At 37.4% G+C, this 60,948-nt stretch overlaps 3 protein-coding genes and 1 long non-coding RNA gene across 10 annotated transcripts; all 4 read left to right on the plus strand.

Annotated features, from left to right (window-relative positions):
* The first annotated feature begins 28,705 nt into the window (after positions 1-28,705).
* LOC127076703 (uncharacterized) lies at positions 28,706-29,704 on the plus strand. The gene is made up of 4 exons (XR_007786862.1): positions 28,706-28,932; positions 29,001-29,066; positions 29,316-29,408; positions 29,592-29,704. It is a non-coding gene; the product is annotated as an uncharacterized LOC127076703 (long non-coding RNA).
* Positions 29,705-39,419: 9,715 nt separating this feature from the next.
* Positions 39,420-41,153, plus strand: LOC127076699 (imidazoleglycerol-phosphate dehydratase, chloroplastic-like). Of its 4 annotated transcripts, none has more exons than XR_007786858.1 (5): positions 39,420-39,806; positions 39,892-40,016; positions 40,368-40,497; positions 40,566-40,631; positions 40,886-41,153. XR_007786858.1 is itself a non-coding variant. In XM_051018441.1 (4 exons), coding segments are annotated over exons 1-4 (462 nt in total). In that variant the 5' UTR covers positions 39,425-39,559; the 3' UTR covers positions 40,567-40,812. The 4 variants fall into 4 exon arrangements, 2 of the variants coding, with proteins under 2 accessions (XP_050874398.1, XP_050874397.1); XR_007786857.1 differs by having other exon boundaries at positions 39,421-39,806; positions 40,881-41,153; XM_051018441.1 differs by lacking the exon at positions 40,886-41,153 and having other exon boundaries at positions 39,425-39,806; positions 40,368-40,456; positions 40,566-40,812.
* A 9,665-nt stretch (positions 41,154-50,818) lies between these two features.
* On the plus strand, positions 50,819-53,102 carry LOC127076700 (probable ribonuclease P/MRP protein subunit POP5). 4 transcript variants are annotated; one of them, XM_051018443.1, is made up of 5 exons: positions 50,835-51,320; positions 51,445-51,629; positions 51,730-51,867; positions 52,041-52,215; positions 52,724-53,102. In XM_051018443.1, the coding sequence occupies exons 2-4, from the start codon at positions 51,455-51,457 to the stop codon at positions 52,187-52,189; spliced, it is 462 nt and encodes a 153-aa protein (XP_050874400.1). In that variant the 5' UTR covers positions 50,835-51,320; positions 51,445-51,454; the 3' UTR covers positions 52,190-52,215; positions 52,724-53,102. The 4 variants fall into 4 exon arrangements, with proteins under 4 accessions (XP_050874402.1, XP_050874401.1, XP_050874399.1 ...); XM_051018445.1 differs by having other exon boundaries at positions 50,819-51,629; positions 52,041-52,211; XM_051018442.1 differs by having other exon boundaries at positions 50,833-51,629.
* On the plus strand, positions 53,101-54,826 carry LOC127138194 (patellin-5; the record flags this gene model as incomplete). The annotated part of the gene is made up of 4 exons (XM_051064585.1): positions 53,101-53,469; positions 53,580-53,704; positions 54,235-54,376; positions 54,528-54,826. Coding segments are annotated over 4 exons (666 nt in total), but the record flags the coding sequence as incomplete, so codon positions are not given.
* Between the last annotated feature and the right edge of the window lie 6,122 nt (positions 54,827-60,948).

Genomic DNA, 60,948 nt, shown 5'->3' on the forward strand with positions numbered 1-60,948 from the left:
ATGTCGGCAACTGAATTAGTTGAATTGAAGAAGCAACTTGAAGAATTGCTTGAGAAGAAGTTTGTGCGTCCAAGTGTTTCTCCTTGGGGTGCACCAGTATTGTTAGTGAAGAAGAAAGAAGGTACGATGAGGTTGTGTGTCGATTATCGGCAGTTGAATAAGGTGACTATCAAGAATCGGTATCCATTGCCGAGGATTGATGATTTGATGGACCAGTTGGTTGGAGCTCATGTTTTCAGTAAGATTGATTTGCGGTCGGGTTATCATCAGATCCGAGTGAAGTCAGATGATATTGCGAAGACTGCTTTCCGTACGAGGTATGGTCATTATGAATACACTGTGATGCCGTTCGGTGTGTCTAATGCTCCAGGTGTGTTTATGGAATATATGAATCGTATATTTCATCCGTACCTTGATAATTTTGTTGTGGTGTTCATAGATGATATATTGATATATTCTAAGACGGAAGAAGAGCATGCAGGACATCTGAGAATTGTTTTGCAGGTGTTAAGAGAAAAGAAATTATATGCAAAGTTATCTAAATGTGAGTTCTGGTTGAAGGAAGTGAGTTTCCTTGGCCATGTGATTTCGAGTGGTGGGATTTCTGTTGATCCTGCTAAAGTTGATGCTGTATTACAGTGGGAGACTCTGAAGTCTGCTACTGAGATACGCAGTTTTCTGGGGTTAGCTGGTTATTATCGCAGATTTATTGAGGGCTTCTCTAAGTTGGCATTGCCGTTGACGCAGTTGACTAAGAAGGGTCAAGTGTATGTGTGGGATGCAGCTTGTGAAGCGAGTTTTGTTGAGTTGAAGAGGCGGTTGACCAGTGCTCCAGTGTTGATCTTGCCTAATCCTGGTGAGTCCTTCGTTGTTTATTGTGATGCTTCTTTGATGGGTCTTGGTGGTGTTTTGATGCAGAATGGTAAAGTTGTAGCTTATGCTTCTAGACAGTTGAAAGTTCATGAGAGGAATTATCCTACGCATGATCTAGAACTTGCAGCTGTTGTATTTGTGTTGAAAATGTGGAGGCATTATCTGTATGGTTCCAGATTCGAAGTGTTCAGTGATCACAAGAGTCTGAAGTATCTGTTTGATCAGAAAGAGTTAAATATGAGGCAGAGAAGGTGGTTAGAATTACTGAAGGATTTTGACTTTGAATTGAGTTATCATCCCGGTAAGGCTAATGTAGTTGCAGATGCGCTGAGTAGAAAGTCTCTACATATGTCTATGATGATGGTTCGGGAGCTTGAGTTAATTGAACAGTTCCGTGATATGAGTTTGGGTTGTGAAGTTTCCGCTGATAGTGTAAAGTTGGGTATGCTGAAGTTGACTAGTGAAATTCTGGAAGAAATTCGGAATGGTCAGCAAGTTGATGTCGCTCTAGTTGATCATATTACTATGTGAGAGTGTTGTACTCGGACCTGAGATTGTGCAGCAGACGACTGAAAGGGTTAAGATGATTCAGGAGAAAATGAAGATTTCTCAGAGTCGTCAGAAGAGTTATCATGATAAGAGGAGGAAGGCACTTGAGTTCCAAGAGGGAGATCATGTGTTCTTGAGAGTTACTCCGACGACAGGTGTGGGTAGAGCTTTAAAGTCTAAAAAGCTTACTCCGAGGTTTGTGGGTCCGTATCAGGTTTTGAAGAGGGTTGGGGAAGTGGCGTATCGGATAGCTTTACCGCCATCGCTTTCTAATCTGCATGATGTGTTTCATGTATCTCAGTTGAGAAAATATATTGCGGATCCTTCGCATGTTGTTCAGTTGGATGATATCCAGGTGAGGGATAATTTGACCGTTGAGGTGTTGCCAATTCGGATAGATGACCGAGAAGAGAAGACCCTGAGAGGTAAGAAGATTGCTCTAGTGAAAGTTGTTTGGGGAGGTCCAGCTGGTGAGAGCTTGACTTGGGAGCGTGAAGATCAGATGAAGGAGTCGTATCCGGCTCTATTTGCTTGAGGTATGTTATCGAGGACGAAAACTTCTAAAGTGGGGGAGAGTTGTAACACCCAGAATATTGTTAGATTAATTTAAATATTATTTTAATATGATTATTTGAAGGTAAAATGAATTATTAAATAATATTGGGAATTATTATTATTATTATAGATGTTATTTATTTTAATAATAATTAAATAAATAAAATAAATGGAATATGAAGAGTGGAAGGGTAAAAGTGGAAATGGATAAAAGAGGCCAAGGTGAGAACTCAGAGTGTTTTTCACGTATTTTTGCCTCAGAGTCAGAGAAAGAGAAAAACGCTGAAGAGAAAGAGAAGGAAGAGGAAAAGGCCAAAGATTGCTCAGAACTTCCTTCAATCCAAAGAGGTAAGGGGTCTGAACCTTATTAAACGATAATATGCGAGCAAATTCATGATATATGTTGGATTGTTGATGGATTTTGGGGATTTTAGGGAGATTGGGAAAGTTTGGGGTTTTGATGGAAATTCTCCGATCTGTGAGTTTTGTTGAGTTATATGCTTAGAAGCCCGCGCGTCCACTGTTTCCGCACTTAAAATCTTATTTATGCACATAACAGCCAAATGACGTTCGCCATTATGCCTTTGGCGTCCGCCATTTGGGCTTTTTTTCCAGAATAAGAGCGTTTAACGCTAATGGCGTTCGCCATTAGCCTAATGGCGTTCGCCATATCAGTTTGACGGACAGTTTTTCCAGAATAAGAGCGTTTAACGCTAATGGCGTTCGCCATTAGCCTAATGGCGTTCGCCATATCAGTTTGACGGACAGCTTTCGCGTTTTAAACTCCCAGATGTGATATCGTTGTAATGTTGTTGTTGTTTTGTTGAGTTGTATGTCATGCTATTAATGATGATGATAACATGACTATATGATGTTGTTGTTGCTATGTTGATTATGATGCATGTTTGGTGTGCATGCATTCATGAAAGGCCGATGCCTAGTGATGAACGGACTGAGTTCCAATGATGTTGTTGACTCCGGGCTTGTGGAGAGGCTTGGTTCCTTGCGGGGAACTCGGATTCTATGGTGATGAATCTGGGAGTGGTGATCCTGTAGTTGGTCACAAAATGGGTATACCGAGTCGTGTTGAGTCATGCATAGGTGTGTGCATTGCATTTGATATGTTGTTTTGTTGATGTTCATGAGTATGTTGATTATGATGATTATGATGAGCTGTGTTGGCATATGTGAAATATAATTATGTTTATATTTCTGTCGTTATAGTATTATTTAATAATGTAATTCTCACCCCTTCTGCATGTGTTTATGTTCATCTATGATGAGCAATGTGCAGATAAAGAGGAGTAGCTATTGTTGAGGTTTGAAGAATAAGTGTAGAGTTATTCTACGGAGTCGAGTCAAATGCTCTGGTCATGTGACACCGGGGTTATGGGATTCGATAGATAATTGGTTATTATTTACGTTGTTTATGATGACTAATATGTTGAGATGCTTTGTTGAGATAATGATGAACATTATTATGAATTGTTATATGATGAATGATAATATTTGTGTTGTTGTCCGCTGCGAAGTTTTAATAAAATAAATAATATGTTTTATGTTGTGATGCGATAAGTGTTATGTTGTAAGAAATGTAAACTCTTCTACATGTTGTACTCTGATAATTTATTTAAATATGTCGTTTGGGTAGAAGGGTGTTACACTAGGCGAGGCAGAGGCGAACGAGACAGCCATTGATATTTGTTATGTTCTATGCGTAACCTGATCTATTCTATGTTAATTATGCACTGTTTTGCCTGACATTCATGCTGCTGTATTTTCTTTTACGGTGTAATCTTCGATTACACCCCGATTTGGTATTCTAACCCGTTTGCTGAATTTTGCAAAGGTTCACATGTCCCAGGAAAAGATTGTCGTTAGGTCTTCCACTTTATTTGTGGGATACCCTTGTGGAGGCGCACCCTAAATTGCTTAATTAATTTTAATGTGTTAATTTTAATAATTAATTTTAATAATTAATTTTAATGTATTATTTTTAATGTATTGATTTTAATGTGGAGATTCATCATAATCACCTAATTAACTTTAAAATGTGGCCTTTAAATATGTGATCTTGGACCTCTCTTTTGCCTTATGATATTACGGTATTACGGTCATGTCCCGCGAATGTGGGGATACACTTAGCAAAGACCCTTCGGTTAAATCATCATAAAATAAATCATAGTCCCTCGGATGTTGCCTCGAATACATGATTTTTGTCCCTCGATGACCCTTCGGTGTAGCCTACGGTTAAATGATGATCGTCCCTTCGAATGCTAAGGTATCCTTACAACTGTTGCCTTCAATGACCAATCGATGACCTTACGACGACCCTTTTACATCCAAAAGGCTAAAATTACTTACTTCTCAATAGTAAGGACAGTTTTACCCTCATAAGGATAGGAAATGCCCATAACGACCTTAGGAAGGTATAACTCTCAATTACTGGATCATAACCTAAAACATTTTCCACCCCTCACACTTTACAAGTCCTAGAAAATCACCACTTGGTATACATTCATACTAGAATCATTACCAAGTTATATTTTTCTAAACTGTTTTTCAAAATCAAACGAGATAAATACTTTGTATACATTCATACGAGAATCATTACAAAGTTAAACTCTCTTTTCGAAACATTTTTAAACCATTCACCAACACTTTTCAGACAAAAATATAAGTGATCCAGCAATTAAGAGCCCATGGATAACCATGGATACAAAGGGTGCTAACACCTTCCCTTTGTATAATGTACCTCCCGAACCCAAAATCTACTGAGGTCTTTCCTGTTCTTTTCCACCTTTCCTTATTGGATAAAAGAAAAGTCGGTGGCGACTCTTGCTATCCGCGACATTGCGATAAAAAGCAAAATACCCCAAGTCAGTTCACCGTATGACATCTATCCACTTTGTTTTCTCTCAAACACTCATTCAAATAATTTCTATTAAACGTCCATCAATACTTGATCTAGGTTAAGTCATTTTCACAATAAAACTCAAAATACCTAATTCTTATTTAACACTTTTTTCAATAAAGATGGAAATGGAACATGGTGTATACCATGCACTCCTGAGGTTAAGATTCGAGACGTATGCCTCGTCAATCTTAACTCTCGCCATCATTTAAAATTGTCAATGCAGTTTCTTCAAACCCTTTCTCAATCAAATTCAAAACATCTAATCTTTATTAAACACTTTTTTTCAAATAAGATGGAAATGGAACGTGGTGTATACCGCGCACTTCTGAGACTAGGATTCGAGATGTATATCTCGCTCATCCAAGTTCTCGCCATCATTCAAAACACCTCAAACCAATCAATTTCTTTTCTCGCCGCCGTGCGATTGATCTCTTAAACCTTTTCACAAACGAAAGGTACTTTGTTTCAAAACAATGCAAGGCAATGTTTTTCCACCTGTTTTGGGTAGTCCAACAATGTTTTCGTCGATTTGACACAAAGTAGCTTTCGCTAAAATCGACCAACAAACAAACATTTTTCTACCCAGAACTACGTAAGCCTTGATTTCTCTTTTGAGATACGTAGGAGCAGGATTCGTAAATCTTGTCAGGCCCACTAATAAAAAACTTAGGTTTAGTCCTTCGTCAAAGAACCAAAAACATTTTCCTTTCTTTTATTCTTTCTTTCCCACATAATAACTTGAAAAGCCTAACATTTCAAACTAACACTAATGTACACAACTGACCTAATGGTTCCCGTTGAGTACAACGGACATGAGGGGTGCTAATACCTTCCCCTTGCGTAATCGACTCCCGAACCCTGATATTGGTTGCGATGACCATATCTTATCCTTTCTTTTGTCTTGGGTTTTATCGATATTTCCCCTTTCCTTTTTAGGAATAAATAAAGTTCGGTGGCGACTCTGTTCAGTCCATCATTGCGAGCGTGCGGTCGCGCTTCGCTTTGAAGTCGTATCCCCACATTTTTCCGAGGTGCGACACATTCATTTTTAGGTCATTTAACATTAGATACATTGCATTTCATCATGTCAATCAGAATTAGATCCAAGAAACTTTATTTAAAAATAAAAAATAAAATAATAATAATAATAATAATAAATAAATAAATAAAAGAAAAAATCTCAGACTTGGACCTCTCTCAAAAGCCCACTAAGCTACCAATATTAGGCTATAAATACTAGAGTTTAAGTGAAACAAATATTCATTCTATTCCTATTACCCTGAGGAAAAAGATAGTGAGAGAAGAGCTAACAGAGTTCAGAGCAGCCTCCAAACCCTGAAGGGAACTCAACTGCACATAATCACCTCTGCCTCACATAAACCCTAAAGATTGTTTTGTAAACCTCACGGGTGCAACTCAATTTCAATCAAGCTCTCCAATTAGGTTTGCCCTATATCCATCATCTTTATGCCTTTAATTTGAATGCTCTAAATGTATGAGGTATTATGGATGAATTTGATACCCTTTGATGCATGTCTTTTTTTGTGAATTTTAATGGCATGATTCATGTGGTTACATTTTGATTTGGGAGCAACCCTTGATTACCCTATTTTTTTTGTCTCTAACCTGTTTGTTGAGTTTTTGTGAGGGCTCACATGACTTTTGCAGGGATAACTTGCGTGATTTTCCACTTTATTTGTGGGATACCCCCTAGAGGTTTCATTCCGATTACCTGTACTGACTCACTTTCTTTGATGGTGTTTAGCTTGGAAGGATCCCTGGGTTTCCCATTCCTCTAACAGCTGTTACTTCGGATCTTTATCCGCGTGGTACTTTTACATTTTTCCCGCATTTTACTGATTTCCTAGCTGGAAGACCTCGATAGGAGGCAATGTTTTTATGTGTTTTTTTTTACAGGTTCCTTCGTCAAGGACTGCCTTTTTGCATGAGTTCACCAAACCCTAACCCTTCATTGATTTTTCTTCTCCTAAACACACATTTACTCCTTCTACTACAGGTGAGTAAGTCTCCAAAGGTCGAGCATCCGGTAGATTGCGTAGTAATGTCGTTCGTCCAAAACCCACTCCATAACCCCGTAGTTAGCCGAACTACGGCTTGCTCTGATTCTCATTCCAGATGAGATACGTAGGCATAAGACGCGATGTCTTAGCGAGCACACATCCCCCCAACCCATAGGTCAGCCGAGCTACAAAGACTCTGATTCTCATATTCAGATGAGATACGTATGCAGTGGATGCGACATCCGCGCGAGTCATTTTCATTTAACCTTTTTTTTTGGTAAACAGCACAAGATAAACTCACACCCTTTAGACAAGAACTACAAAAGTGGATCCCGTAGAGTACTACGGATGCGTAGGGGTGCTAATACCTTCCCTTCGCATAACCGACTCCCGAACCCAAGATTTGGTTGCGAGACCCCGTCTTGTCCTTTCCTTTTTCAGGTTTACTTCGAGGGTTTCCTTTCCCTCCTTTGGGACGAATAACGCACGGTGGCGACTCTTCTGTCATTTTCTTTCGCCGGTTGTTTTTTCGCGCACTGTATTTTTTCAGGTTGCTACAACTGGCGACTCTGCTGGGGACACTAAGAAGTTGACCTCTTGCTGGTCCATCTTCCCTAAGCGAGTCCCTCCTAGCTTGTATGATTTCTTGTTTATTGGGTGTTCATGCTTTTGTACATTTATTTGCTTACCTGCTTGCATGCATCTGTTGTATCTGTTGGATCTGTTTGTTTGTTTGTTGGGATGGGGTGTTCTATGAGAGATAAGCCCATTACCCAGGCTTGAGTGTACACACAGGTTTTAGAGTGGATAATCATGACGCTTGCGTGGCGTGTTGCTACGTTAAGTCGTTCGTGAAGAACCACACCCAGACGAGGTTTCTTTTGGATATATTATGTCTTACGGGTGTTCCGTAACGGCAGGATGTTCCTCTAGAAATCATCGACTCTGGTGACCATTTCCTGAGAACTCAGTCGAGGCCTCTCCTCCGAGACGTGATTATGTTAACTCTGGTGGGCGCATTCTCGCTGCTCAATCCGAGGATCCCGAGACTGGGAACTTGCTATTAGGATGTCCTGTTGAGGGGAGTCAATGGAGGTCTTTTGTCCCGTAATAATACCAAACCTTCAGTGGTAAACGTATTATTCGCGACTGAAGGGCTGAAGCTGACGAACTTCTGTTCTTAGAACCTACCAGTGAGGGGCGGGCTAAATTCAGGAAACCTTAACCTCTGACCAACCCGGTTTTCTGGAGCAGAGATCTGATCTTATATTATATTCTTCAGTGGGTTTCTCTTTAGACAGTGCAACTTGACAGATGTTCAAGCAGATACACATCACTGCATTCCCATGTCACTGCATTACATCATCATTTTGCATTCATATCATTCAACCAGAGACATTGGATGATCCTCCAGCTGGAGAGGCTAATGGTCCCAATGGACCAGGGCCTATCCCGATCCCACATGTCAACCTTGATCAACAGCTCGTCCATGATGATCAGGCCGATCAATTCCCCCTACTTCAGGAAGTCTTTGGCATGGGCCATGGCATGGACCCCATGTTTAGAAGATTAGAGGAGAGGCTGAAAGCTGTGGAAGGACAAAATCCTCTGGGAGTAGATGTTGCTGACTTGGGGCTGGTCCCAGGTGTGAGAGTACCACCGAAATTCAAAGTCCCGGTCTTTGACAAATACAATGGCAGCTCTTGCCCCAAAACTCACGTGCAAGCCTATTTCCGTAAAATGGTTGCATACTCTGATGACGAGAAGCTACTTATGTACTTCTTCCAGGATAGCCTAGTTGGGGCATCCTTGGAATGGTATATGAGGCTGGACAGAGCCCATATCCGCTGCTGGAGGGATTTGGCGGAGGCTTTCGTAAGGCAGTATCAGTATAATGCAGACATGGCTCCGGACAGAACTCAACTTCAGAATCTGTCTCTTAAAAGCAATGAGTGCTTCAGGGAATACGCTCAACGCTGGAGGGAGATAGCTTCCCGTGTTCAGCCTCCTATGTTGGAAAAGGAAATGGCCAACATGTTCATGAATACGCTGCCTGGACCTTATCTGGAGCGTCTGGTGGGGTGCAATGCCTCCAACTTTGCTGATGTGGTCTCTACCGGAGAGAGGGTGGAGAATTACCTGAAGACCTGCAAGATCCAAAATGGAGTTGGATCTTCATCAGGGGTAAAAAAGTCGTTCATTGGAGGGCATAAGCAGAGAGGGGGGGGGGAGTGAATTCTTTGACTTCTTATGAGAACAGGGATAACCGGAGGAATAACTTTAAGAACTATCATCAGCAACCATATGTTGCGGCTGTGACCATTCCAGCTGCAGCACCACTACAACAACAACAACCACAACTTCAACCAACTCAGTACCAACAACAACAACAACCGGGTAACAGACCCGCCTATCAACAGAGGCAAAGGATGATGGACCGGCGTTTCAACACCCTTCCAATGTTGTATGCTCAGTTGCTTTCTAGTCTTCAACAACTACAACTTGTGCAATTGCGCACTCTGGCTCCTCCTGTTGGTAGACTTCCGGTGGGTTACGACGCCAACGCTAGGTGTAGCTTCCACTCTAGGGCACCTGGCCATAACATTGAGAACTGCAAAGCTTTTAAGCACATAGTTCAGGACCTCATAGATTCAAAAGCCATCAACCTTGCACCGGCTCCTAATGTCGTCAACAATCCCATGCCGCAGCATGGTGGTGCAAACATTAATATGATGGAAGGAAAAGCCAAGTCCATTAAGGATGTGTTGAAGTTGAAGACTCCATTGTTGGATATCAAAGGATGCTTGCTGAAGGCCGATGTTTTCCCCGGTTGTGGGAAGGATTGTTTGGATTGTGCCACTCAGAGTGGAGGTTGTTTGAAGCTACAGCAGGGTATCCAGGCCTTGCTCGACAAAGGTATCCTCCAGGTTGAAGATTTGTCTGTCCAAGAGTCTGTGGAAGGGAAAGTAGAAGAAGGGTTTGAAGATGCTACTAATGAATTCGCAGATGTTGTTCCTACTGATTCTGTAATCCATGATGATGTATTTATTTTTTCCAATGTGGTTGATCCTGATGTAATTGAACTTGATTCCGATGTTTCGGATGCTTGCATTTCAATGAATGAGATTTCTGAGTACGACTGTGATATTGCTACTATCACTATTTTCTACCCAACTAATCAGATCAGTGTGCCAGAAGCGCAACCCGTGCCACCAGTGCGACAATCTACTATGACCATCACAACCCCTGGTCCTTTACCTTTCACCAGTGAAAGGGCCATTCCGTGGCATTATGGGGGGAGCGTATACACGCACGATCATAGGGTGGAACGGCCACTGAAAGTAGAAGAAGGTCAGAAGCCTGAACTTGACGGTTTCGCAGTGGATAATGTTGGTGGAATCGGGCGATTCACCAGGAGTGGTAGATTGTTCTCACCACCGGTTACCCAAGCTGATAATGCTGATGCTGTGGCGAAAGCCAAAGGCAAGCAAGTCGTGAATGAGGGTACCTCTGCACCCCAGGATAGTTCTGAGCCCACTTTTGCAAAGGATGTGGACGAGCTTCTGAGAATCATAAAGAAAAGCGATTACAAGGTAGTCGATCAGTTGATTCAGACTCCGTCCAAGATATCCATTCTCTCACTCCCGTTGTGTTCGGAGGCACACAGGGAGGCGCTTCTGAAGGTTCTTAATGCTGCCTATGTACCTCAAGAAATCTCGGTAAACCAACTAGAAGGGATCGTCGCCAATGTGCATGCAAGCAACGGGTTGGGTCTTACCGATTCTGACTTGACACCAGCCGGACGCAATCATAACAAGGCTCTGCACATCTCGATGGAATGCAGAGACACCGTGTTATCGCATGTTCTGGTGGATACAGGCTCCTCTCTCAATGTGCTACCCAAGAGAGCCCTGTCGAGGTTAGAAGTAGAGGGTTTGGTCTTGAAACCTTCAGATCTTATTGTGAGAGCCTTCGATGGTTCTAAGAGATCGGTGTTTGGAGAGGTAGAATTGCCAATTCTGATTGGATCACAAACCTTCAACACTGTCTTCTACGTGATGGATATCAGTCCTTCCTACAGTTGCTTGTTGGGTCGTCCTTGGATCCATAATGCTGGGGCAGTCTCTTCAACTCTACATCAGAAGATTAAGTTTCCGGTCAACGGACGAATTATCACCGTCTGTGGTGAGGAGGACATCCTGGTCAGTAACCTGTCTACATTCAAGTATGTAGAAGTAGAAGGTGAAATTCATGAGACTCTGTGTCAGGCTTTTGAGTCAGTTCAAATCAAGGATGCAGCTCCGGTGGAAGAGGTTAAAGCGGGTGCCTCTATCTCATCCTTTAAGCAGGCACATGCCGTGGTGGATTCAGGTGCTGCTCCCAGTTGGGGGCGTCTGTTGGAATTACCAATGAAAGATGACAAGTTCGGGATTGGGTACCAGCCAGCTCTGACTTCTACAACTTCAACACTTCAGACTCATCAGGGGCCGATTACTTTCTCCAGCGCTGGCATCTTTCAGTATGGCCAGGTATCAACAATCAATGAAGAGGGTGGGGATAATGATTGTGACATCGACAACTGGGTGCGTCCGAGGATCCCGGGTGAAGTCATCAACAATTGGTCTTCTGAGGAGATTGTCCAAGTCACTTTTCTGAAGGAGTAATTTTCTTTGTTTATTCATGCATGTCCAAGTCTTACGTTCCGCCCAGGGCGTAATGACTCATTGTAGGGCTCATCTATGTGACACTTGCATTTTTTATCATAAATAAAGAACGTCTTTTTGCATTCAAATATTTCGTTCCCTGTCTTTCTATTTTTGCAGTTTTTCAAAATAAAAAAATGGCAATGTTTTGTTTAGTTCCCACTTTTTTCTTTCACACTCATAAGCACATACCATCACTCATGCAGATGCACGTCACCGGATCCTATTGATAACGGTTCTGCTATGGCTCGCTTCGACTTTGAAAATCCAATCTTTCAAGCTGAAAAAGAGGGTGATGAAGACTGTGAACTCCCTGAAGAACTTGCCAGGTTCTTAAAACAGGAAGAAAGGGTCATTCAACCGTATCAAGAGCCTACTGAAGTGATTAATCTCGGCCCCGAGGACGCCAAGAGAGAAATCAAGATATGGGCTGCTTTGGGAGATGATGTGAAGAAAGGGCTGATTGAATTGCTGCAAGAATACGTTGACATCTTCGCCTGGTCTTATCAGGACATGCCCGGGCTGGACATAGACATCGTGGTACACCGCTTGCCTCTCAAAGAAGGTTGTCCTCCGGTCAAGCAGAAGCTCAGAAGAACAAGACCAGAGATGGTTGTCAAGATAAAGGAAGAAGTGCAAAAGCAGTTGGATGCAGGGTTTCTAGCAGTCACCAATTATCCGCCATGGGTTGCAAACATCGTCCCAGTACCTAAGAAGGATGGAAATGTACGGATGTGTGTCGACTACCGGGATCTGAACAGAGCTAGCCCTAAAGATGATTTCCCATTACCTCACATCGACATTTTGGTGGATAATACAGCTCAGTTCTCGGTATTCTCCTTCATGGATGGCTTTTCTGGCTATAACCAAATCAAGATGGTACCAGAGTACATGGAAAAGACAACTTTCATAACCCCATGGGGCACCTTCTACTACAAGGTGATGCCGTTTGGTCTGAAAAATGCCGGAGCAACATATCAACGAGCTATGGTGACTCTGTTCCATGATATGATTCATCATGAAATCGAGGTTTATATGGACGATATGATTGCCAAATCTCAGACAGAAGAAGAACATTTGGTGAATCTGCAGAAATTGTTTGAACGGTTAAGGAAATTCAAACTGAGACTTAATCCGAATAAGTGCACTTTCGGGGCGAGATCGGGAAAATTGCTGGGTTTTATTGTTAGCGGAAAAGGGATTAAGGTGGATCCGGCCAAAGTGAAAGCGATATAGGAAATGCCTGAGCCAAGAACAGAGAAACAAGTCCGTGGTTTCTTAGGGAGGTTGAACTACATTGCAAGGTTCATCTCTCACCTAACAGCCACGTGTGAGCCAATTTTCAAATTGCTGAGGAAAGATCAGGCTATCAAGTGGAATGAAGATTGTCAAAGGGCTTTCGAGAAGATAAAAGAGTATTTGCAGAATCCTCTTATCCTTATGCCTCCAGTCCCAGGGAGACCGCTGATTATGTACTTGACAATTCTATGGGTTGTGTTCTCGGTCAACACGACGAGACAGGTAGGAAAGAACATGCCATCTACTACTTGAGTAAGAAGTTCACAGATTGCGAGTCGAGATACTCAATGCTTGAGAAGACATGTTGTGCACTTGCATGGGTTGCTAAGCGATTGAGACAATACATGCTGTCTCACACAACCCTACTGATCTCCAAGATGGATCCAGTCAAATACATATTCGAGAAGCCAGCTCTCACCGGAAGGGTGGCTCGTTGGCAAATGGTACTGACAGAGTACGATATCCAGTATACATCCCAGAAAGCCATCAAAGGGAGTATTCTGTCAGACTATCTTGCTCAGCAGCCGATTGATGATTATGAGCCGATGAAGTTTGATTTTCCAGATGAAGACATCATGTTCCTCAAGATGAAAGACTGTGAAGAGCCAGTTGTTGAGGAGGGACCTGATCCAAACGAAAAGTGGACTTTGTTGTTTGATGGGGCTGTCAATGCTAGAGGAAGTGGAATTGGCGCTGTCATTACTACTCCGAAAGGTGCCCACATGCCTTTCACCGCTCGTTTGACTTTGGAGTGCACAAATAATGAAGCTGAGTACGAGGCCTGTATCTTGGGTATTGAGCAAGCCATTGATCTGAGAATCAAGACTCTGGACATCTTCGGAGATTCAGCTCTGGTGATCAATCAAGTGAATGGTGATTGGAATACTCTCCAGCCCACTCTGGTCCCCTACAGAGATTACACGAGAAGACTGTTGACTTTCTTCACAACAGTAAAATTGTATCATATACCTCGTGATGAGAACCAGATGGTAGACGCAATTGCTACTCTATCCTCCATGATCAAGGTAATTCGTTGGAACCATGCTCCCAGGATCGATGTGATGCGCCTTGACATGGCCGCGTATGTGTTTGCTGCTGAACTGGTAGTCGATGACAAACCCTGGTATCACGATATCAAGTGCTTTCTGAAGAATCAAGAGTACCCTGCAGGGGCATCCAATAATGACAGAAAGACTTTGAGAAGATTGGCAGGCAGTTTCTTCTTGAACAAAGATGATGTGCTGTATAAGAGGAACTTTGACATGGTTTTGCTCAGATGCGTGGACAGACACGAGGCGGACATGTTAATGCAGGAAGTTCATGAAGGTTCCTTCGGTACTCATGCCGGCGGACATGCAATGGCTAAGAAATTGTTGAGAGCGGGTTATTATTGGATGACCATGGAATCAAATTGCTTCAAATATGCTCGGAAGTGTCATAAATGCCAGATTTATGCTGATAAGGTGCATGTGCCGCCAAATCCTCTGAATGTGATGACTTCGCCGTGGCCGTTTGCTATGTGGGGCATTGACATGACTGGAAAGATTGAGTCGACTGCTTCCAATGGGCATCGCTTCATCCTTGTTGCCATCGACTATTTCACCAAGTGGGTCGAAGCAGCGTCGTTCGCGAATGTCACCAGACATGTGGTTGCCCGTTTCATCAAGAAAGAAATCATTTGTCGCTATGGGATTCCCGAAAGAATCATTACTGATAATGGTTCTAATCTCAACAACAAAATGATGAAGGAGTTGTGTCAGAACTTCAACATTCAGCATCACAATTCTTCCCCTTACCGCCCTAAGATGAACGACGCTGTTGAGGCGGCAAATAAGAACATAAAGAAGATTGTGCAGAAGATGGTCGTCACGTACAGAGATTGGCACGAGATGCTACCCTTCGCCTTGCATGGGTACCGTACTTTAGTACGTACGTCGATTGGGGCAACCCCTTACTCCCTGGTGTATGGTATGGAAGCAGTCCTACCTGTTGAAGTGGAGATTCCTTCTCTAAGAGTCCTGTTGGATGTCAAGTTAGACAAAGCCAAATGGATTCGGACAAGGTTCAATGAGTTGAGTCTTATCGAAGAGAAGCGAATGGCAGCCATTTGTCATGGGCAGTTGTATCAGAGTCGGATGAAGAGAGCCTTTGATCAGAAAGTGCGTCCTCGTTGTTTCCAAGTCGGAGATTTAGTGTTGAAAAGGATTCTTCCTCCTCAGACAGATCACATGGGCAAGTGGACTCCTAACTATGATGGACCGTATATTGTCACCAAGGTTTTTGATGGTGGGGCCTTAATGCTTGCAACTATGGATGGTGAAAACTTCACTTCCCCTGTGAACTCAGACGCAGTTAAAAAAATACTTCGCATAAAATAGACCCGCTGGATAGTAAAAAGAATAGTCCAGGAAAAAATGGGCATCCCGACGAACCAAGAAAATGAAAAGGTTCGGGCAAAAATTAGGGATTAAAAATGAAAAGATCGTACACCCGGTAAGTTGAAAACCTGAAAAGGCAACTTAGGCAAAAATGGGTATCCCGGTGGATTGAAAACCCGAAAAGGGCGATCCAGACAAAAGTTAGGGATTAAGCGAATGACTGCGTTCTGAGTTAGTTCTGAATCTCATCTCATGTCGATGACTGGAAATTTTCGAAAGGTAGGAAACAGTCCAATCACCTTTTCAGAAGGCTGATCATCTGGAGGATCTTGAAGACGGGCAAGTCATAGCAGAATTGGAACCCAATAGAAATCCATTTCACATTGCCATTAGATTAATTTCTGTTTTTATCTTTTGTGCGATTACCTCTTTCCAGGGATTGCTTCCTGATGTAAATGCCTATTCAGAGGCCATTCAATCAATAAAATCATGTTATTCAGTATATCTCTGTTTTCATTTTCATTTTACTGTTTTGTTTGCAAAAATGACGTCTGAATTTTTGATAAACATTGCATCATGACACATAAGGGCTTTACAGGTACATGCTTAATAAACATTTAAAATTGCTGTAAATTTTAAGTGCTTTGGATCGTCTATTAAGAACAGATACCCTCGGGGCATTTCCTTAAAATCCCCTGCAGATGATCGTGAATATCTTCCCCAGTGAAGTCGCCAACAGACGAATCCGGTGTCTTATCCCTGCAGAGCTGATCAGAGTGTTGGATTCTTCAATCCCCAGCAGGTTCTCACCACTGTACTTCCCCAAGCGTTTGTTTCAGGACATACACTCCCCAGTAGAGTTGACAGTGCCAGACTATATATCCCCAACGGAGTTGACAATGCCAGACTGTATCTTCCCAGCAGAAGTGGCTGCTCCTTAGAGTTCGAGGCCAGATCGATAATCCCAATGCCAGATCCATGGTTTCTTTCCTTGAAGCAGAACCTCGGTACCGTATCAGTGTTTGCTTCCCCTGCTGAGTCGTCTCTCGCAGATCGTGGTTGCCAGAACCACTATCGCTTTCCCCAACAGCAGGTTTTCAGTGTCGTTCTCTCCCCAGTCTGAATCTCGGCATTTCGTCATTGCTAGAACACTGTGTGGCGGGTCATTTCCCCACATAATTCTTTGCGCTGTGCATCTCCAGTAGCCTTGCCAGGGTCCAGAAGATGGTGATCATTTCCCCAGCAGATCCCCTTGCCTCAGCTTGGCATTCTACCCAGCATTTCGCATCCCTGCATGTAGAATCATATTGCATTGCATCCTTCCAAATCGCGTAGCATTTCCATTTTCATGGAGCATTACGCCATTGAAAAATTCAAACATACGCATGTAAGCATAAAACATTCTCGGTATCCCAAGTGATAAGCTAGAAGTTGTTTCCAGTACTCAGACTGAAGATTGTTCATGACTTACCTTTGTTATCCCCAGCAAGTGTAATTGGCCCATGCGCCGCCTCTATTATCTTTCCCTATTTCTGCCGATGCTGACAGGCATGAAGTTTTTCCAGTATTCAGACCGAAGTGGCATTCAGGCCAATTTTCCGGTATTCAGACCGAAGTGGCATTCAGGTCAATTTCCGATATTCAGATCGAAGTGGCGTTCAGGCCAGTTTCCGGTATTCAGACCGAAGTGGCGTTCAGGCCAGTTTTTCGATGTTCAGATCAAAGAAGTTTCTGACGTTCAGGTCGATGCAACTTGTGGCATTCAGGTCAATTTTTCGATGTTCAGATCGAAGAAGTTTCCGACGTTCAGGTCGATGCAACTTGTGGCATTCAAGCCAATTTTCCGATGTTCAGATCGAAGAAGTTTCCGACGTTCAGATCGACGCAACTTGTGGCATTCAGGCCAGCCTCTCGGTGTTCAGACCGATATTAATAATCTCATATCTCCCGATGTTCAGATCGAAGTCATTTCCAGTATTCAGACTGATGAGCGGCATTTAGGCCATGGTTATTTCTGTGTTACCATTTATTTTGGTATCCAAGTTAACATTCTTTTTCGGTATTCAGACTGACTCTCACCGTACTAGACGGATTCTTCTTTCAAGACCACCTCTTTGCCGATTCTGACAGACATTGTTACTTCACTTCACTTCAGTGCAAATTTTTGGGCTTTTATTGTATTCAATCCCTTGATACCTCGAAAGCACGAAAGCCACTGCTATCTTCTTTTCAGGTCTCCAGTTGATTGAATAGGGGCAGCTGTAATACCCCAAAATTTACCCTTCATTTTTCCTGGAAGCATACGCTTTACACCTCATGCATGCATTCATTTTTAGGTCATTTAACATTAGATACATTGCATTTCATCATGTCAATCAGAATTAGATCCAAGAAACTTTATTTAAAAAAAAAATAATAATAATAAATAAATAAATAAAAAAAAAAAAAATCTCAGACTTGGACCTCTCTCAAAAGCCCACTAAGCTACCAATATTAGACTATAAATACTAGAGTTTCAGTGAAACAAATATTCATTCTATTCCTATTACCCTGAGGAAAAAGATAGTGAGAGAAGAGCTAACAGAGTTCAGAGCAGCCTCTAAACCCTGAAGGGAACTCAACTGCACAGAATCACCTTTGCCTCACATAAACCCTAAAGATTGTTTTGTAAACCTCACGGGTGCAACTCAATTTCAATCAAGCTCTCCAATTAGGTTTGCCCTATATCCATCATCTTTATGCCTTTAATTTGAATGCTCTAAATATATGAGGTATTATGGGTGAATTTGATACCCTTTGATGCATGTCTTTTTTTGTGAATTTTAATGGCATGATTCATGTGGTTACATTTTGATTTGGGGGCAACCCTTGATTACCCTATTTTTTTTGTCTCTAACCTGTTTGTTGAGTTTTTGTGAGGGCTCACATGACTTTTGCAGGGATAACTTGCGTGGTTTTCCACTTTATTTGTGGGATACCCCCTGGAGGTTTCATTCCGATTACCTGTACTGACTCACTTTCTTTGATGGTGTTTAGCTTGGAAGGATCCCTGGGTTTCCCATTCCTCTAACTGTTGTTACTTCGGATCTTTATCCGCGTGGTACTTTTACATTTTTCCCGCATTTTACTGCTTTCCTAGCTGGAAGACCTCGATAGGAGGCAATGTTTTTGTGTTTTTTTTACAGGTTCCTTCGTCAAGGACTGCCTTTTTGCATGAGTTCACCAAACCCTAACCCTTCATTGATTTTTCTTCTCCTAAACACACGTTTACTCCTTCTACTACAGGTGAGTAAGTCTCCAAAGGTCGAGCATCCGGTAGATTGCGTAGTAACGTCGTTCGTCCAAAACCCATTCCATAACCCCGTAGTTAGCCGAACTACGGCTTGCTTTGATTCTCATTCCAGATGAGATACGTAGGCATAAGACGCGATGTCTTAGCGAGCACACATCCCCCCAACCCATAGGTCAGCCGAGCTACGAAGACTCTGATTCTCATATTCAGATGAGATACGTATGCAGTGGATGCGACATCCGCGCGAGTCATTTTCATTTAACCTTTTTTTTTGGTAAACAGCACAAGATAAACTCACACCCTTTAGACAAGAACTACAAAAGTGGATCCCGTAGAGTACTACGGATGCGTAGGGGTGCTAATACCTTCCCTTCGCATAACCGACTCCCGAACCCAAGATTTGGTTGCGAGACCCCGTCTTGTCCTTTCCTTTTTCAGGTTTACTTCGAGCGTTTCCTTTCCCTCCTTTGGGACGAATAACGCACGGTGGCGACTCTTCTGTCATTTTCTTTCGCCGGTTGTTTTTTCGCGCACTGTATTTTTCAGGTTGCTACAAGCGTGTGTTGATATGACATGATACGATTTTTCATAAACCTTTTTTCCACTGTGCACCACCCCACCTCAAAATCCAAATGATCGTATTATGTGTATTGAGTTACTTTTAAAATCAAGTCAATTTATTCAAGTTTACTTGAAACCAGGATGCCCTATACCACTTATATCACTAGAGTGGACGACTCATTCAACAATAAAATCCGAGACTTGGCCGGATCATTTTATGGAAAGGATGCAAGAGTTCGAGAAATTGAGCAACATTGAAAGATAATCAATTGCATAAAAATACAATGGGGTACCACCCATAGATTTAGCGAACAACATATATTTTGATTCATTTTAATTTCTTGTTTATCCAGACAAATAAGTGTATGTAGTTATGTATATATATATATATATATATATATATATATATATATATATATATATATATATATATATATATATATATATATATATATATATATATATATATATATATATATATATATATATATATATATATATATATATATAAAGTGTAATATATTTAACATTTGTTTATATTGTGTCTTAATGCATTCTTGATCATCCCCATAACAACATTTGTTCTTTTGTAAAAAAAGGTTCTGTTTTATAGGTTCAGTTTTGGAACCGGTTCAGGAGAAGCTCCAGAGATACATCACGGAATAAGATAATAGGGTGCGGAAGTGGAGATATATCTCAGGAATCAACATGCCAGTTATTGAGTGATCCATATTGATATATGACTTCTATAAATTAAGGTGCTCTTATATTATATTTGAAACAAACTGAAAATGTCTCAAATGTCCTAAATAAATATTGACTGGTATGTCACAAATGTCTCATTCTCCAGCTCTACACCCAGGCGAACGTTTAAGCTCAACGACTTCATCTCCCTTAAATATGTTAAATACGAAATCCATCATATCATACCTTACAGAGACAATTGAAGGATTGTGACGCTCGAGTATCGTTCATCGTCGATTGACAACAGAGAGAAGATTGAGTTCAACAAATTTGAGCTCAAGACACAAGCAGATGTAAGGGCTATGTGGAATATATTTTTTTCCGTTTTAAAACAAAAGCTCCACTCGACACTACGCCAAAAAGGTTTTTTAACAGCGCATCTTAGACAGCGCTTTTAAAAGAAAGCGCTGTCTAAGGTTAAAATAAAAATAAAACACGGAAAATGTTCTAAAAAAATAATGAAAGCGCTGTCTAAGGGGGGGTCTTAGACAGCGCTTTTAGAAAGCGCTGTCTAAGACCCCCCCTTAGACAGCGCTTTTAGAAAGCGCTTTTAAATATAGACCTTAGTCAGCGCTTTTGAGAAAGCGCTGTTTAAAGTCTTTCAATTAAAAAAAAATTAAAACCAAAAGCGCTGTCTAAGGTGGGGGTTTAGAAAGCGCTTTTGGAAAGCGCTGTCTAAGGCATATCTTAGAAAGCGCTTTCCACAAAAGCGCTGTCTAAGGTCTAATTAAAATTAAATTTCAGACTTCTATTTTCGTTCTCAGTTCTTTTTGTTTTCCCTCCTGCGATTAAACCCCTCCAGCGAACCCTAACAGCGAACGAGAATACATTGTAATCATTCGGTTTCAATACCAGAAAGTGTTTGAAGAATCGGTTTCAGAACGTCATTTCTACTGCGGTATGTTCTTCACTTCTGCATTTTTTCATTTCTGATTCAATTCGTCATTTCTACTGCGTTTTGTTCGTCATTTCTTAACATTTTCATTCATTTGGTTTCAGGCATTGCAAGTGTTTGAAGAATATTTCATTTCTGAAAGTGTTTGAAGAATCCTTCATTTCGGTATGTTCTTCATTTAGGGAAATATCAGTATTTGTAAATAACTTCATCAGTATTTTTCATGCTCTGTTATTTTGTTTGGTTCAATGCTTGCTCTTTTTGTTTGTAAAATACACTGTTGATGCTCAATTGCCAACCCTAACTGAATGAGAAATAAAAATTCTTGTTCTTGTCTTTATGTAAGTGCAAGCATCTTTCTTTATCATCTAATATGCAAATATGAATACCTAACAATATCACATTAATTATGAGTACTATTTTTGTTGCATTATTCTACATGTACATCAAGTATTTTGTCCAAATATTTGAATATAAAGTTTAGGCGAGTAATGGGGTCCATTTATGGACTTTTAGATTGAACACATAAGATTTTGGACATGAAACATGGTTTTCCCACATAAAAAGGTAGGTAGGTAGTATTAAATTTCATACATTGTTTTGTTACAGTGTCTGTGTCTACTTGACTTTAAACTCTAAATATCATTTTGGATTTAGATGTTCAATATTGTTCAAACTTCATGTTTCCTTAGTGATTATACTTGAAGATTGAATAGGTAGTTTTTTTTCTTTTTAACTGTGAAAGTGTTGTTCATCTCACTTTCATTCTAAAGGAACAAGATTTCTCCCATAAAATGATTGAACGAACTCTAATATAGTTATAGGTATAGTTATAGGTATATTGTAATAGAAAAAGTTTGATTCTTGTAATATAAAAAATGAAAGTGATGAGGTAATTAAAGTTGGTATATTGGCGTATCGGATACGTTATTGAAGTTTATATTAACAAGTGATTAATATTCCAACAAAGAAAAGAAAGAGATGTTAGTGACTTAGGTAAATTATCCATGGTTTCTTTATTTTTTTTTTCAATTGTTTTGATTATAAGTTATATGTGATAATGCATGATTTCATTATATTTTTGTTTTCAATTGCTTTGATTATAAGTTATATCTGATGATGCATGATTTCTTTATTTTTTTGTTTTCAATTGCTTTGATTATAAGTTATATCTGATAATGCATGATTTCGTTATATTTTTGTTTTCAATTGCTTTGATTATAAGTTATATCTGATAATGCATGATTTCTTTATTTTTTTGTTTTCAATTGCTTTGATTATAAGTTATATTTGATATTTGATGGTTTCCTTGGTTTATTACAGGTTAGACATGGCTGATGACCAACATGAGGAAGTTAGTAAAAAAGTATCCGCGGAAGAAGAAATTCGAAGAGGCATCACAGTAATGAGAAGGGTGGTCCAAGGAAGATCTCGAGGCATCATACTAGATGTCTATTGGAGCAACCAGGGACAGCTTATAGAACCTAATGGGCATACCTTAACTAGTTTTATCGGTGCACTAGTAAGGAATGAAATTCCCATTACATGTGATGATTGGAGAAACAAAGAGCTGAATGAGTCCAAAGAAAAAATTTGGAGTGAGATAAAGGTACAATCATTTGGCCCTTAATTATACGGTATCAATTATGTTTTTTCAATTACCGATACTAACTATCAATCTGTATGTTTTTCTTAGCGATGTTTTAACATCGAAGAAGAAAGAAGAGGTTTTTGTATGAAATTGGCCGGAAAGCTTCTAAGAGGGTTTCAGACATTTTTATCATCCAAGTTCCTTAAGGATGCGGATGGTAATTTGGTGGATGCGGAGCTTCCTAAAAAATATGAAAGTTTGATATCGGCTGAAGAATGGGAAGCTTTCAAATCCAAAAGACAAGACCCGGTTTTTCAAAGAATAAGTGCTACAAATCGGGAAAGAGCATCAAGTCCCGCATATCCGTACCGAAAAGGACGTGTCGGATATGGACGCTTAGAACAATCCATGGTAAGTATTTATAAATTGCGATAACAAATTTGTTCATCATATATTAGTTTTATCTGATCAAATTGTATGACTTAATGTGTAGCTGCAGAAGGAGGAAAGTTCAGAAACATCTCTTCCTGCACATGTTTTGTGGAAGGAAGCCCGTGTGGGCAAATCTGGAGTTCCTCAAGAAGAAGTTTTACACGTATACCAGAAATGTGTAAGTATAACATTTTTTCATTAATTGAATAACATTTTTATACACAAATATTTGACAAGTATACGGTATTCATCTGATTTTTCAGGAGGAGCTATCTCAGTCTTTATCTCCCGATGATACTAAGGGCATACTTAGTCGGGCATTAGATGTCCCTGAGTATTCTGGTCGGGTGAGGGGTAAGGGATTTGGAATCACTCCGACCTCCCTGAGTATTAAAAAAGGAAAGGCTCCTAGTAATCGGGAGCTTCATGCAAGATTGGAAGCCATGCAAGCTGAGCTTGATGCATTGAGGAGAGAAAGAGAGGCTAGCGCCTCAACAGTATACAGAGATGCTTCGGACAAAGACAGTATCAACTGTACCTTTCAGCCGAACATTCCAGAGGTAATTACATATAATTGTCTTAAATTGAACTATTTGCTTAAATTATGTATTTGACATATATACACATTAACGATTTCTTGTTATTATTGGTTTTAGGGCATTTCCCATTGTCAGCTGTATTTGTCGTCACCATACTATCGGATGGTTGGCAAGGGAAAAGTGCATAACGTTAGCGGAGTATTACTCCACACTAGAGAGCTCCCTGCTGGATGTTTGAAGGTATCAGTTGATATTGCAGTTGAGCCGAATGCAGCATTACCATATCCTAGCGATGATTCGGATGCAACAACGGTGCACGAAGCAGTAGGTTCGTTTGTTGCATGGCCGACAAACCTCATATGCGTAGGATATGAGGTATGCTTAAAACTTATGTTAACTTTAATGTGTATATTCAAAGTTTAAAATTTATGCTTAAAATTTTACTTACATATTTTCCTTGGTTATGTTAAATAGACTCCCACAAAATCCAAATCAAAAGATAATGCGATTCCACGGCATACCGAGTCCACGGTTTCAAGAAAAGAGGTAATATACAATTATATGAAATATATTCATGGAAGTTGTTACATTCTTAATTTGATCTAACTATTTATATGACATGTAGCTTCAAGAAAATGAGGTTAGCAATGCCTCCGCACAACAAAAAAAGGAGGTTAGCAACGCCTCCGCACGGGTAAAAAGTTCTGGTGCTAAGAAGACCGTAGCTAGGAAAAAACCTACCACCAAGTATAGGTCGTGCCTCAGGACATTTCTAGAGATGACCGATATACCGACCGGAGGTGTTCGGACTGTACATATGGAGGTAGGGATTTTCGGCTTTGATTACGACCAAATGATTGGTAATGAAGACTTCATGCAAGTTTTTAGTCATGAAGAAATCGGCGTCACCGTTGTCAATACATATATTAGGTAAATCCGGTCTACTTTGTTTTATTAATTAAACAACTTATGTTAATGATGTTTACTTTATGTTAATGATGTTTTTATATTAGGTTTTTGTATGACAAATTGATGCGCCCCAATGGTTTGGACGTGTCATTCGAATTCTTAGCACCCGCGACCGTCAACTTAGGTTTAATCTTAAGTAGACCGGATACCGTGACGGAGTACGTTCTTCGGATCCTCATGGACAATAAAGATGCGGAGAAGTTGTTTTTTATACCGTTTAATACCGGGTTAGCATTTCATTCTAAATTCATCTATTATAATTATTTTCTAAGTTACCATCTAACATTTGCCTAATCATTACAGTGGACATTGGTTGTTGCTCGCAATCAATCCTATCCGAGAAATTGTGTATTATCTTGACTCGTTAGGAAATGATTGGACAACATACCCGGATATGAAGGTCCTAATTGACACGTAAGTGAGAATGTTCAAAAATTTTCTTAGTTTATGTGAATTGTTCTAATTGCTTCATTTTTATTTTATTAGCGTCCTACAAGCTTTTCGGGCCCAACGAGATATCTAAACCTCAAGGAGGGGCGCCAACTCCATTACATGGATTAAAGTGGCGGTATATTTTTAATTACCACATTTTTTATTATATTAGTGATGACACTTGATAAAACTTAGGATTTATAATCCATATTTTTTTTTCATATGTAGTGTCCTCAACAACGTAATCAAATAGATTGCGGGTATTTCATGTTGAGGTTTATGCGAGATACTCTTGCTTTGGGCCGATTAAAGATTCCCACCGATGTATGTATTTCTAACTTATGAGTTATTTTTATATTTACACATATCTCATATAATTAAATAGTTGGAATTAATTCAAAATATGTTATATTATTATGTAGTACTTTGATGAATTCAAGTGTGCATTTTATACAAAGGATCAAGTGGACGAAATCAAAGAGGAGTGGTGTCAATTCATGATAAAGCTCAATGTTTGTTCATAAATTTGTGTAATTAATGTGTACATTTGTAGTATATGTTATGACTTGTAAATGTGTACATAAATTTATATATATTTTGATACATTTAAGGCAAAATTGGTTTGAATTGGTATATATATATATTTGTTAGCCAAAAATTGGTAGAAAAAAGGCCAAAATGGCATATATAAAATGTGATAATTGTCTGTCAAAATCTGGTTGAAAACAGGTAGAAATTATGGTTTATAAACTTGGAAAAAATGTGGTTTAAAACAAAAGCTTCAAAAATTTTCGTATACCTTAGACAGCGCTTTTGTAAAAAGCGCTGTCTAAGGGGGGGATTAGAAAGCGCTTTAGGCAAAAGCGCTGTCTAAGGGGGGGGCTTAGACAGCGCTTTTTGAAAAGCGCTGTCTAAGGTATACCTAAAAAAATTAAAATAGGAGGGTCTTAGAAAGCGCTTTTGGCCAAAGCGCTGTCTAAGGGGGTGGGGCTTAGACAGCGCTTTTCAAAAGCGCTGTCTAAGGTATACCTAAAAAATTTAAAATAAGAGGGTCTTATAAAGCGCTTTTGGCCAAAACGCTGTCTAAGGGGGGGGGGCTTAGACAGCGCTTTTAAGATTTAAAAAAGCGCTGTCTAAACCTTTAGCAGCGGAGGTTTAGACAGCGCTTTAAAGCGCTGTCTAAGGCTAAAAAAAGCGCTGTCTAAGGTCTTGTTTGTTGTAGTGCGAGTTGGAAGCGACAATTTCAAGACCGGTCAAAGATATTGTGAAGATGTTGAAGCGTCGACCTGAATATTGAAGTAATGTTGCATTTTATATTAAAATGATCTATGTAATCCTAATTTTATTTTATGAATGTTAATTTCATTTTGAAAAATTACATGTTTTTGATTCTGTTAGTGATGTGCCTGCGTTACGGAAATGTAATTAAGAAAACATTTTAGAGATGTATTTTTGGAATAAAAAAACCAAATAATAGGGCATCATTCAAAATAAAATGTATTGAGTGTGTGTTGGGGTGCATTCGGAGATGTATCTTCAAAAATTGAAGATATTTCTAGACTTTCGCGTGATACCTAAATAATATATAGGATGCATTAAGAAATCCTCAAAATTTTATAATTCATAAGTTAGTAACTAAAAATCTAAAATATCTCTAGCTAAGAAACTGACCAATAATGAGCCAAAAGAATAAACTTAAAAAGAGGCCTAGTAAACACCATACCTAGAATAGTATAATAAGCTGTTTGAACCATACATAAGGAATTGTATTTAAGTTATTTCCTTTTATTAATCAATTTGGAATCTGAAAATATGCGTGATTTTTTAAATTAATGACACGTTTAGTTTTCTTTAAAAGTAGTACTATTTAGTAGTATTATTTAGTAGTGAAGACTTGAGTCTTTAAGAGCTATGCTCGTATGATGGTTTCAAATTCGAATTCTGTTATGTGTAAATTGCTTATTAAAACAAAGAGTTTCTTTTTGTTATTTTTTAATGGACAATTATTAATTTTAAAACTATTTTTTAATTAATGGCACATAGTGCATTTTTGTAATATGTCGAATTTTTTATTTAATTAAATTTAATTAATAAAAGTAATAGATAGAAGTGTGAAGTTTAGTTAATGGAGTAATAGTGTGAAGTGTGAAGTTTAATTAATAAAACATGTAAATAGGTGAGTGGGTTTTTAATTAATTAATTATTTAAATTTATTTAATATTTATTAATTAGTACTATATTTTTTATTCAATTAATTTATTATGTTTTATAGATTTTGGCGGAATATATTGGTGGAAAGAGTTATAAGGTTATTATTTAGTACATATAATTAAGGAGTGTTTATGGATATTGGTCGACATACGAATTCGTTGATTCAAAGCGAACCAACATATGAATTGCTCGAACTCATTCATTTACAGGTATATTCAACCCAACCCTGATAATCCCGTATAATTTTGGTTCAGGTATCGAGCTTTAGTTTTGCAATCCGTAAACCAGTTCACCCAATCCATTGATGTGTCTCTAGTAATTTCTTCTTCTTCTTATTATTATTATAAATAAAAATATAAAATTAATATCTCACTAATAATCATAATTTTTCTAAAAAAAATTATTCTCCACGAATAATACTATTAGACCAATAAGTTTACATACTTCTAAGATTAAATGTTGTTTCTTATTTTCTTTTGTATAATTTCCAACTTATTTATTATACTTCTAAGATAAAATGTTGTTTCTTATTTTCTTTTGTATAATTTCTAACTTATTTATTTTACGGTAATAATATGTCCGGTTGAATTTTATATCATTATTAAGTGTTATGTCGTTTTGATGAATTTTATATTATTATCAAGTGTTATGTCGTTTTGATGAATTTTATTAGATAATATACGACATGTTTCATCGAATTTGAGTGCTATAAATGAATATGATTGTATTGAGTTGTGTTACATTTTTTAACCCATAAACAAAATCATAAAAAATATATTTTTTATTTGAAACATAATCCGCAAACTCAATCCCACTCAATTTATAAACGATCCGGTCGATTCAAGTCAATTTTAACAATGAAGTTACGGCGACGAAACCAACCCATTGAAGTTTGAACGGATTGAGTAACAAATTAAATTAAACCCGGTCAAATCCAACCTGTAAACACCCCAACATATAATACTTCTACACAAACAAACAAAAATTAATATTAAAAATAAAAATATTTGTCTTCTATAACATGAATAAATACACAAATTAATTCAATATAAATATTTAAATGAGAATAATTATTAGGCATTATCACGGTAAAATATTTCATAGGTGATCAAAAGTTTTATGCATTATTATGCATAATTAATTTTAATATAAAAAGTTTTACTCATCATCATCATTTATTTATATTATTTTATAAGTGATCAAAACAAAAATTAAACACATTCCAACCTTCAACACCTTCTAAATGTATTTCAATTAAATTCTACTTAAATTTGATTTTAAATGTGAAAAAATATTAAACCTTAAATTTAAACTTTAAACAAAATTTAATGTTAAATGAAAATAAATAATTAAATCCTATATTCTAAACCCTAAAACTAACTTCCTTAAAACAATTTCGTACTGATTTATATAGAGTCATCGAAAATAGCGGAAAATCAAGTCATAATTTGAAGGGTTGGAAGTTGATATGGTATGATATTGATTTAACAAATCATGCATAATTATGAAATTTCTATGAATTAGAAACACAGCTCTAAAATACTAACAATGACACAAAACACTACACTGCAAATTTCCAAACTGGTTCATATAAGAGAAGAAAATAAAACTATGAACGCTTAATGTACTTCATGCATTTAACAAAACAAACTAGGAATAAGATCCAAAAAAGTGCTAACCATCTTTGTATTTTTCTTGAAAACACTATATTACAAAGGATCACTGGCCTGTTAAGGAGAAAAAGAAGGAAAATGAATACGCTCCAACAGATCAAAATAAAGTTCGAAATGTTGGACGAACCAAAATAAAGTGGGGCACGATAAATCCTCGTTAGTATTAAATTGCGGGCTGCTAAAGAATTGGGCCGACCCGGTATTCAGGTTTCGTTAACGCGTTTGGTCTCTTCTATTGTCGTCGTGTCTGAGACTTGGTAGTGGAAGCTGCGTTCATCCTTCATCTTTGTTGTTCTAGGTATTAGCACTTTCCTTCTTCTTCAGCTTCTTCTTTAGGTGGTAATCGTTTCTGATTTGATTTTCCAGATTTTGGAGGTTCTGAATGCTCCTCGATTGGAGGTTTGGCGTGGTAATTGTGGTTGAGTCTGAGATGTAAGTTAGGCCTATTGATCTTGGTTATTTTTGCTGAACTCTTGTCGAATATTGTCTCTGCCTCTCATAAACCTGCATTTATTCCTTTTAAGGTCAATTTCACCTTACTTGTTGTTAGTGATGTTGGAATTCCTGTGGTCTTTACTTGTTGTTAGTGATGTTGAAGTTCTTGTGGTCTTTACTTGTTGTTAGTGATGTTGAAATTCCTGTGGTCTTTCTCCTTTTGCTGACTGCTCTTATCTTTGGCAGTGAAGCTATTTAGAATATCCTTAGTTATTCATCTGATTAGAGGCTTGGTTGTCATTGCTTTGCGGATTCATGGACATACTGCCCCTTGACAAGGTCGATTTTAGCCTTACCTTTAATGTTTTTAATGTATCTATACCATATGAGATTGTTGTTCATGTTAAAATTCTGGTGCCTCGATGGGTTATTAGATTGCAACAACACCTTTAGATTCGTTAATTGCTGTTTCTGTGCTATTATCCTTAGTATTCTTATGCATTTGCTGATTGTTGTTGACAGGGTGCTCTTTGCTCTTATTGCGACTTTGATTATTGCACTCTGTATGAATGTTGTTTATGCTATTATCTTCCGGATACTTGATAGCTTCTTTGTCATGTTGGTCTATCTCTGATGTTGCATGATTCTTGGTAGTAGGAGTACTGGGATTTGCCTGCTGCTATCAATGGGGGATGGTTACCTTATTTCTGGCTGGTCCACCACATGAGCTATAAAATAGGTAAGACTTGACCAACAATACCCTTCTTTAGTCCTAATAGTGTCCCAAAGCCAATCCATGAAATGGCTCTCCTGATTAGTTTGGTGATTATTTGAATTATTTGAATATCTGTGTTATTTGAATAATTGAATTTGATGAGTAGAAATATCAATTGTCTAGTAATGAGCCTAATTAATTAGAATGAGTGGATAAGTGGGTTACGTCCATTATGAGTTAAAAAGATAGTAAGAGTTTTGAATTTTTTTTTAAAATATCCAAAAATTTAAAAAAAATTTCAAAAATATACAATTTTTCAAAATAATTACACAAATGGCCAATTTTGGCCATTTTTTACACTAAGGCGCCACCCTAGTTGGCGCCTACCCTTAATGGGTAGGGCAAGTCGCCACTAGGAGTGGCGCCTATGCCCATTCCCTTTTTTTTTTTTTTTTTTTTTTTTTTAATGTTATTTTTTTTGTTTTTTTAATTTTTTTTTATTTATAAATTTATATATTTTATTAATTATATTAATTTATGTTAAGACATATATATAAATAAATTTTTTTACAAGATATATATATATATATATATATATATATATTAATTTATATATATATATTAATTATATATATATATATATATATATATATATATATATATATATATATATATATATATATATATATATATATATATTAATTTATATATATATATATTAATTTATATATATATATATATATATATATATATATATATATATATATATATTAATATAATTTATAAGTAATTAATATTATTTGTAAATTTTTGGAAAAAAAATTAATTTATATACGTATAAAGATATGATAAACAATATTTTTAAAGATAAAGATAAAGATATAAAGATAATAAACAGAAAATATTTTTATTTAAATAATAGACAAGACAAATATTACAAAGATATGATTAATCACATATGATGCGGTCCCTTGTACGATCCGCACGGGGGAGGTCTAGTTACTCGCCTAGACGGTTCACGTGGTGGTGGTGCTTCCCTATTACCACCCCTTGCCCTAACGCGCCCCCTTGCCGCTTGCCGTTGTGGTTGGGTCGAAGTCCCTTCAGTGCTGTAGGAAAGACGGGTCCCCTCTGCGCCCTCGAAGCTTTGTCTCGGTGGGACAAACTGACTACTGCTGGGTGCGCCCTCGAATTGTGGTCTTTGGTAGTTTAGGGTTGAATCGGGTTGGCCAAAGGGCAATGTTTGTTGTGGTGTGTAGTAGTCCTGTTGGTAGTCCTCTTGTATACCCGTGTCGGGGCTAGGTGGAGGACTGGAAGAGCTTGGGAAATTGTCGTGTTGGAAGTGTTGGGATTGGTGGAAGTAGGGGGATTGATATTGTGGTAGGTGTTGGGACTGTTGATGGTGGTGGGAATGTTGAGTTTGTTGTTGGTAGTCTTCATGGTATTGGGATTGAGTTTGTGGTATGTATTGTTGATTTGGTTGGGGTGTGGACATGTGTTGTGGTGGTTGTTGTTGGTAATATGGTGGTGGTGGTTGTTGTTGGTAATAAGGTGGTGGTGGTTGTTGTTGGTAAAATGGTTGTGGTGGTTGTTGTTGGTAATAAGGAGGTGGTTGTTGTTGTTGGGAATACTGCGGTGGTTGTTGTTGTTGGGAATACTGTGGTGGTTGTTGTTGTTGGAAATATGGTTCTTGCATCTGGGGATCGTCCAAATAGAACGGGTCAGACACAATCATTTCTGGATTGGTATTTGCTCTATACCAATCCACATATTCCCTTGTCGGCTTCATTTCGTTGGGCGCCACCGGAAATTGTAGAACATAGTGGGCACGGTCTTTCCACATTTTTCGAAACTCCTTAGCAAATTCCTTCCAATTTTGGGCATACCACTGGTGGCTGACTTTTTTTAGATGCCAAGGTTCCATAGACATTGGGGGGCCTGGGATTTCTTGATGCATTCCGAATTGAAGCTTGACACGGTCACTTTGGTGCATCTCCACAGTGGTGAACCGCATTATGGCCGTTTTTGCTGTCCAAACAGCTGCATCTTCGGGGTTGGGTTGATGTTCCAATCCCAAATATGGCCTCCAAATAAACTGCAAAGAAAAAAGTAAATATGTTATTTATCGAGAATGCATGACATTAATAAATCAGTTAGAAGTTTAGGGTTTAGTGGTAATACATCCTGTGCTCGGAGACGATCCAACAGTTGACGATAAAATATAATTTTATTTTTGGGGGTAAGACTGTAATCCAGTCCGGTTCTAATGAACCTAAACAAAAAAAGATAAATAATATTAGTTACAAATATTTATAGAATAAATATACAAAATGAAATAAGATCATAAATTTACCTAGTTGCGTAGGGGAAGGAGTAGTCATTAGGATTTTCTGGGGCTAGCCTCGGCAATCTCCACCACCCCCATGTTTGGAGCAAAAAAGCACATCCAGAAAATGTACAATGCTCATTTTGTGCATTTTTACACAAAGAGCTATATAGGAATGCTAATACTGCAGAACCCCAACTATATGTGCTTATTCTATCAATGTCCCCGAGCAAACTCAAGTACATAAAATTTATGCTATTTCCCGTCCCTTCGGGAAATAGCAAGTTCCCAAACAATAGCATAATGTAAACCCGGGTTTTTATGACTTTTTCTTGTTCGGAGGATTCCTCAGTCAAAGTTATGGAGTCGTGGTACAATTGTAGGCTAGATAATTTAATACCCTGACCCCTTGCTTTGGCAGACCCCTCACCCTCGACCAGATCTACCCCCAACATTTGAACACATATTTGGTTAGGCTGTTGAACATTTCCGGTCACAGGCTTACCATCTATTCTAAGACCTAAAAGCATGTACACGTCCTCTAATGTGACAGTACATTCACCAGTTGGTAGGTGAAAGGTGTGTGTCTCAGGTCTCCAACGTTCACACAGAGCCAAAATGAATTTGGCATCAATGGTGGCATTTACGACATGCATTACATGACCGAAACCCGCACGCTCTATGTAAGGTACGCACCATGGGTCTGGATAAGGCATTGGGTGTGAACGTTGACGAAATTTCTTGGGATCCTTTAAAAACAAACAATATAAAAAATCATTATATTGGACTTTTAAAAAACTAATTACAAACATACGAAAGAGGCAATGTTCAAGAAAAACTTACGAATGAGGCAATGTTTGCCCTAGTTCCTCTGTGTTCTTGGCCCATGGTAAGAAGCGACATGACTGCAATGTAGGAAGAAGCTTGGTGGATGAGAAGTTTCGCCTGAGTTCTCTGAATAAAAGTGTTAGTGGTTGATGAAAACTTGCAAGAATGACCCTCTATTTATACTCGTTTTCAAGTAGACTGAATATGCAAAAATGTGACAAGTGTAAGGCATGCGTGGTAGTGTTGGCATGCATTGGTGGAATCTGATGATGCAGAAACGTGACAAGTGGAAGGCATGCGTGGGAATCTTGCAGAATAGGTGCAGACTAGGTGGCAGTGTTGGCATGCATAGGTGCAGACTAGGTGGGAGTTGTCTTGTCTTGGGGAAGACTTGGTGGAATCTGATGATGCAGAAACGTGACAAGTGGAAGGCATGCGTGGGAATCTTGCAGAATAGGTGCAGACTAGGTGGCAGTGTTGGCATGCATGGGTGCAGACTAGGTGGGAGTTGTCTTGTCTTGGGGAAGACTTGGTGGAATCTGATAATGCAAAGGTATGACACGTGGAAGGCATGCATGGGAATCTTGCAGAATAGGTGCAGACTAGGTGGTGGTGTTGGCATGCATTGGTGCAGAGTAGGTGGTAGTGTTGGCATGCATTGGTGCAGACTAGGTGGGAGTTGTCTTGTCTTGGGGAAGACTTGGTGGAATCTGATGATGAAAAAATGTGACACGTGTAAGGCATGCGTGGGAATCTTATTTAAAATAAATAATTAAGCGTAAATAAGATTGAATATTATTTTAAACACATAATCACTATCAGTGATGGGAGTTGGCATGCATTAGTACAGACTTATGAAAGCGCTTTTAAGGTAAAAGCGCTCTTATAGGTCTCATGGGTTTCACACTTATGAAAGCGCTTTTAAGGTAAAAGCGCTCTTATAGGTCTCAGTCTCACACACTTATGAAAGCGCTTTTAGGGTAAAAGCGCTCTTACAAAATCGGTACTGCGTCTGAATCTGTTAATGCAGCTTACATATTTTCTAGAAAAGATCTTTCTCGGTATGTCTTTCAGCTTAGATATTATACAAACCCAAAGCATGTGTTTAATCATTTAGTATCTAGAATGAATCATTATGTTCAATTATTCATGTTAAGCTAATGAATCAAGTTACCAAAATATGTTAGTTATGTATGTTGCTTTATTATTTAAATCTATATGACCTCTTAGTAGTAAAGATCATGAGAAGGCATGCGTGGGAATCTGCCAGACTTGGTGGTGAAGACTTGATGGGGAACAGGCATGCATGGGAATCTCTGAGACTAAGTTCAGACTAGGTGGATAGGTTGGCATGCATTAGTACAGACTAGGTGGGAGTGTTGCATTCAAGGGTGTGACACGTGTAAGGCATGCGTGGGAATCTGCCAGACTTGGTGGTGAAGACTTGATGGGGAACAGGCATGCATGGGAATCTCTGAGACTAAGTTCAGACTAGGTGGATAGGTTGGCATGCATTAGTACAGACTAGGTGGGAGTGTTGCATTCAAGGGTGTGACACGTGTAAGGCATGCGTGGGAATCTGCCAGACTTGGTGGTGAAGACTTGATGGGGAACAGGCATGCATGGGAATCTCTGAGACTAAGTTCAGACTAGGTGGATAGGTTGGCATGCATTAGTACAAACTAGATGGGAGTGTTGCATTCAAGGGTGTGACACGTGTAAGGCATGCGTGGGAATCTGCCAGACTTGGTGGTGAAGACTTGATGGGGAACAGGCATGCATGGGAATCTCTGAGACTAAGTTCAGACTAGGTGGATAGGTTGGCATGCATTAGTACAGACTAGGTGGGAGTGTTGCATTCAAGGGTGTGACACGTGTAAGGCATGCGTGGGAATCTGCCAGACTTGGTGGTGAAGACTTGATGGGGAACAGGCATGCATGGGAATCTCTGAGACTAAGTTCAGACTAGGTGGATAGGTTGGCATGCATTAGTACAGACTAGTGAAGACTTGATGGGGAACAGGCATGCATGAGACTAAGTTCAGACTTGGTGGTGAAGACTTGATGGATAGGCAGTAAGATTCTTGCAGTATAAATAGTCACACACATTTTCGCAAAGGTATTCACAATATCTTCACAACAATCTTCACAAAACCTTGACAATATCTTCACAAAACCTTCACAAAACCTTCACAAAACCTTCACAATATCTTCACAAAACATGGCATCTTCATCACAATACAAAATCAAAGCTCACGTCAATGGTGAGACTTATGAATGTGATATGTCTGGCTTCCAATTTAGAAACACCGAATGCACACGTTTTTGTCTAAAAAGTGAAGCTGACTTCTCTTACCTGAAGAGGAAGATTGAGTCCAAACTAAGACAACCCGTGTCCCAAATTTTTTATCAACAACCTTTTTTTTCAGAAAACAATTCTGTCAAGTTTTATAAGTCATTGATTCAAAATGACATGGAGACACAATACATGCTTCGTAACCATGAGTACTCTGGTTACGAATACATAGTGTTGTACATTGTGTTGGAACAACCTCAACCAACTCAGAATATTCAATCACAGGTTATTAATCCTGTGATTGATGACGAACAAGATGCTGAGCACCACGTTGAAGACGATGTGGTTGATGATGCTGAAGACGTGGTTGATGACTTGGTGAACCGTCATTCTGAAGACGAAGACCAAGCTGAAATACCTATAGCGCAACGCTACTCACCTCCTGCGCACTTCACAACACTTAACTTGGGCGAGGATGAGCCCTCATCAGATATGTTCTACAACCCATATATGAGGTCTGATGAGGACTTAAAGAAGGGTGACCAATTTCGGACCAAGGAAGAGTGTCTGTTAGCAATAAAGAACTGGCACTTGAAAAATTGTGTTGACTACGATGTTATCAAATCAAATCCGGAAAGATACGTTATTGTATGCAAAAATCCGGAGTGTGGATATAGGTTGATGGCATCGTACAAGAAGAAGCATAATGCGTGGGTGATAGGGTCCATATCTCAAGCTCACATTTGCGTCAACACCAACATGGCACAGGATCATCGCAAACTTAGCCATGACATGATCTGCCATTCCATATTACCTCTAGTTGAGGCTGACCCGTCACTGAAGGTCAAAACAATTATCTCCCATTGTGTGGCTGTTTTCAAATATACACCGTCATACAGAAAGGCTTGGTTAGCGAAAACCAAGGCAATTGAATTGGTGTACGGTAACTGGGAGGAATCATACAAACAACTACCACGCTACCTGGCTGCACTACGATTGTATTCACCTGGGACGGTTACTATAATGGAGACCTTGCCTGCACAATCCCCTGACGGAACTCGTCTAGAAGGTAATGGAATTTTCCATAGACTTTTCTGGGCATTCCGTCCCTGCATCATCGGGTTCACATTCTGCAAACCACTTGTTCAAGTCGATGGAACTTGGCTGTATGGGAAATACAAAGGATCGTTACTGATGGCGGTCGCACAAGATGGCAATTCAAATATTTTCCCAATAGCCTTTGCATTGGTGGAAGGAGAAACGGCTGCTGCTTGGAGTTTCTTCCTTAAGAATCTTCGAACGCACGTGACTCCACAAGCTGGCATCTGCGTGATCTCTGACAGGCACGCTTCAATAGACAGTGCATACAATAATCCAGCAAATGGTTGGCATGACCCCCCGTCTACCCATGTCTACTGCATCAGGCATATTGTTCAAAAATTTATGCGGGAGTTCAAGGATAACTTCTTGAAGCAACATTTGATAAACGCGGGGTATGCCTTAAACCAACCTGGATTCCAATACTATCGCCGGGAAATAGTGTTGGCAAATTCTGATGCAGGGAGGTGGATCGATAATATCGACCGAGCGAAGTGGACTAGATCATATGACGATGGGGTGAGGTGGGGCCACATGACAACAAATCTTGTGGAATCAATGAACGGCGTGTTTAAGGGCATACGTAACCTCCCGGTAACCGCATTGGTGAGTGCGACGTATTTTCGGATGGCAACGTTGTTCGTAACAAGAGGCAGGCGCTGGAATGAAGTGTTGCAGACGAGTCAAGTATATAGTGATGCCTGCATGAAGTTTATGAGGCAGGAATCTGCCAAAGCCAGCAGCCATCGGGTTACGGAATTCGACCGCCATGGCCACACTTTTAGTGTCAAGGAAACAATTGACCACAACCAAGGGCTGCCCAGACAAGAGTATAGGGTCCTAATACCAGACCGTTGGTGCGACTGTGGTCAATTTCAGGCCTATCGTATGCCTTGTTCCCATGTCATTGCAGCGTGTTCACACAGCCACTTCGATGCATTATCGCTAGTGTCTCCAATCTACAAAGTTGCAACATTGCTCAATGTATACGACAATCCCTTTCCGGTGGTAGCATTGGAGGCGTATTGGCCAGAGTATGACGGGGAAATTGTTTGGCACAACGAATCGATGCGGCGGAATAAAAGTGGTCGCCCAAATAGCAGGCGCATTAGAACTGAAATGGACGTCGCAGAGAAAATGCAGAGGAAGTGTAGCATATGTAGACAACTAGGGCATAATAAGAACAAATGTCCATATCGTGGATCTAGTTCCACAACTTAGTTTTCACTTTCATAAATCTGTGTACCAAAATCATTTTAAATTAAAGTTTACTTTTTATTCCAAATAGAAGATGACACTTGAACAACAAACACAAACATCTAACATTACAACACCAATTACTAAAACAAAAACAAATACTGGAACAAAAACAAGTACTAAAACAAGAACAAGTACTAGAACAATAACAAATACAACAACAACATGACAAACAACCATTAAAATCTAAGAAATTACAACAGTTAACACTATGTCGTCTGATCCATGCATCATTTGGATGCAATCAATGTCGCTTTCAACTTCAACCCACCAACGTATCGTTTCTCCAGTTTCAAATGAGAACCTTGTTCTAAGCCTCTGAATCCTTCTGATGACTTCACCAGGTTGGTAATCTCCCTCTAACCAAGACATCAAAGACCTTTTTAGTTGGTCTAACGAACGGATGTTCCAAAATTTCATCTCCATTGGGGGTTTCAAAGGCGAGAAAATAACATGCCCATCCCTTTTTAAGATTACTGGTTCAGGATCCGGGCGCCTTGATGACGTTCGCTGCCATGACGACGGTCTTGGGGATGCCATGAACTCAACTTGATACAGAAAGTGATAGGAAACAGTGGTGAAGAAAATGTAAGGAAATAACACTTTATTTATAGGAAAAGATCTGGGTTGTACACCAGTCTACCTAATCCTAATTAGTGTCGCACTTGATTACTTAATCTTATATGGAATTAGGGTTTCAATTAGGTCATAACTACCAAACTCTAATTATAACCGATCAATAAACCCTAATTATAATTGATATATAGATGATTAACCCTAATTCTTCCAAAAAATTTTAAATAATAATAATTACTTATAAATTAAATTAGTATATATAAATTAATATATATATATATATATATATATAATATATATATATATATATATATATATATCTTCTAAATAATTTTATTTATATATATGTGTTAATATAAATTAATATAATTTAGAAAAAATATAAATTCATAAATTAAAAAAAATTAAAAAAAAAAAAAAAAACAAAAAAAAACATATTTAAAAAAAAAAAAAAAAAAAATTTAAGGGTAGGCGCCACTCCTAGTGGCGACTTGCCCTACCCTTTAAGGGTAGGCGCCAACTAGGGTGGCGCCTATGTACAAAATTAGGGCAGAAATTGCCCAATTTTGTAATTTTTTGGAAAAAATGGATATTTTTGAATTTTTTTTAAAAATACTGGATATTTTAAAAAAAAATTCAAGAGTTTTAGAGATTAAAGTTAGTTTTGTAAAACAAGAGAAGAAGAGAGAATATAAGAGAAGAGAAGAGAAAAAGGAGAAGAGGAAACTAGAAGAAGAAGAACCTAGAGATTTCATCTATACTAAGGTAAGGGTGAGATTTCAAGTGGTTATGGGTAAACATAATGTATGTAATGTAGGTGGGTTAAATATCATGAACTTAAGATTTGTGGATTTTGATTTTTGAGAAACCCTAACATGTGTTTATGTTTTAAAGCATGAAATTGATGTTTATGTTATGCTATGATGTTTCTATATTGAATTCCATGAATGATTATGGGTATAGAACATGATTTTTTTTACTAGCTAATAATAATAAAGCTATATTTTTTAGATAATGTTTTTTTCTTTTTTCACATTTTATTAAAAAACAAAGTTAAACTACTCTCCAAAAATAGAGAGATTTGAAGGGTAGAAAATATAGATCTATATATTTAATCTTTTAATACAAAAATATTATTTTATTTAATGTAATATATAAATATAATATAATATAAGTTTTATTTTCTCTCTATTAAATTCTTTCCCTATCAATTTTGAATCAAACATGTAATCCTTAAAATCTCTTTTCCTTCTTAAATTTTGTGTGTGTGACCTTTTCACAACAAACACACAATCACTTCTTTTGTTGTGCCTTGTTTGGTTTGTTTATTCATTTCACCAAACTCACAATCACAAATTCATCACAACCCGAAACGCGTTTTCCTCCTCTACCTAATGGAGTTGTATGCATCGTCTCATTCCCTTCCAAACTACCCTTCCTCTTTCCTCTTCAAACCTAAGATCACCACTTTCCGCACAACCCTTTTCCCAACAAAATTCGCACCTTTCAAAGCTTCATTCTTTTCACCAAATCACCTCACTCTCACTACCCCTATGAATCCTCCCACAACATCTATTTCCTCTGCTGCTTTTGTGGAACACAACAACGGTTCAACCTCAACTTCTTTGCCTTTTCACCCAGGTCGATTTCATGTTCAGTAGTTTATAATATAGTTTCTTACGTGTGGTTTTTTTATGGCTGATAATGCTTGTTTGGTTTTTTTTAGAGACTAGAGTTGGAGAGGTGAAAAGGGTCACTAAGGAGACTAATGTATCTGTCAAAATTAACTTGGATGGTTCTGGTGTGGCTGATTCTAGTACTGGAATTCCCTTCCTTGATCATATGCTAGATGTCAGTAATTTTGCTGTCAAATTATTTCTTGTACCTTTTTGTTGCAGACATTTTTTGATAAATCCTATGCTAGATAAAGAAATGTCTTTTCTCAAACCAAACAGGCCCTTGGTGTTAGCATGCGAAATGAGGCATAAAAGGCTAGGTAGATGGATGTAGGAGTAGAATTAATAACTATCTTTTGTTGTTGTGAATTGCTTCTTCGGATAGATCTGAGTCATAATCTGATCACAATTCACAGTTAGAAGTTTACTTTTTGCTTTCTTGATGCAAACTAAGTACTGTCGATGCTATAGACTATAGAGTTTGTTCGATGAAGAAAACTGAACTTGATTGTGATTGTTTGTTCAGCAACTTGCTTCACATGGGCTATTTGATGTACACGTGAAGGTTTCGTTAACGCGTTTGGTCTCTTCTATTGTCATCGTGTCTGAGACTTGGTAGTGGAAGCTGCGTTCATCCTTCATCTTTGTTGTTCTAGGTATTAGCACTTTCCTTCTTCTTCAGCTTCTTCTTTAGGTGGTAATCGTTTCTGATTTGATTTTTCAGATTTTGGAGGTTCTGAATGCTCCTCGGTTGGAGGTTTGGCGTGGTAATTGTGGTTGAGTTTGAGATGTAAGTTAGGCCTATTGATCTTGGTTATTTTTGCTGAACTCTTGTCCAATATTGTCTCTGCCTCTCATAAACCTGCATTTATTCCTTTTAAGGTCAATTTCACCTTACTTGTTGTTAGTGATGTTGGAATTCCTGTGGTCTTTACTTGTTGTTAGTGATGTTGAAGTTCTTGTGGTCTTTACTTGTTGTTAGTGATGTTGAAATTCCTGTGGTCTTTCTCCTTTTGCTGACTGCTCTTATCTTTGGCAGGGAAGCTATTTAGAATATCCTTAGTTATTCATCTGATTAGAGGCTTGGTTGTCATTGCTTTGCGGATTCATGGACATACTGCCCCTTGACAAGGTCGATTTTAGCCTTACCTTTAATGTTTTTAATGTATCTATACTCTATGAGATTGTTGTTGATGTTAAAATTCTGGTGCCTCGATGGGTTATTAGATTGCAACAACACCTTTAGATTCGTTAATGGCTGTTTCTGTGCTATTATCCTTAGTATTCTTATGCATTTGCTGATTGTTGTTGACAGGGTGCTCTTTGCTCTTATTGCGGCTTTGATTATTGCACTCTGTATGAATGTTGTTTATGCTATTATCTTCCGGATACTTGATAGCTTCTTTGTCATGTTGGTCTATCTCTGATGTTGCATGATTCTTGGTAGTAGGAGTACTGGGATTTGCCTGGTTATCTATGTTTATAACGTACCTAAGGTTGCTGCTATCAATGGGGGATGGTTACCTTATTTCTGGCTGGTCCACCACATGAGCTATAAAATAGGTAAGACTTGACCAACAATACCCTTCTTTAGTCCTAATAGTGTCCCAAAGCCAATCCATGAAATGGCTCTCCTGATTAGTTTGGAGGTTAAGTTTTTGATTTAAGTTTCCTCTATAATAAGCCACTTGGGGGCACAATATGGGACAGTTAATGCCGCTTTTGCTGAGCTCACTTCTCACAGGTATACCATTTGTTGAGAATGTGCCAACCAATAACTTTAACTCTACGGTGACCTTTTAATTTATAGAACCTCTTCCATATTGCTGCATTGCCCTGATAGTTGTAGGGACCAGGGGTATTGAGAGAGTGAAGGTTATGGTTTATGGAACCATTGATAACCAGATTTAAACCAGAGTAGTCATTAGCGGGTCCTATCTCGCTAAAGCGAAGCGGAGGACACCGCTACGGGAAGAGCCTTAGTTTTGCCGAACACTTTAGCGGCCTCTATAGGGTAAATAGCGGGATAGCGCGTTTCCCGCCCCATAACAGTTTATGGCCCGCTATTCATGAATTACTACTCTATTATAAACACTGATGTGGGTTCATTATGTAATGATTGAATATGGACAACCCTAATTTTATAAATACTTACATAAGATGGTGGAAAATTAAACAAAAATGAATAGGAGTATAATTTACAGCAGAAGATTGAATGCATTATTAATTATGTGGTAGCTTATGAACTGCAGTTACAAGACATGATTAAATGCATTTATTATCTATGCAAATTATTCACAATAAGATATGCCACTATGAAAACATAACTAAGCCTAAGCGTCCTAGCATTGATCTGGTCTTCCAGAGCAGAATTTGCAGAAGATGCTGTTGCGTCGACATCTGCGTCGATAGCTGCGTCGACAGCTATGTCGACAACTGCGTCGGCAGCAGCCCCTGCTGAGTTGACTGCAACTGCAGCTGCGGCAGAGGCTGCAGCCACGACGTCTTCGACATTTGCATCTGGTTCCCCAATTTCACCTGGGTTTTGTTTTTTTTTGAAGAACTCGAGCCTCTTCTTTAACAATTCTGTGAGTGTATGACTCTGAGTTACAATCTTTTCTATGGACAACACAACCACAAATGTAGTCAACAAGAGCCATATGAGCGCCGTAAAAGCGGCCAACCATACTGAAACGAACCATATCATGAAGAAGGAAGATATGCACACCACCATCATCATTATTACTGAAGGAATAGCCGCACTGTTAGAGGATTTAATAGCAGCTCCAGTAATAGAATGAAGGAAAGAAACATGGAATGAAAGTGCCAAAATCATTAATAGACTATGGAAATGTTGTCTTGATTTGGTGTCTTCAATCTTTGTCTGGAGAAAGATAACTGATAGTGTGCCATTAACTACAAGTAGAAGGTATGTAAAGTTCATTAGTGATGAAATTGAATTTTCCATGTTTGACAGAGCTTGATAAAAAAAAGTAGAGAAATGGAAGAAAAAATAATAACAAATGTAGCGGGTGGGATGAAGTCTTAAACGTAGGTGGGATGAATTATATAACTGAGTCTTGAATGTACTTTATATCTCTACACCTACACCATATAGTTTCAATTTTTTATTATTAATTTCTTTCTCCTATTATTTTAATGAATATATATATATATATATATATATATATATATATATATATATATATATATATATATATATATATATATATATATATTCAAATAATACGAGAAAGAAATTAATAATAAAAAATTGAAACTATATGATAAATTGAAACTATATGGTATAGGTGTAAAGATATATAGTAGTTTGAAAAATTTGTTAGGTTTGAGGAGTTAGTTGCAAGTGATTAACTACTCTAACTTCCTAAGGATTTTTTCAAAATTAACCCAACTAATGTTCGTTATAACTTCCTTAATAATCTATCACAATTTAAAATTATAATTAAAGTATTTAACTTTATAATACATTTTAGCATATTGAAAAAAAATTGTTCATTTGTATGGAGAAATTACTATTAAAGTATTCATTCTGCAATAAATTATAAGTAAATTTCAACTAATTTATTTGTAATAAAAAGATAAACAAAAACTGGTTTAAATTTTTCTATATATTAGTTATATTAAAAATACTTTTTATTGAGTTCCTTAAAAAATATCTTGCAAATATTTATAGTTTGTGATATTATATCAATTTAACAACAATTTAGAATTATTAAAAAAAAAGTAAATATAAATACTGAAACACCATAAATTTAACATCAAAGTAACAAAAATAAAACTTTAAAAATCAGAAACTAAAATTTAAAATAAAGGAAAACAAAGGAAAGAATCGTTATATAATCTAAAGAAACTTAAAACCTCTTCAAGACTCACACCCAGTACATTCAAGACGCAGTTATATAATTCATTTCACCTACATTTAAGACTTTATCCCACCCGCTATATTTGTTACTATTTTTTCTTCCACTTCTTTACTTTCTTTATCAAGCTCTGTAAAACATGGAAAATTCAATTTTAACACTAATGAACTTTACATACCTTTTACTTGTAGTTAATGGCACACTATCAGTTATCTTTCTCCAGACAAAGATTGAAGACACCAAATCAAGACAATATTTCCATAGTCTATTAATGATTTTGGCACTTTCATTCCATGTTTCTTTCCTTCATTCTATTACTGAGCTGTTATTAAATCGTCTAACAGTGCGGCTATTCCTTCAGTAATAATGATGATGGTGGTGTGCATATCTTCCTTCTTCACGCTATGGTTCGTTTCAGTATGGTTGGCCGTTTTTACGACGCTCATATGGCTCTTGTTGACTACATTTGTGGTTGTGTTGTCCATAGAAATTGTAACTCAGAGTCATGTACTCACAAAATTGTTAAAGAAGAGGCTCGAGTTCTTCAAAAAGAAACAAAACCTAGGTGAAATTGGGGAACCCGATGCAAATGTCGAAAACGTCGTGGCTGCATCCTCTGCCGCAACTGCAGTCAACTCAGCAGGGGCTGCTGTCGACGCAACAACATCTTCTGCAAATTTTGCTCTGGAAGACCAGATCAATGCTAGGGCACTTAGGCTTAGTTATGTTTTCATAGTGGCATATCTTATTGTGAATAATTTGCATAGATAATAAATGCATTTAATCATGTCTTGTAACTGCAGTTCATAAGCTACTATATATATATATATATATATATATATATATATATATATATATATATATATATATATATATATATATATATATATATATATATATGTGTGTGTGTGTGTGTCAGGTGACCGTGTCAGGCCTCTTGTACAAGGGTTTTTTGCTCTTTTGCGTGCCGGACTCTCGCACTGTCGTGTTCTGAGTTCTCTGGTTCTTCTACCTGGATCTGTCGGACAAAAACACAGCTATTCCACGCATAAAATCAAGATAAACAAAGTAAAACATAACAAAGATTAAAAATGCGTAAATAAAATAATGGAAGTAAAACTACTCGAATTGTACCTTAAATGCTTGCACAGTGTATCAAATGTCTCTGTTTTGCGTCGGATCAGTAATGAAAACTTACTATAAATGGTGACTGATCACAACCCCAAACTTAGCTCATTGTTTGTCCTAAGTAATGTTTCATTATCACTCCCCAGAATTCTTTATGCTTTTCACCATTGCTGAGATCATTCGCGAACATCTTCCCTTTTCCTTCCACAAGTCCTGCCCATCCTCATAAGTCATCATTCACACTTCCACTTCAAAGCATCGTTTCACCTGTCAGCTTATTTCACATTCTCACCAATTCTCTCGGGTAAGCTGTTTACACTCATAATTCAAAGTATGCAATATCACTCACAAGTTTGAATAGTCTCTCTTTTCTCATCACTTACACCTAACACACACTTTTGAGGTCTTTCGGGTTGTAGCTTGGCTTGGGTTAGGGTATGGATTAAAAAAAAGGAAAACAAAGGGCTTTTGGTTCAGAGTCGATGTTACATCATGTGTTTGTTTCTTTTATTTCCTCGATTTTCTTTTCTTATTTCTTGAATTTTTACCGACTGCCCTTTTCCGTGCTTCTTTCTTTTGAATCATCGAGTATTTGATTTTTTTTCTTTCTTTTTCTCGATTCATCAAATTTTCTTTTTCTTTTGTTTTTGCATTTTCTAGGGCTTTGAGAGCTTTTGGGGTTTTTATCCCAAACTTAGCTTTTCAACACAGCTAGAATATATTTTCATGACTCTGAACAGGGAAGGGAAGTGTTTTGGCCAATGGTTACATTCATGGTGTTTTGGCCAATGGTTACATTCATGGTGTTTTAAACAAAAAATTGGATATAGGCTCAAAGGGGGTTAATGAGGGATATAATAATTCGGGATGGCTAGAAAGGCTCGGGGTTAATTACAAACAACGTGCCTCAGTGTGTGTATCATGCAGTGACAGTCCCAGAGAGTCTACACAAATTTAGAGTGATAAAGACAAACCTGAATGACGCTCATGATGATTAATGTGTTTGGCTTTTTATGACTCACTTGGTTTGGTTCAGCTTTGACAGGATCCACAATGCTCCTTAATTTGGTGCAATTGCTTTCTTACTTCGGAATGTGCAGGATACTCGTGTCGGTTAAGCTGTATACGTTGCGTCCGATCTTTACTTTCAGCAGTGTCACTTTCTGGGGAGATCCTTCACAACAAGCCATGGTGAGTGGTGTGATCTTTCATCCACTCTCAATTGTGATCATTACTTTCCCAACCTGTCAACACATACTTGACACACACACTTGCAGCATAATGTACATTCAACAGACAAATTCAATCTAGAATACAAAATTAAAAAGTAAAAATAACACAAAACAAATTACCAATAAAAGACATAAAATCTCCCCCACACTAGAACTCAACATTGTCCACAATGTTTGTGAACAAGCACGGAGGAGGGAACTTACAGGGTCCTACTCAGGAGGTGGGTGCGGGAAATGCAACATCAACTGTCGCATCATGCTGCTCATTTCATCCAACAACGCTCCCTGACGGGCTTGCTCGATGCCTCGCCTTTGTTTTTCAGTCCTCAAATCACCTATCTCGGTCTGTACCGAGCTCCATTGGTCAGTTGACCAAGATGATGAACCCACCGCCTGCTGGGTGGGTTCCTGATGCTGTGGGACAAACTGCTCAGGAGGTGCTTGAGGATCTTCCTCTTCTATTTCCGTTTCTTCTGCCTGGTCATCTACAAATTACTCACCTGTATTAAAATGGTCAGTTTTGTGGCCCTCATCCGCATCGGGATCGGTGCTCACATACAACCAATTCGCACCGTCAGTAATAGCCACTCTGTCCGGATCTGGCAGAGCGATGATAAACCTTTTATGAATGAGTACGGAATAATAAGTAGGGGCAACCACAATCATACCTTGGGAAATCAGAGCAGACATGTCAATTTTTGTATTACCTGCAATTGGCGTGTCCTCGAGAGCCTGATACCCGAAATGCAATGCAATTTGGGTGATCATACCTCCCACGGATATGCCTCCAGAGTTCGCTCGGCCGACTCTCCCCAGGTAGTCTACTGCAAAGGCAGCTACATTGATGGTCTTGGTTTGAGCCATCGAGTATATGAAGAATAGCTCTCTCTGAATAGCTACTCCAGTGCTGTCGCCTCTACCGAACAGGGATCTCAATTTTAATTAAGTTTTTTAAATAATTTATTTAAAAAATAATTCAAATTTTAAAAGGAAGTATTGGTCTTAAAATCTCAATTTCATGGATAATACACATTTGACCCATTTTATACAGTATCTCTTGAATTATAGAGTACATCAATGGATAGGCAATATACATTAAACGTTTTTTTTAATAACACGATGCGGGACAAGAAAAGTCGCTAGATTCTCACCATTTGCACATGGGCCTTCAGAGGAATCAATAGTATCAAGTTTCTATTGTTCTCCATTTCATATGAAATGTATATCACCAGGAAATGTCTGTTTTTATTGCGTCTTGTTTAAAACTGGAAGGAAACAATGTAAAGTTGTGCTTGAAAAGCTCTATGCAAATCTTCTTTACAAATTTGAAATTTTTTAGTTCTTAGATGTTTCCTGCATCTCAAACTTCAACTGGCACCACCAAAGGTTTATTAATCTAACAAACCAATTTATGATTTGTTTCATTGTATTATGTTTTGTCAGACATTGATAAACATGTATACTTGATTGAAAATATTCTCCAATTGATTTATAGATAATTATCCCTTAAAATGCCTACCTTAAGATAAAGTTGTCATCTGTGACTTTGATCTATGCCGTGAGTTCATCAAATTTTTGCAGCGGAAGAGTCTTGGTAATAATGTATGCAAACTAGTCTTTGGTAGAGATATTAGAAACATGTAAACAGTTTGCTTGAAATGCAATAATTCTTAAAACGGTTGGATCATAACAATTATGTGTTTAGGTATCGAGTACGAGGATGAAGTTATTGTTAGAGATATATTTAGGACTCATCATAAATTGTTCAACACATTTTCTACTATGTTCATATTTGATTCAACATACAAAACCAATAAGTATAGACTTCCATTATTGAAAATGGTTGGTGTTATCTCAAATGAGAATACCTATTCTATAGAGTTTGCATTTCTAGAGAGTGAAAAAGAGGAGAATGTTATGAGATGCCTAAAGTGATTGTTACCGACTGCGATATCGCCTTGATGAATTCGGTTGCAAAGGTATTTCCTACTTATTATTTATTACTTTGTAGATATCACATAACAAAGAGTGTGAGAAGTCCAAGATGGAAAAATTGTGAAGACGAGTGTGGTTGTGGAAAAAATAATGGATGCATATTGTAAATTCTTCCACAAAATAATTATATGCCGATTCCATTATGCATTACATTAAAGTGCGCAAAAAGTACCATAGTTTGTGGAAATATATTGAAAGCACAATTCTTGACTAGGTGAAGGAGAATATTATTTGTGTTTGGACCGATCAGATTAGACACCTTGAAAATACAACAACTAATCGAGTTGAGTCTACCCATGCTATATCGAAGAATTGGTTGAAAAATAATAAGAGCGATTTGTGTAGAGATTGAGACTTCGTGAATCAAATGATTCAGAACCAGCATAATGAGATACAAACATCATTTGGTCAGAGCGTCACTGTTTTAGAATACATATTTCAAGACAACAATCTTTATTCTCAGTTGGTCAGTAACATATCTCGAACGAGTTTGAATTATATTTTTCACGAAGTTAAACGAACTGATAATGTAGGTTCCGATAACGCTAAGTGTGGGTGCACAATTGTGAAAAAATATGATCTCCTGTATGCTTGTGCTATTGCAAAAAAGATGAAACTTACTAGTCTGATAAATGTTTTGATTCGTTTTAATTTTTTTTAGTCGAATAAATAAGTGTATGTAATTGTGTCTCAATATTAATAAAGTGTAATATATCCAATTTCTTAATATTTTAATACTTTTTTTTATCTTTCCCATTACACTAGTTCATTTGTTAAAAAATATTTTCACTTAACTTCTATTTTCAAAAGTTATGTGTTATGTTTAAACAGTTCAGGAGAGGTTCTGAAGATCCATTTTCAGAATAAGATAATAGGATGCGGAATCAGAGATATATCTCCGAAATTAGCACACTAGATTTTTAATGGTCCACATTTGCCTACAACTTCTATAAATCAAAGTGCTCTAGTTTTTCATTTCACACAAACTAAAAATGTCTATAATGTCACAAATATCAATCAACTGGTATGCCGCAAATGTCTCATTCTCCAGTGCGACTCCTGGACGAAAGTTTAAGCTCAACGAGTACACATCTCTTACATATATTAAATACAAAATCCATTATCTCCTACCTTACAAAGACAATCGAAAAATTATGAAAACCGAGTACCGTTCACCATCGATTGACAACATAGGGAAGGTTGAGTTCACCAACTTTGAGCTCAAGAGAATGCAAATTTAAGGACTATGTGAAATACATTTTTCCGTTTCGAAACGAAAGTCCCGCTCGAGTTGGAAGCGACAATTTCAAAATCGATCGAAGATATTGTGAAGATGTTGAAGTGTTCATCTGGATATTAAATTGTAATGTTGCATTTTATGTTAAAATCATCTGTGTAATGTCAATTTTATGTTATGAATGTTAATTTTATTTTGTCAAATTAAATATTTTTGTTGTCTGGCTCTGCTGCTAATGTGTAAACGCTCTGAAAATGTATCTACGGAAATATATCGAAGATACATCTTCGGAATTAAAAAAATCAAACTTACATGGCGTCACTTAGAATGATCCATGTTCAGTGTATATCAAATGCGTCCGGAAATGCATCATCGAAAACTTGAGAGCATTTTCGTATTTTCACGTGGTGCTTAAGAAACATATAAGATGCAATAAAAAATTCAATAATTTAAATAACTTGAATATTGGATACACGTGTGGGCCGAAGAGATAAACTGATTTGGGCCTTAATCACATAAACTTATTTTTTATTTTGTATTAAATAATTTTAAATATATTTAAAAAAAGCTTTAATAAAATTAACTAATTTATTATGTAAAAAATATTAAAATTTAATTTATTCTAAAAAACACAATAAATAATAATTTTTTATTTTTTTTATTTTTAATATAATAAATGTAATATTATTAAAAATATTGATTAATATTTTTTTTATTCTTTATTCCGATGATACTTCATTAAAAATAAATAATTTATCCTAATTATTATAAAAAATTAAAAAAAAACTGAATTTATTTAAAAGGACTAAAATGTTAAAAAATATGTCAATAAGGAACCAAAATGCATTTAAGTTATATCATTATTTAAATGTTGAGAAATATGAAATTATCATATTTCATAAAGAGCAAATCTAAAAAAACTAATATCAACTGTTAACAAAATAATACCATTATTAACTTTTTATAATTGGTGTAATTTAATGTTTTGTTATTGTGTTTTAACTTTTAACCCTCAGATGAGATCGACTAATTTGTCAGACACGAGTAAGACATAATTTGATAAACAATTGTTCTAACAATAAATTCCAAAACTTCATAATTAATAACCATTTAAACCAAAGCATTTGGTTGTAATGATGTGATCTTATAGTACTCTCATACCACTTAAACTCCAACTCAATCGTGTTGTCCATTATTGCACATGTTCATTCTTCACAATACAACTGTCAAATTCATATTAAAAAACATTGACCACATTAAAAAATAAGTATATAGTTCATTCTTTGTTCCTTTTCTCTTTTATATATGCAATGCCAAACTGTCTGTGGACACAATTATTTATTTTGTACGAAATATCCACTTTGGTCTTTTTCATTTTCTTAAATTCCAATGCAAATGTAGCTAGAATCTAAACTTGGACAACAAGTATCAATATAGTACCAACTCAAGAATCTTACTCAAGTGATACAATGCTTCTATGTAGGGCTGGACAAAAAACCGTGACCCAGCCCAAACCGCAATAAACCGAAAAAAATTAAGATTTTGGGCGGGTTTAGTTGGGCCGACGGTTTAGCGGGTCAAAAATTTGGGTTGGTTTGGTTTGGTATGGGCGGGTCCGGGTTAGGAAATGTGAACCGCAGGAACCCTAACCCGCCCACTAGTAATAACAAAACGTTTCATATTAGGTTTCTAAAAGTTGCTGTGCATTTTCCTTCTTTCATTTTCATTACCATCCAAATCCCTAACAAGTCACCGCCGCTGCCGGATACACACCTTCATCCATCCCCTCAACCCACACCACCACCAACCTTCAAAACTACCCACCACCACCATATTCAAATTGTTTTATTACTCACAACCAGTCAATAATCCTAAAGAGACACGATTCTCATTCACTCATCTTGTTCAAGATTTACTTTTTCTTTCTTGTTGTTTCGAAGAATAGTGTATTCTTATTGTTTTGGAGTTTTCTAAATTAGAGTTTTCTCTATTTATCCGTTCTTGTAAGTTTTGTTTGCATCCTTCTAATTATTTTCTTATTTTGCATCGGTTAGGTTTAGTTTGTATTCTCGGTTTTTCAGATTTGATTTTATTGTGATAGTTTGAAACTTTGTTTTTGGGTTCTAGAAAAAGAGCGATGGTGTTCAAAAACAGGTACATGGTGATGGAAGTTTTTATGAATCCTAATAGAGAACAAGCATCGGGTGATTCTATTATAATTACTCAGTTTAATATCTCTAATGCTATAAAAGATAGCATCATGGTGAATTTTGGGGAGTGTGGTTTGGCGGCATCACTAGGATCATTTCAGGGTGAGTAACAAACCTGTTGCTGATAATTCTTGTTCTAATGTCATCGAGTTAAATTCTAATTTTTGTATTTGATAGTTTTCACTTTTGGATCTGTGTGCAGTTAAGTATGTGAATCCAATCACTAATGTGTGCATTATTAGAGCTTCAAGAGAGGAGCATGAAAAAGTATGGGCTTCTATTACTATGGTTAGAAGTATTGGAAATTTTCCAGTGGTGTTTAATTTACTTGATTTATCTGGTAAGAACAAATACTACATGATGGACTGTGTTTTGTAACATTTAGATACAGATTGCATTGCTTTTCTTTATTTTTCAATTAACAAGAATTCATGATGCATCACGCTATCATGTTCTGCATATTAGTTTGATTCAGGAACGTATAAATCTAATGAAATTGTAACTTTGGTTCAGGAAATTTACAGGCTTCTAAAACCGCCGCATTGAAGTGCGAAAAAGCAAAATTTGAACAGTACAAACTTATGGTTGGTGATCGATTGTCAGCTGACGATACTCATCGTATGAATAATCATCTTGCAAAGATTGAACTTTTGGAGCACTGAATACTTGGCCATCATCAAGGGCGTCAGTAAGCTTTCTCAGTTTCACATGATTCGTCTGTATTCAGTCACAAATTGCTGCATTAAACATCATGTGATTCGTGAAGTTTAAATCTCAAATTATAATCATAACATTAATTTTATCTATGCTAGTTCTGTACTCTCTCACAGAAGATAAATGCATTGTGGTTTTACTAGCATACAGTATAGTTACAGCTTTAACCATGAGTGAAGAGGCTTGTGAAATGTGGAAATTTGCACCCTTGTATGGTTTTAAAATTGCAAATCTATTGTAGTTCATTTTTTTACTTTTGAGTGTGCAGGTAGTTTCTTTTGGTCTTCACTTCAATTTTCTAGAATTCTAGGAAGTGATACAACGTATTTTTAGCATTTATACTCATTTCAAATAGTGTTTGTTATTCTTATATGTCACTCATCAAATGAAACTTTTCTTTTTCTCTTACTGCTGAGAGTATCAGAGTTACTTCAGAAAACTTAAAAGTTAACACTCATAAAACACGGCTTTTGCTTACGCAGAGGAAAAGGGGCTAACTAACCTGGAGCTGCATACCCAAAGGTGCCTGCAAATGTGGTCCAGCTGCTTGAATCAGGCTTTAGAAACTTGGCTGTTCCAAAATCTGAAAGTTGAGCTTCATAGGATGAATCCAAAAGAACATTCTTGCTTGATATGTCACGATGAACTATCGGAGGTATGCAGTCGTGATGCATATAGGACAAAGCATTAGCCACGCCTCGAACAACATTCACCCTCTTTTCCCAATCAAATGCAGTGGCTTTTGTGTCATTGTTTAGCATTTGAGTCAAAGTTCCACCTTCCAAGAACTTATAAACCAAAAATGAGAATCTTGAATGTTGACAATATCCGTAGAGCTTTATGATGTTACGATGCCTGATTTCTGTCAAAGCTTGAATTTCATTTTCGAAGCCTTGGAACTGATTGGGACAAAGTTGTTTTCACCAATGGTTATGACAAAGAAGGTCATCCGGTTTACTACAATGTTTTTGGCGAGTTTGAGAACAAGGAATTGTATCAAAAAAGTTTCTCTGACGACGAGAAGAGAAACAAGTTTATCCGTTGGAGGATTCAGTCATTGGAGAAAAGTGTTAGAAAACTCGACTTTGCTCCATCTGGAATCGCTACTATTGTTCAAATTAATGATCTTAAAAATTCTCCTGGATTTGTTAAGAAGGAGCTTAGACAAGCTACTAATCAGGCACTTCAATTGCTTCAGGATAACTACCCCGAATTTGTTGCCAAACAGGTTATTAACAGTTATCTTGATTTTTTTAAATATGTTGGAGTTTTTCATGTTTAGTGACTAATATCGTTGCTTAATTTGGTGCCTTTTTTTGTTTGTTTCTGTTTGTGTAGATTTTTATCAATGTTCCTTGGTGGTACCTTGCCTTTTCTAGGATGATTAGTCCTTTCCTGACACAGAGGACCAAGAGCAAATTTGTATTTGCTGGCTCCTCCAAATCTTCTGATACCCTTTTCAAGTAAGTCTTTCCTTCTCCTTTTTTTAGTGTTTCATCGTAAATATGAGTCATGTTTTTTAGCCCATAAGAAGAAAGTTATTGGTTTTATTATCACCCTATAAGGTTATAAATCTGGCTATAAAGTAGTTTTTTGCTGCCATGCTTGATATTGTGAAAACTATGTCAAATACCACTTATTCCAACCAACAAGGTTTTAAATTGCCTACAAAGTAGTTTTACGTTGCTATTCTTGATATTGTGAAAAATTGATGTCAAACACCACTCATGCCAAGGAGTTAAGTCATAATTCAATCCCTGGTGGTATTGCTAGAGTTTGATCAAATACAGTTGGTGTAGCCTCAACTATAGTTGCGTTATGGTTGCAGAGACCTAGAAAACCTCGACTTTGTAGTTCAGATTCCAGTCCTAGATGCGGCTGCAGTTATAGTTGCTGATAAATTTTGGATCCTTTGGGAACATACCTTATTAATATATCATTATTGATGTTGTTATTTAGTAAGCTCTTATTGATAAATATTTGACTGGAACAGATATATAGCTCCTGAGCAAGTGCCAGTTCAATATGGAGGACTTAGCAGAGAAGGCGAACAGGAATTCACCACGGCTGACCCTGCTACAGAGGTTATTATCAAACCAGCAACAAAACATGCTGTTGAGTTCCCAATTTCTGAGGTGAGAATAAAAACTTGTTTGATAATCAATCTTATCATAGTTTTAAATTGCGGTTACGCTTACACTGTGAACCTTTAAATTGTATAATATTAAGGCCTTTTGAATCTGATGATTTTGTGTTCTTTTGGAATTGTATGGTGCTGTTATGCAGATGTGGATCTCAGATTTTGGGGTATATTAGTATTAATTATAGTTCTCCAACACTTGTTAAGGATGGAAAAGTTAGCTATAAAGAGTAAAGTAGCAATGCTAAGGTAATGGGAAGCAAATAGGATTAAAGGATTGAGCATTGCATTTGAAACTGCTCTTTACTGCAAACAAGTTCTTTAGCTTGTTCTTTTTGTTTAACTTATATTTATATGTATTTTTTTAGATTGAAGAAAAAGAGTCTCCATTGGTTCTATATTGATGAGTAATTCAATTGTAAATTAATTAATTCCCATTAATTTTTTTTTTTGCTTTTGATTTGTATTAGCCAATTAATATTATTAGTTATTGTATAATTTAATATTTATAAATTGTATAGTATTTAATATTCAGCATGTGGGTACAATTAAAAATAATTGACATAAATTGTGTTATTGAATTTGAAAATTTTATAATGTAAAATCTGTACCGAAGTTTTATGAAAAAGTTAGAAATTTTAAATGGATCTTTAAATATTTTTAGTCCAATAACCCGAGGAACCCGTCCGTTTTAACCCGCAATCCGTCTGGACCCAACCCGGCTAAATCAATGTTAAAATTGGGCGGAAATGGGCCACACTAATGTATCTGCGGGTTGGACTGGGTGTTGATTTTGGGCCCGAACCCGCCCAACCCGGCCGTTGTCCAGCCCTACTTCTATGTATGATTGCTTTTATCGAATCCAAAGGTTCTCTTTGTTAAACCCTTTCTATATTTTCTAAAAAATAAATAAAAATAAAATAACAACACACCAACATGTAAATAACAACACGCTTATCCAAAGGTTCTCTTTGTTAAACCCTTTCTATATTTTCTAAAAAATAAATAAAAATAAAATAACAACACACCAACATGTAAATAACAACACGCTTAATTGATAGTTATATAGGGATATCAGATACAGATGCGCGAACTTAAACATGCGACATCTCATTTATTTATTTTTAATAAGATAAATTTCAGTCATAAAACTATTTAATAAAAAAGTCGGTTTACCATAGAGATATTAAATTTTCCTTAAAGTTATTTACATGGTCTATCAAAACTAACTTGTCCATAAAGTTAGGAGGATTTTAACTCTCACTATTTTTTTCTTTCAATTATTTAAGCTTAGCAAAGACCAATAATATAAAATATCAACTCAAGAGCTATTAAAATTTTTATATGTTATTTCATTTAGGTTTATGGAGGTTTGACCTTAAGTTCCTATCTTTTTACCTTAATTTTGGATGTATTTGAGGAATATATTCAAGAGTTAGAACTGAGATGCATGTTTTTTTTTAGATAATATAATTCTTCTTGGAGAGCCGAATAGGGATTTAAATGAGAGGTTGGAAACTTCGAGACGATCTTTAGAAATATATAGTTTTCGCATAAGCAAAAGTAAGACGAAGACGAAGTATATGAAATCTAAGTTCAACAAAAGAATAAGCGTTTCTAATCTAGATGTGAAAGTTAGAAACCATATTATCTCTAAAATCACACGGTTTAAATATTTCGGGTCCGTAATACAAAATAATGGGAAAATAGAAGGGGATGTAAACCATCACATTCAAGTTGCATGGTTGAAATGGAGAAAGACATCAAATATTTTATGTGACGCAAAAGTACCGCTCAAGTTGAAAGAAAATTTTTATAGGACTGTAAAAGACCTGCGATTTTGTACGAGACCAAATGTTGAGCGGTTAAGAATCAACACGAGAATAAATTAAGTGTAGAAGAGATGATGATGTTGCAGTAGATGTGTGATAAGAATCGACATGATAAAATTAGAAATGAAATATTAGAGATAGTGTCTAGGTAGTATCTATATATAGTGGAGAGAATAGTGAAGAGAATAGACTATATAGAAAGAAGTTATTAAGAAAAAATTTGAGATTAATATTTTGAATAGAAGGATGTGTAAGAACAAAAATTGTTCTACAACAGATTCCTTGATTTTGATGATAACAAAGGATGAAACCAAAAATGGCACCCTAACGAAAAGTTTCTAAGTGTGCAGGGTTCTAAAGAAAGAAGGAAGAGATCTGATGATGTCATCAGATACAGAACCAGATCATATACAAATTATCAGAAGATAAGAAGCATCTGAAGTAGAAACGCGTTCAAGAAAGTCTAACTCTGAGCAAAACAGCAAAGTATCAGAAGCATCTGAACAAGAAGTAAGCTCTAGAAGTTCTGACTCTGATCAACGCTATCTCTAAACTCCAGAACTTATCAGCGCTATCTGAAGAATCCATCAGAACTCAAAAGAGATCAACATCAGAAGCAAGACTCCAAGACTCTCAGATACACGAAGACTCTGATCATAAAATTGCTAATTATGAAAGAGTAACGTTAAAGTCAAGTAAAGATTTGCAAATGGATTTCCTAATACAAAAAGAGACGTTAATCTCCAATTTCAATAAAGAAGATACTATATGTGGTAAGTAGTCATTTCAAGGAGAGAAAGTTATCCTACAGAAGCTATTTATGTTATGGCGTAAATTCATCTTATTACTCATCAGTTTCAACTACTACCTCACTGATCTATATAAAGGACTGCAAATCAACATTCAACATAGAACACATACAAGGAAAAATTATACTGAAACATCAACGCTCAAGAAAACACTCGTGCTCTCTAAATCTTCACGAAGTTGTTGCTTATAACGTGAATCACTTTGTTCTTACTATTGTAATATTTGCTTTCTTAGAAGCACTTTAGATTACATAATTTTTTTATCTATTGTTTGTTTATTTCCTCAAGTGACTCTGTGTAGTCTGTATACTTGAGAGGACTAAGAGATCTTTCTCTTAGACGTTGTTTGTAATCTTTCAAGATTAGTGGATTAAGTCCTTGTTGAAGGCGAAATCACCTTGGCCGGGTGGACTGGAGTAGCTTTGTGTTATAAGCGAATCAGTATAAAATCATTGTGTGGTTTTCATTTTGAAAAAGCGCTTATTTTCTAAACAATTCAAACCCCCCTTTCTTGTTTTTTCTCACCTTCAATTGGTATCAGAGCTCCGGCTCTGTTATTGATTTTCTAATCAAACACTTAACAGTGTAGAGAGATCCAGTACGAGAAAAACTATGGCCCACTCAAATGAAAAAGATAGTTACAATGCTAAGCCTCCTGTTTTTGATGGAGAAAAGTTTGACTACTGGAAAGATAGAATTGAAAGTTTCTTTCTGGGTTATGATGCTGAACTCTGGGACATTGTCACAGATGGATACAAACCTCCTGTCACAGAGGATGGAGCTGAAGTTCCCAGAAGTAAGATGTCAGATGATCAGAAACGGGTTTTCAAGAATCATCACAAGGCCAGAACCATACTCCTAAATGCTATATCTTACAACGAGTATGAAAAGATCACCAACAGAGAAACAGCCAAAGACATACTTGACTCTCTGAGGATGACTCATGAAGGAAACTCTCAAGTCAAAGAGACAAAGGCTCTGGCGCTTATCCAGAAATATGAAGCCTTCAAAATGGAGGATGATGAAGCCATAGAGGCAATGTTCTCTAGATTCCAAACTCTGATTGCAGGTCTCAAGGTTCTTAACAAAGGATACACAACTGCAGACCATGTCAAAAAGATAGTCAGAAGTCTGCCAAAGAAATGGAGACCTATGGTTACTGCTCTGAAGCTGTCAAAGGATCTGAACAATATTAGCCTTGAAGAACTTGTTAGTTCTCTCAGAAGCCATGAGATAGAACTAGAGGAAGATGAGCCTCAGAAAAGGAACAAGTCTGTAGTGTTAAAGTCCAGACCTGAAAGACGCAAACTTGACAAAACCAAAGCTCTCCAGGCAGAAACTGAAGATGCTGACAACTCTGAACCAGAAGACTCTGATGATGAAGAAGAATTGTCCCTACTAACCAGAAGAGTTAAGCAACTCTGGAAAAAGAGGAACAACAACTTCAGAAGACCAAGACCCAGAGGGGATCGATCAGAATCAACTTCAAAAAGGTAAATCTAACAAAGATATTACCTGTTATGAATGTAAAGATACAGGTCATTACAGGAATGAATGCCCCAAGCTAAAGAAAGACAACCCTAGAAAAGAAAGCTTCAAGAAAAATACCTTCAGGACAAAGAAAGGACTGATGGCTACCTGGGATGATAGTGAATCTGGATCATCAGAATCTGACTCTGATGAACAGGCCAATGTGGCACTTATGGCTACCACATCCAGGAGTAGCTCAGATGAAGAATCTGAAGAGGTATTTTCTGAACTCTCTCGATCTGATCTAGAATCTTGTTTGTCAGAAACTCTTAGCTCATATCAGAAATTAAAACAAAAGTTTAAAAACATTAAAGGCTGTCTTAAAGCAAAATTTGAAGATTGTGACAAGCTTGAGATGACAATTCTAGCACAAGAAGATACAATCAGATTGTTAACATTAGAAAGAGATGGAGCAAAAAGAAAAAGCTTAGAATTAGAAGAAGTGTTATCTCAAACTCCACAAACTTCAAATGCAATAATTTATAAATACGAAGAAGCCTTTCAAGAATTTCTGAAAAATGGAATAGGTAGGAGTATTATGGCATCCATGATTTATGGAGTCAGTCAGAACAATAAAAAGGGAATTGGGTATGATCCTAAGGAAGTTAAAACTTCTTCTAGTAACCAACTTAAATCTCCATTTTCATATCACTATACACACACACAAGAACAAAAATTTGAAAATGCCAGAAAACCCAAAGTTATGAGAAACTCTGGGAAGACTAATCAAAGAGGACCCAAGAGATTCTGGGTACCAAAAGATAAGATTGTGTATGTTGCAGATATCCTATGCAGCAAAGTTCAGACACCAGTCATGGTACCTGGACTCTGGATGCTCGCGACACATGACGGGAAGAAAGTCTATGTTCCAAAGCCTGGAACTTAGAGATGCTGGATTCGTAGGTTTCGGAGGAGATCAGAAAGGAAGGATCAGAGGCTCCGGAACTATTGGTAATGGTACTCTTCCCTCTATATCTGATGTTCTTTACGTAGAAGCATTAATGCATAACTTGTTATCCATAAGTCAATTAAGTGATAACGGTTATGATGTGATCTTTAATCAAAAAACATGTAAAGCCATTAATCAGAACGATGGCTCTGTCCTTTTCACAGGCAAGAGGAAAAACAACATCTATAAAATTAATCTTTCTGATTTAAAAGAACAAAATGTTAAATGTCTGATGTCTGTTCATAAAGAGCAATGGATGTGGCATAGACGCTTGGGCCACATTAGCATGAGGAAACTCTCTCAGCTAACTAAACTCGAGTTAGTCAGAGGCCTACCTAAACTGAAGTTTTCTTCAGATGCTCTGTGTGAAGCATGTCAGAAAGGAAAATTTTCAAAAACTTCCTTTAAAAAGAAAAATGTTGTTTCTACCTCTAAGCCTCTGGAACTTCTTCACATTGACTTATTTGGTCCTGTGAAAACAGCATCAGTTAATGGAAAGAAGTATGGACTAGTCATTGTTGATGATTACAGTCGCTGGACATGGGTAAAATTCCTAAAGCACAAGAGTGAGTCTCACTCTGTATTCACTAGTTTATGCTCCAAAGTGCAAAAAGAATTTGATGCTAAAATTGTTAGAGTCAGAAGTGATCATGGTGGAGAATTTGAAAACAAAGATTTTGAAGAATTATTTGACTCTAATGGAATATCCCATGATTTCTCTTGCCCTAGAACTCCACAACAAAATGGAGTTGTAGAGAGGAAGAATAGGACACTCCAAGAGATGGCTAGAACCATGATCAATGAAACTAATGTGGCAAAGCATTTTTGGGCAGAAGCTGTAAATACAGCGTGTTACATTCAGAATAGAATCTCTATAAGACCCATTCTGGAAAAGACTCCCTATGAACTGTGTAAAGGAAGAAAACCAAACATTTCATATTTTCATCCTTTTGGATGTTCTTGCTTTACTTTAAACACTAAAGAACATCTGAACAAGTTTGATTCCAAAGCACAGAAAGGTATTATGTTAGGATACTCAGAACGCTCTAAAGGCTACAGAGTATACAACACAGACACCAAAATTGTGGAAGAATCAATTCATGTCAGATTTGATGATAAGCGTGACCCTGAAAAGTCAAAGCTAGTTGAAGATTTTGCAGATTTAGAAATCACCCTTGCAGGTTCTGATAAAGCTCCAGAAGCAACTGTCACTCAGAACTCTGAAGAAATTAAAACCCCAGAAATCCCAAAGAAAGTTAAAAGTCGTATCAACGTATCTGAAGATTTGATTCTGGGAAACAAGGACGAACCTGTCAGAACCAGATCTACCTTCAGAACCTCTGAAGATACTCCTCTGGGACTAGTGTCTCTGATTGAGCCTATGTCCTGTGATGAAGCACTTCAAGATAACGACTGGGTTTCAGCCATGCAAGAAGAACTAGATCAA

The sequence above is a fragment of the Lathyrus oleraceus genome, chromosome 4, assembly GCF_024323335.1.
Source record: "Lathyrus oleraceus cultivar Zhongwan6 chromosome 4, CAAS_Psat_ZW6_1.0, whole genome shotgun sequence".
NCBI classification, from domain to species: domain Eukaryota; kingdom Viridiplantae; phylum Streptophyta; class Magnoliopsida; order Fabales; family Fabaceae; genus Lathyrus; species Lathyrus oleraceus.

What these genes read in the sequence shown, in the direction of transcription:
- LOC127076699 (XM_051018440.1), top strand. Translation starts at nt 39,560, where the DNA reads ATGGAGTTGTATGCATCGTCTCATTCCCTTCCAAACTACCCTTCCTCT. An exon ending in TTCTTTGCCTTTTCACCCAG is followed by an intron (nt 39,807 to 39,891) that starts GTCGATTTCATG and finishes GGTTTTTTTTAG; the next exon opens with AGACTAGAGTTGGAGAGGTG. An exon ending in TCCTTGATCATATGCTAGAT is followed by an intron (nt 40,017 to 40,367) that starts GTCAGTAATTTT and finishes TTGTTTGTTCAG; the next exon opens with CAACTTGCTTCACATGGGCT.
- LOC127076700 (XM_051018445.1), top strand. Translation starts at nt 51,455, where the DNA reads ATGGTGTTCAAAAACAGGTACATGGTGATGGAAGTTTTTATGAATCCT. An exon ending in ATCACTAGGATCATTTCAGG is followed by an intron (nt 51,630 to 51,729) that starts GTGAGTAACAAA and finishes ATCTGTGTGCAG; the next exon opens with TTAAGTATGTGAATCCAATC. An exon ending in TAATTTACTTGATTTATCTG is followed by an intron (nt 51,868 to 52,040) that starts GTAAGAACAAAT and finishes ACTTTGGTTCAG; the next exon opens with GAAATTTACAGGCTTCTAAA.